General features: G+C 37.3%; 7 protein-coding genes and 1 long non-coding RNA gene across 18 annotated transcripts in view; 7 read left to right on the plus strand and 1 right to left on the minus strand.

The window, feature by feature from the left end:
* Positions 1–4,008, minus strand: part of LOC137026538 (zinc-alpha-2-glycoprotein-like) — a 14,102-nt gene extending 10,094 nt beyond the window's left edge. Inside the window, exon 1 of the mRNA XM_067393921.1 lies at positions 3,615–4,008. Coding sequence (XP_067250022.1) covers positions 3,615–3,663 — 49 coding nt within the window. The 5' untranslated portion in view covers positions 3,664–4,008. The remainder of the gene's footprint in view (positions 1–3,614) is intronic.
* A 9,827-nt stretch (positions 4,009–13,835) lies between these two features.
* Positions 13,836–25,851, plus strand: LOC137027179 (major histocompatibility complex class I-related gene protein-like). Of its 2 annotated transcripts, XM_067395088.1 has the most exons (7): positions 13,836–14,078; positions 14,500–14,565; positions 16,018–16,278; positions 22,491–22,769; positions 22,960–23,250; positions 24,306–24,646; positions 24,752–25,851. In XM_067395088.1, the coding sequence occupies exons 3-6, from the start codon at positions 16,032–16,034 to the stop codon at positions 24,470–24,472; spliced, it is 984 nt and encodes a 327-aa protein (XP_067251189.1). In that variant the 5' UTR covers positions 13,836–14,078; positions 14,500–14,565; positions 16,018–16,031; the 3' UTR covers positions 24,473–24,646; positions 24,752–25,851. The 2 variants fall into 2 exon arrangements, with proteins under 2 accessions (XP_067251189.1, XP_067251188.1); XM_067395087.1 differs by lacking the exon at positions 14,500–14,565.
* Positions 25,847–36,300, plus strand: LOC137027178 (gastrula zinc finger protein XlCGF57.1-like). 3 transcript variants are annotated; one of them, XM_067395085.1, is made up of 5 exons: positions 25,847–29,770; positions 29,886–30,021; positions 30,151–30,241; positions 30,777–30,903; positions 34,159–36,300. In XM_067395085.1, the coding sequence occupies exons 2-5, from the start codon at positions 29,960–29,962 to the stop codon at positions 35,307–35,309; spliced, it is 1,431 nt and encodes a 476-aa protein (XP_067251186.1). In that variant the 5' UTR covers positions 25,847–29,770; positions 29,886–29,959; the 3' UTR covers positions 35,310–36,300. The 3 variants fall into 3 exon arrangements, with proteins under 3 accessions (XP_067251186.1, XP_067251185.1, XP_067251187.1); XM_067395084.1 differs by having other exon boundaries at positions 29,903–30,021; XM_067395086.1 differs by having other exon boundaries at positions 25,847–29,763; positions 29,903–30,021.
* A 1,834-nt stretch (positions 36,301–38,134) lies between these two features.
* LOC137026539 (oocyte zinc finger protein XlCOF6-like) lies at positions 38,135–41,988 on the plus strand. 3 transcript variants are annotated; one of them, XM_067393924.1, is made up of 4 exons: positions 38,135–38,207; positions 38,395–38,532; positions 39,828–39,887; positions 40,020–41,988. In XM_067393924.1, exons 2-4 carry the CDS (start codon positions 38,448–38,450, stop codon positions 41,306–41,308), a joined length of 1,434 nt encoding a protein of 477 aa, XP_067250025.1. In that variant the 5' UTR covers positions 38,135–38,207; positions 38,395–38,447; the 3' UTR covers positions 41,309–41,988. The 3 variants fall into 3 exon arrangements, with proteins under 3 accessions (XP_067250025.1, XP_067250023.1, XP_067250026.1); XM_067393922.1 differs by having other exon boundaries at positions 38,187–38,321; XM_067393925.1 differs by lacking the exon at positions 39,828–39,887 and having other exon boundaries at positions 38,187–38,321.
* Positions 41,989–45,790: 3,802 nt separating this feature from the next.
* LOC137027181 (oocyte zinc finger protein XlCOF6-like) lies at positions 45,791–50,046 on the plus strand. Of its 5 annotated transcripts, XM_067395092.1 has the most exons (4): positions 45,791–45,811; positions 46,233–46,293; positions 47,599–47,697; positions 47,815–50,046. In XM_067395092.1, the coding sequence occupies exon 4, from the start codon at positions 47,820–47,822 to the stop codon at positions 48,744–48,746; it is 927 nt and encodes a 308-aa protein (XP_067251193.1). In that variant the 5' UTR covers positions 45,791–45,811; positions 46,233–46,293; positions 47,599–47,697; positions 47,815–47,819; the 3' UTR covers positions 48,747–50,046. The 5 variants fall into 5 exon arrangements, with proteins under 5 accessions (XP_067251193.1, XP_067251191.1, XP_067251192.1 ...); XM_067395090.1 differs by lacking the exon at positions 47,599–47,697 and having other exon boundaries at positions 45,792–45,811; positions 46,189–46,293; XM_067395091.1 differs by lacking the exon at positions 45,791–45,811 and having other exon boundaries at positions 45,821–46,293; positions 47,499–47,697.
* Positions 50,047–54,406: 4,360 nt separating this feature from the next.
* Positions 54,407–57,202, plus strand: LOC137027182 (uncharacterized). 2 transcript variants are annotated; one of them, XR_010896005.1, is made up of 5 exons: positions 54,407–54,474; positions 54,879–54,982; positions 55,675–55,737; positions 55,828–55,902; positions 56,138–57,202. It is a non-coding gene; the product is annotated as an uncharacterized lncRNA (long non-coding RNA). The 2 variants fall into 2 exon arrangements; XR_010896006.1 differs by adding an exon at positions 55,127–55,185 and having other exon boundaries at positions 54,419–54,982.
* A 4,850-nt stretch (positions 57,203–62,052) lies between these two features.
* LOC137026453 (zinc finger protein 160-like) lies at positions 62,053–63,795 on the plus strand. Its single transcript, XM_067393808.1, has one exon. It carries the CDS (start codon positions 62,053–62,055, stop codon positions 63,793–63,795), a length of 1,743 nt encoding a protein of 580 aa, XP_067249909.1.
* A 4,210-nt stretch (positions 63,796–68,005) lies between these two features.
* The window catches only part of LOC137026540 (BOLA class I histocompatibility antigen, alpha chain BL3-7-like), a 4,606-nt gene continuing 1,983 nt past the window's right edge, over positions 68,006–70,628 (plus strand). The window contains exons 1-3 of the mRNA XM_067393926.1: positions 68,006–68,119; positions 68,666–68,929; positions 70,546–70,628. The exon at positions 70,546–70,628 is cut by the window's right edge and continues 193 nt beyond it. Of these exons, the coding sequence (XP_067250027.1) occupies positions 68,074–68,119; positions 68,666–68,929; positions 70,546–70,628 (393 nt within the window). The 5' untranslated portion in view covers positions 68,006–68,073. The remainder of the gene's footprint in view (positions 68,120–68,665; positions 68,930–70,545) is intronic.

Raw genomic sequence — 70,628 nt, forward strand, 5'->3', positions numbered from 1 at the left:
GCGTTCCTTCGAAGGAGGGGGGTTGTTCTTACGCATGCGCTCATTTCAGAAACTCAGTAACAGTCTTTGGTTTCTCAGTCGACGAAAAGATCCTCTTTAGCACCTTTAAGAGCGGGCGCGGCCGTTTGAATTTTTTTATTTTTAGCTGTAACGTTAACTGTAACAGTTTGTTTTGCTGCTTGAAATTGCAAAATGGTATCTCTTACCATATATGTATTGTTGTAATTAACACTTGAAGCACAAAATAATAGTTTTACGGTTTATGCAGTTCTTCTAGGGCTAGGCTAATGAATCAGAAGTATATGCAAGCCCGTTTCCGCCACAGTTGAGTAAAGAAATATAATTCTGTAAATCATAATAATGAAAAACTTTCTCATAATTATGACTTAGTATCTCATTATATTGAGAAGGTTTCTCATAATAATGACTTAGTATGTCAGAATAATGAGAAAATTTCTTGTAATTATGACTTATTTTCTCGTAATAATGAGAAACTTTCTCGTAATAATGACTTAGTTTCTCATAATAATGAGAAACTTTCTTGTAATTATGACTTAGTTTCTCATAATAACGAGAAACTTTCTCATAATAATGAGAAAATTCTACGCATGCGCAGAGCAGCGGAGCAGAAAGGCGTGGCACGCTATAGCGACATCCGCTGGTCAAAGTCTCGTAAATGCTAGAACAGCAAACATGGCACATTCTGCATTCGTGCCAGAGATGGGACCAAGTCACACATGTGCAAGTCTCAAGTAAGTCTCAAGTCTTAACCTTCAAGTCTCAAGTAAGTCCCAAGTATTTTTTTCTTGGGCAAGTCAAGTCAAGTCAAGTCACAAGCTATGTCAAGTCAAGTCCTGTAGTAGGTCAAGTCAAGTCACCTTATTATTGTAATTTTACCTGCAGAATCTGATCTTAATAAAGTGAAAAGACAAGATATAAGTAACTGTCAGTAAATTAAAATAATTTGGATTTGCATGGATTTGGATTTTTCACTTCTGCCAACAGTGTTTGAAATGCTTTAAATCCATAAAACAAATAACAGCTTAACATCCAACAGACTCCTCTCTGAACACCTCCCTCTCTCTCTCAAACACAGTTTACATACAACATTAAACTTTGTTACATTTCTCCTCTCTCTCACACACAACAGCTTTACTGACATGAAAGGAGCTTTTGTTGTAGTATTGTTGTTCAGAAAATGTACATTATTTGGCACTGTATTTGGCATATCACGGTTTCGATTTTAGTTCATTGTTAAAATACAACTTAGAGACCATTTAAGCTTTGTAGGCCTATGTTTTAAATTTTCGGTTTATGATGAAACGGTGGTGGCGGCACAGGGTCATTGGGAAACACTGAATGAATGTTTAGCTGACAAATGTGCTAAAGTTGTAATATCAGCTGCAGAGGCGCACCGACACTAAGTGGGGGCCCCAGGCAAAATTCATAAATGAGGCCCTTCTAAAAGATTTTATAGTTAAAATATCTTCGTTACCTAGTGACATATAACACAGTCAAAACACATAACAGAACAAATTGTTTTTAATTTACAAAATTCGTCAACAAAATAATCAAACTAAATAACAATAATAACAATAACAAATCAACTAAATAAATGTATTGATATTTATTTATATTAATGCGAGCTGGATAAACTAGGCAGGGCTCAATTTTTTACTGGCCCCACAACAAAAAAATTAATAAAAGTAAAAGACAAGAAAATGGGCCTATAAAATAAGCATATTTATTGTTTCCGTTGTCTTTGTTACATTTAACCTAAATAAATAGGGTTATGGCACCAAAAGCTACTAGATTAATTTATATTATATTGTTAGACAAATAAACAGTAAGTAATAAAAGAGTAACAAATAATCAAATTACGAGTAATAGCACAAATAAATACAACAGAACAAACATATAAATTAAATAAATGGTGCTTTTCAAGTTTTTCATGTAGGTTTAAACAGGAGATTTTCAGGTACAGAAATTGTAATCTAATGTATAACTATAGAATTATAGAATGAATTAATATTTATTAAAGTTAATTGGTCAAGAGCAGTTACAGATGCATAAAAATGTTTTAATATTGAAAATATAAAACGTTAAATAGCCTACTGTTATTTGAAATTATTTTTAAAAAAAATTAAGACACTTCAAATGTGAAATTAAACCCGCCAGTAGGTGGCAGCGAATCACTGTTAATGAGCGAATCATTGAGATTCAACCGATTCATTCAAACAGCTAATTCACTCAGGAAGTGTTGCTCAGAGACGCAAAACAATTCTGTGGACTTTGGAACTATTTTCGTTGGTGAAATACAGCGAAACAAGCGATTTGGTGTCTAAAATGTAAGTCACTTGATTAAGTTCATTAAACTGTACGCTGAATAAAATCAATATCACTTGTGTAATCATGATAATATTTGGTAATCATGATAAAAACGGCGCTCTCTGTTTAATCTTCATGCTTTCTTTTTCGCTTTTGCCTGCCAGACGCATAATGTCCTCTTCATGTTTAATAAATTGAATTAGGCATTTTAAGCGCTGCGCCAGTTTGAATGCGGCGGCAAAAGCATAAACATTTTTATACATTATTAACATTTAATATAATAACAAAAACCCTTCAACCGGACCGCTGCTCTGAGTGAGTGACAGGAGGCGTGTCTGTGTTCAACTGCGGTGTGCGTGAACCGCGTGTACTCGCTGTTGGAGAGAAGAGAAAGAAAGCGCTGCCGGTGTATGGATGCCTGTATGCAGTATATTTTTTTAAATAATTTATATATTTTACATTCAAACTGAAAACATGATGTGATTAACACTCAAGTCAAGTCCCGAGTCTTTAACTTCCAAGTCCGAGTCAAGTCGCAAGTATTTTATTTTTTGTCAAGTCACAAGTCATAAAAATAGCGACTCGAGTCCAAGTCACCAGTCCCCATGTCTGATTCGTGCACAACTGTTTTCGTTAAAGTCAGTGTAATATACAAAGTGCAGTCTATTGTCATTAAATAGCATCAGTTATAAATATCAGTATGTTCATACACAAACATACAAATGAATGTTACAAATGAATAAACGACTATATCCCGTCTCATATTAGCTACTTATAATTATTACTTATCAATAGATTACACTTTTGCAGAACGTGCCATGGTTCTCACATTTGACCAGCGGCTATCGCTAGCGTGTCACAGCTCCGCTGCTTTGCGCGTGCGTAGATGTTTCTCATTATTACGAGAAAATTTCTCATTATTATGAGATACTAAGTCATTATTACGAGAAACTTTCTCGTTATTATGAGATGTTAAGTCATTATTACGTGGAAGTTTCTCATTATTATGAGATGCTGTCATTATTACGAGAAAATAAGTCATAATTTCGAGAAATGTTCTCATTATTCTGACATACTAAGTCACTATTATGATAAACTTTCTCAATATAATGAGATACTAAGTCATAATTATGAGAAAGTTTCTCATAATTATGACTTACAGAATTATATTTTTTACTCAACTGTGGCGGAAATGGGCTTCCATGGAAATATCACACTTTCACAGAAAATATCTTACTTTTGCGTTGCAAAGGTAAATAGGAAAGCAAAGCATTAAATTAACTTACCTGCATTGACGACTGTCAAGCATGGCAACAGATATGCAAGCTTGAGCATTCTATAAAGTAATGAATCCAGGTGTTGTGGATAATCTCTGTAAAAAATTATGCGCGTGCAGGAGCGTGTCCCTACTTAACACGAGCACAAGTCGAAGCCTAGATCACAAGTGTAGCCTACTTAATGTTCTTTGATCGTTATCGTCTACTGTAACTGAGGGGCCGTTTTCACGACACCGTTTCACTTTTTAAAACGGTCTCCGTGTAAACAAAAAGGCGAATCTGTGAAAACGATGACGTCATGCACATGCGCATTACGTGTTCTGTCTAGCGTTTCATCGCCATCTAATGACCTGCCAGCAGAATACAGCGTTTTTAGTTATTTTCACGGATTCGCATGAATGGGGATCGTTTTGACAATGGTGACGTGTGTACGCGGAAAACAAAAAGGAAAAACTTCTCCGTTTTTAACCATGTCGTGAAAACGTAGCTGCCATTAAAAAATAAAAGAAAGACAGTGGCATTTTCTTCCTCCTGTGTTAGTCTACGATGTGTTGCCTGGTCTTCTTTCGTTTTCTCTTGTTCTTTTCTTACTTTCACTTGTGTGTGTATACCTGACGCGCATGCGTCTGCTGTAGCTAATGAAGTTGTGAATATGATTCATGAACCTTACACTCGCGTCGGTTTTGCGTTGGTGAAGCGCGATGCATTGCTATTGAAAAGCTCCTGGATATGGAATATACGGACAATGTACTGTAAGCCTATAAAAAATACTTAAAAAAAAAAAAAAAAAACCAAGATCGAGACAAACTTAACTGTTAATGATGAGAGGAGAATCCACAACAGATTTAAGTATGGGAACATTGTGTGGCAGAATACCTGCCATAAACATCTTTATGCATCAAAATGCAATGCCATTCTCTGAAGAAATATTAAAATTTCTAAAATGTAATTGTATGTATTGTACAGAATGGTAGAATAATAAAACACAGATCACCTTGGATCAACAAGAAAAAGCAGGAGATAATATTCTTAAAAATATTAAGATTTCAGTCCAAACTGGTTCATTTTTTATATTCCATACTGTACAGTATCTGCTATCATTGTGTACCTACCTAGATTACAAGTCAAGTCACCTTTATTTTAAACAGCACTTTACATAATTCAATACAGATTGTTTCAAAGAAGCTTTAAAGAGATAAACAGGAAAATAATGCTTCAATAATGCAAACAAAATTCAATTCTGCTGTTGTAAAGCAGCTGTAAAAAGACAATATTAAATTCAGTTTAGTGTTGATTCACTTTGGTTCAATAACTATGTAAAGTATATCAATTATGAAATGAGTTAAATTCAGCTATAAAGCAGCTCTGCAGAAAACAGTGATGTCATCTTAGCTAAGTTGAGTTCTCATCCCATAGTGTCAGTGCAATGAAATCAGTAATATTGCTGATAAATTTAGATTAGAACCCATAGTCCCATAAGCAAGCCAGAGGTGTCAAGGAACCCAAACTCCTTCAGGTGACAGAAATAGAGGGGGGAGAAGCCAGACCAGTTCCTTCTGCTTGAAGATCGATTCGTCATGCTGGTGTGGAGACCAAGCTTGTCAATAATCTTTTGGTTTCCTTTCTAAAAAGTTTTTTTTAAATGAATCTTAAAATGAACATGTTGCTTCATATTACTTCATAAAACAGTGTACTTACATGGAGTAGGGGAGTATTACACTGTGACAGGTCATTGTCCTGAATAAGTGAAACCAGAACAAACACAGTGGAACACTACAGAAACAGACTATCTCTAAAGAAACTGATGTTTGGTGTTTTGTTTTTTGTTTTGTTTTTTTCTAATTGAGCATTAGATATAATGAACTGGACTGTAGAACATTTACCTGCAGCAATTCTTCTTCCTCCATATGATTAGAGCAGTTATGATGAGAACAGAGATTGTGTCTTCCAAAATTGGATATTACCAAATTGTTTGTTTGTTGTTACAATGACAACGAAACAGTTTAAAAAAGTTACATTTTTAAGCTGGTCTGCCTCAGCAGGGCATTTTTGAGTGAATATTTTGGAAGTGAAGTCTGGAAGGCGATTGTGGATTATTTAATTTTTAATAATGAAAATGTGTGTTAAATATTTTAAATTGAAATATTTAATCTTAATTAGATTGAATTTCATGTTGAATTTCAGACCCTAAAAATTCAAGCCCTGAAAATACAATACATTAAAATCCAAGCACTGTTATGGGTTGTTTTTCAGTTAGTGATTCAACATGCTTTTTTCTTTAAATACATTTGTAATGGGGCCCATCAACTGTTTGGTTACCAACATTCTGCAAAATATATTCTTTTGTGTTCAGCAGAAGAAAGAAATTCATGGTTCAAATTCGGGTTTGGAACAACTTGAGATTGAGTAAATGACAAACTTTCATTTTTTGGTGAACTATCCCTTATACCTTTGGCGTATAAAGATGTGTCCAGGGGCCAGTTGCATAAACTGGCAATACTAGTCTTACAAGTTAGTCAGCCAATTTATTTCTTTAAGACTGTACATAACTTTTTTTTTTTTTTAAGTCAGTTACACAAAAAAAAAAAAATAGATTGGTCTAATTTAATACCAAAAAGTAATACTGACTTCTTGACAGATATGTCACCTCTGAAGCTCATTCCACTGAAAGGTTTACCTACAGCTCTAGAAACAGCAGAAACCCTTTTCCAACAACGTTGTTTTCCGTGTATTCCATGCTAAATGCATCAGCCTAACCTTTGACTTTTCAAAACTTTTTAGTAAAACCATTCAGATATAGCAAGCTGTAATTCAGGATAATGAAGAAAGAGAAATAAGCCTAGTAGGTTAAATGATGTCTAAGAGATGTCTTCAGGCCAGGACTCCAGGGCAGATCGGACACTGTATGCCTGAGTTACAACAGCTTCCTCTTTCATGGTGAAAAATCCGACTTTGTCAGGCCGCCACGGACACACCCTTCAGCGAAAACTCAAGATCTTTGCAATGTAACATTGCTGAGTCCTTAAGATTAGACTGACCAAATATTATGTTGATCTGATTAAATCTCTATGAAGAGTTAATCACAGTGTAAAACATGTAATTTCCTGTTGCCAGCAGGTGGCGATATGACAGTAACTGAATATTGCATTGTAGATGTCTTCAGGTCTGGACTCTAATGAATCATGATTTGGAGCAGATTGGACATTGTATGCCCAAGTTACAACAACTTCCTGTTTCATGGCGAAACATAAAACTTTGCCAGGCCGCCAAGGACACATCCTTCAGTGAAAACTCTAGATCTTCGCAATTTAATGTCATAAAGGCCTTTAGATTAGACTAACTAAATATTATGTTTTCTAATTAAAGCTCTAGGAGAAGTTATTTAAAGTACAACATCTGGAAATGGCAAAAACTGCAAAAATTTTGCAGAGAAAATTCAAAATATCTCTGTACTTTCTGTTGGGTTTTCAGATTTTGCACCCAGGGACATTTTTCATAGGTATTGGGCTGTTACATGTGTCTACCGAATTTCATATTTTATGTGAAACGTAGCGGGAAGGGCACTTGAAATTTTGTAGGTGGTGCTATCAAACCTTTTTGGAATGTTTAGGCCCTCAAAAATGTGATTCATTTCAGAAAAGAAGAATAATTGACTGAGCAATTCCAATAGGGTCCTCACACCATCGGTGCTTGGGCCCTAATTAATCGTGTCACTTTGTATGTAAATAGAGGATGGAACTTAAAAGATTAGGACCATAGACATTGACAATCCTCTAATTTTCCAACACTGACAATGAATTTACACCGCAATCCATGAATTTATAATGGATAAATTTGATTAATGCGGATCTCTGAGTGTTCAATTTCCAGATGACACCCGATGACTTCTGAGCCAGCTAACGTTACCTTGATATTCTGCCAAGTTAGGGGTATTTTCAGGACACCAGGTGGCTGTGAATGATGTCATGAGGCTTTCCTCCTCTAGGAAGGAGCAGGTTGTCCTTGGAAAATGCTACATCTTGCCTATCCTCCTGAGACCCCCAAATGTTGTTTTTTTTAATTTTAGTATTTTTTCACATCATTATATTGTTTAGAGCATAAGAAACAAATGAAAAAATAACATTTTTTAAAAATTATATTTTATTCATATGTTATGCTATGTCCTCTGTAGTGGACACTAGGACTAAGTTGTTTAAAAAATAAAATGACATAAAATGACATGTATAGGCAAAAACAATATGATTTTTTTTTTTAATCACCAATCAATTTTTAGGCTTCAGGATTGTTTTTAACCAAACTTTGTATAAAGATGATTCTCAATGTTATGAAACATACAATGGAATTAATTGATATACCATTTTACTTTATGCAGTATGAGGGTAAAATGGCCATACATGGGTTTTCCCATTCAATACAATGTATCTATACACTGTATCTAATTTGCATATTAATGTGTTCTTGGAGCAACATGCAATGAAAAAAAAAGTGTAATAATGGGAGCAATAATTGGCAACATTTTCATAATATCTAATAATTAATAGGAATATTGATGTATAATTTCTTTCCCTTGTGTCTCCTGAAATACCTGATAAACATGATTTAAGTCCCGGTGTCCTCTACAGTGGACATGTATGAAATCAATGTTCTGTTTCATAACAGAAAGTCATATTTTGATTTGAAACCCCATAACATTTTCCTGAGATGTTGATTTATAATAAAAGATTTGAAAATTAATCCGATTTAAATAATCACAAAATATTATCATATTTCCATAAGAGTGCTAATTTTCATTTTTTTAGTCATATTTAAAGACCAAGAAGTTGTTGTTGTAATGGGGAATCCTCTAAAAATCTGGTATCTCTGCAAAGCCCTGAATGTGCTCTTTACAGGACATCCAGACTTAAAACTGTGACATGTATGATGTCAGAGAAAACCACTAAAATATAATGTCCACTACAGAGGACAGAAGTCTATTGCTGGGTCCCAGGAGGCTATGATAAAGGGTTGAACATCATTTGGCAGGTTGCCACTATTAGAGAGATAGGTGAGAAAAGAAAGACCTAATTGTGTGAAACTGAGGGTGAATGTTACTAGAGAGTTAAGTCACATGGTTATTGCGAAATAACAGATAAGAAAACGGTATAAGAATTGAACCCTGGCCAGAGACTAACTCAGATGTCCTGCAGGCGTCTCGGCTTTGTTACTTTGTACAATAAAGTCTTATTTTGACTTCAAAACTCTGCCTTTTAAGATTCATTTGCAAGGAAGAGATGGTTTTTCTACACTACATATGTTGGGTCGATGTAACTCCATTTAAGGTGCCCTAGAACACTATTTCACAAGATGTAATATAAGTCTCTGGTGTTATTATCGATCCATCTGCCATTTTCACTATTGTCATTACTTGCATGCTTCACAATACCTGCAGAACTTCTGATGATTCGGCTGTGCTGCTCCAGACGTTAATACTGGCTTGTCTAATGCTTAGAACATGGGCTGGCATATGCAAAATTTGGGGGCGTAAATATTAATGATCCCAACTGTTGCGTCACAGTCAGTTTTTCTGTGATGTTTTTCACGCACAAGATTTACATATGAAGGAGGAAATGGTGTTTGAGACTCACTGTATGTGATTTCAATGTACAGAACTCTAATTATTCAGCTATGCCAACGTAAATTCAATTTTCAATTCTAGGGCACCTTTTAAACCCCTGCTTTCACAGACAAGGCTTAAGCTAGTCCTAGACTAAAATGCATGTTTGAGCTGTTTTAACTGAAAGCAACTTGCACTGACATATCTTAAAATATGTCAGTGTCATTGTTTTGTCTCAAGATGCACACCAGTAATGTTTTTTTCTAGTGAACATTTATAAAAGCTACTTAAATGCCTTACAGCTTTTTTTATTCGCTTTGGTACTATTTTCACAAGCAAGGTGTACATTTTCAAAACTCTTAGTACTAATATCACAAGAGATCAGCAAAAGTGCACTTTTTTCAAACATTTCAGCATATTTTCAGTTGTGTTAGTACAATACACAAAATCATTAAATATCCTTTTCACAACACAAAATAAATGTTTCATCTATATAAATGTTTCATACTAACTGCCTTTCATAATGCTATTACTATCAAACTTTTGATTTGCATCTCTTCTCATTCAGTTTAATACATTTGTCTATTATTTAATCCAACTGGACTTAATGAATAATCAATGGATCATTTGGTACACCGATAGATTTCTAGAGATTTGGTTTCTTTAGGCATAGTTTCTATAGAAATTATTAGCAATTTCCGATATGGATAATCAAATGTAATGAATTATAAGCAATTTGTCTTAGATGATGAGTGTGTGTGTGTGTGTGTGTGGTGCTGGTAAACCCTGCATTGTGAACCAAATGTCCCCAAAAAGATGGTAATACCAGTAATTTTAGACCTTGTTTGGACATTTTTTTTTTTTTTTTGTCCCCATGAGGAAAATGGCTTATAAATCATATTAAATAATATTTTTATAAAATGTAAAATGCAGAAAGTTTTCTGTGATGGGTAGGTTTAGAGGTAGGGTTAGTGTATGGGGATAGAGTTTGTACAGTATAAAAATAATTACGCCCCTTGAGAGACCCTGTAAACCATATGTACCAACATACGTGTGTGTGTGTCTGTGTATGAGTGAGTGAGTGAGTGAGAGAGAGAGAGAGAGAGAGAGAGAGATACAGATACAGATAAATTTGAAATGTGTGAACACAGAGCAGGACAGAGTACAAAGAAAAAGAAACAGTCAATGATTGTATAACATCAGATTGATCAGAGATGCATCAGAAGAAGGGAGACAGATGGCATTGTTTTACATTATAGTATGCCATGTGATAGTGTAAACTGTAAAAGGTAAATTACCATGTTAGAGACTGCCACATTATTGTAACATCCTTCATCTGTAAAGATCAGTTATAGATTCAGTCATATGGTACAGTGAGAACACTTACTGTATTGGCAGCAAACTACACAAAAACCTCATGACTGTGTCATACTTTACACCTTTTGATAACACATAGATACTATTAAAAACAATATGGAATTTATGTCAATTATGTAATTTAGGTAATGTAAGTATTTTCTGAGGTGGCATCTGTAACCTGTGTAAATATTTCAGCATCAAGGATGATTTGAAACATGTATCTTGCATTGTTTGCTATTGAATTAACTAAATGTTAAAAGTACTAAACTGAAAGAAGATCATACTGTTGTGATTGATTAAACAAAATGTTCTCTTTACATATCACAATGATCTTGTGTTTAAAACAGTGATTATGTAGAATGAAAATATGTACAACTAGAATGAAAGCATGAAAGCATCAAGTTTTGAAAGAATGACTAGCTGTGTTACAAGTGTGATCAGTTTGGAGTTTTGTACTAAGAGTTTTGAAAATGTACACCTTACTTGTGGAAATTACCAAAGTGAATAAAAAAAAAAAAAAACTGTCATTAAGAAAAAATCATTAAGTCCAGTTGGATCAAATAATAGACAAAACTGAACGAAAAGAGATTCAAATCAAAAGTTTGATAGTAATAGCATGATGAAAGGCAGTTACTGTGAATGAAACATTTATATAGATGAAATACTTATTTTGTGTATACTGAAAAAGATACTTTGTGCTTTTGTGTATTGTACTAAGACAATTGCTGAAAAATGAAAATGAAAAATATGCTGAAATGTTTGAAAAAAGTGCATTTTTGATGATCTGTTGTGAGATTAGTACTAAGAGTTTTGAAAATGTACACCTTACTTGTGAAAATAGTACCAAAGCGAATAAAAAAAAAACTGTAATAATAAGTGTGACGAGCAGGGCGGGCGAGAGCCGTGAGGGAACGGCGCGAGGCCGGTGACGCGAGTGATAATGAGCATCACCTGCGAGGTGTGCCGGTGTTACAATATATTCGGTTCCTGAAATATTCTGTTACAATTGGTGGCGCTTACGCAAATATTCATGATATCCTCATATTGTGGGCTTGTCCTTGAGACAACGCGCAAGCGAATGGAACTGAAAATATTACACGCTCCTCAAATTGCAACTGTTTAATTGATTATTTCGAAAAGGTAATTAATATTCCTTTGGAATATACCTTTGGAGCTTTGTTTTGATGACAGTCTTCATGATATGATAGGAAATTATAATTAAGTTTTGTTAAAGTTTGACAAGGCAGGATATTACAGCACAAAACCCTGAAATGTGTCAAACATAACACATACTCAAAGAACCTTATGTAGGCTACCTGATTTAAAACAATTTCAAAAGCAGTCAAATAAAATAATTCTGATAATAATAATACAATTGATTTCTGTGAGGTAATACAGCACAAATGCACAGAAAAAATAGACAGCTACTTTACAAGATGATGTTGTTTGTTATTATCATCACCGATGTCATAATATGGTTTTGTTTTGTGATGTCACATTATGCTCATCATCTTGTAAAGTCACTGTCTGTTTCAGATTGGATGTGAGAGCTGAAGTCTTGGATAGCTCTGGCAGTGTGTGATCCGGACATGCATGAAGGCTGTTCCTGAGTGCCAAGGCCCTGTTTTAATATTTACCTCAGAAGCTCACATTTAGCATTGCTTCTTTTCACACATTGTTTTAACTTTTTAAATGTCTTTTCAATTTGACTTACATTCATAGAGTAATTACTTCTGTAATTGTTATAACATTTAATGTAATTAATATTTATATAGGCTACAACTGGATTTGTTGTTAAAAAAAAAAAAAAAAAATTAAAAAAAGTCAATTTTCAGGATAATATTTTAAAGATAATTTTGTGCATTCCAAATAAGATTTACGGATCTTTAGAAAGGGTTTTTAACAACGTTTGTTATGTTATTCAATTATTGCACACTATAGGTCAATCAAGGTCAGTTACAATAACTCAGGACACTAAAGAGACCTTTCTACTGACTCTGAAAAACAGCGGAATAAAGATGCCCAGGGTCTCTGATCACCTGTGTGGACGTGATTAGTCCTGCTGCAGGAGACAAGAGGACTGCAGATGTGAACACAGCAATAAAGTGCAATGTCTGTAATGTAAGATGCCTGAGACAGTGCTACAGGGAGACAGAAAGACAGCTGATTGTCCTTCCAGTGCCAAACCACACGTGAATTGCCTTGATGGAAGATTGGAGTAACATCTCACAGCAAGAGCTGCAAATCTGGTGCTGAGGATGAGATGCTCTGTAAAGCAGCTGGCGCCACATCAGACTTTAAGATACTCTGTTGATCAAACGCCTGTGAAATTTGTTCAGTTTATGTCTCAGTTGTTGAATCTTTTTGTTTGTTCAAATATTTACACGTTAAGAAATTTGCTGGAAAAACAGTTCTGTGAAAAACAAAACAAAAAAAAATTGATGTTGCTTTGCAACAAAAATATGTGACAAATAACATCAAGTGTGCATTTACTCGTTGGACTATAATTATAATTTGTCATGATATCCAGTAAAATATGAGAAAACAGGAAATATTTGTAGTTTAGTGTTGATAAGGGTAGCTACTACTTAAGTCTTAGGCCTACTGTGGTGATAAACACTGAAAATATCAAAATAATTAATAAATTAAGGATGACACAGAATATTCACAACAGGCTATAGCTTATATACTTTTTATTAGGACATTTGTAGAGGTTTTTTTCAAGTTGTCAACACTATGCAGTCTAGTCACAATGACAACGAAGGAAGCAAATTAATCAAACTATTCAAAAACTTTTTAAAGCCTCACAAATGAAAACGCTAAACAGAAAACACATCAGTGTAAAACAAGGTTATTGGCTCATGTTTGCTCTGCTGTATCCTTCTGTTTATCTGAATGCCTGTCCTGTACTCAATCAGGCAAAATAGCTCAGACGATTTATCATATTACACAAACTATGCATTGTTTTGAACATGTGAACTGTTGACTAACATTGAACATTTTATTACCTTTTCGAAATAATCCATTAAACCGATGCGATTTGAGGAGCGTGTACTAATATTTTCAGTTCCATTCGCTTGCGCATTGTCTCAAGGACACGCCCACAAGATGAGGATGTCATGAATATTCATGGAGGCGCCACCCAGTGGAACAGAATATTTCAGGAACCGAATATATTGTAACACCGGCCTCGCGCCGTTCCCTCACGGCTCTCGCCCGCCCTGCTCGTCACAATAAGAAAAGAAAGTGAAAGTAAAAAAAGAGAGAGAAAACGAAAGAGTCACATGAGGAAGAAAACCTCACCTTAAATGGCAGCTAAGTTACAATAGACAATAACGCTCAAAAACATTGTAGAAGTAGGCTACACAACACCTATTAGTTGGAAGACAGATTTTGCATCGTGTTAAGAAGTGACACACAAATTTTTTTTTTCAGAGATTATCCATAACACCTGGATTCATTAATTCAGAGAATGCTCAAGCTTGCATATCTGCTGTCATGCTTGACGGTCGTCAATGCAGGTAAGTTAAACTGATGCTTTCCTATCTACCTTATTTGGTTATCTGTGATTGTGTGAGACTTCTGATTCATTAGCCTATAAGAAGAAAAACTGTGCATTAAATGGTAAAACTATTTGTGCTGCAAACAAACTAGTGTGTTTATAATTACGGCAATACATAACACCAGATACATTAGTCTAATTTTCAAATGGCCGCGCCCGATCCTAAAAATAAGGTGGATACTTTTTATTTCATTAAAAAAAACCTACTTGTCAATGGTAACAAATGGTTTTGAGTGTTTGTGCCTATAACAGATTATGTCAGCATTAATGTCCATGCACAGGCAGGAAGGTGTGGTTAAGTGTATTACCTTATTGTGAGGTTTACCTAGTGGTTTATAGGATGGAAATGTATGTATTTCATTGTATTTTATTATTTATAGTTTAAAAAACAGCAACAAAGATCAGATGTTTTCAACATGTCTTCTTTCGAAAGTCAAGTTTGGAGGGTGAGTAAATGTAAACAGAGTTTATGTTTGGTGACCTATACCTTTAACGTTGCAATTTGATATTTTGCCTGTGAATGTTGGACAGTATTTAAAGGTGATAGAGAGGATTTTTTCATCGACTGAGAATCCAAAGACTGTTACTGAGTTTTTGAAATGAGCGCATGCGTAAGAACAACCCCCCTCCTTCGAAGGAACGCCTCCCAAAACTCGTAAACACTCGTATTGGAACACGAGTGTTTACCACCGGCATTCGCTGTGTCGTGTTAGTGGATTCATTATGTCGGACTCACCGCAGGTAACTCATAATCTGCAGTTGTTACTCCTGTCTCCGGACAAAAACATTGCATGCGGCGCCTGTAGAGTGTGGAAAGTTACTGGAGCGCAGCCGCGCACATCTCTCACAAGGAACGTCATGGCAGTGATTGACAAGCCAGAGGGCCAATCGTTTATGCGATGATCGTGTAAACGATTGGCTGATGTTTTTAAGGCCCTACCTCGTGCACAGATGATGTATATTAATATTATTCCTTTCAGTGCACCTAATAAATAGTCTTTTATCAGTTAGTAAAGACAGTTTCAAGTAATATTGCAAAAATGTATAAAACAAAACATCCTCTTTAGCACCTTTAAGATTTTGAATGGCTTTTCTGTGACTTATACAGAAAAGGAGAAATATTGAGTTGGGAAGTTAGGTGTGAGGAAGAGCAGCTCAGGCTTATAATAATGTGCCTGTTTGGTGAACAATTGTAAATACATGTGAAATATCTGTTCATGTTTTTTATGTTAACTGTAAAATTGCATAATGGCATATATATATACACTGCATGATTGCATATATATATATATGTGGCGACCAGGGCGGGCGAAAGCCGTGAGGGAACGGCGCGAGGCCGGTGACGCAAGTGATAACAAGCATCACCTGGGAGGCGCACCGGCCTTGAGTCTCTCACGGAGGAGCTCCGGGAGCATAAAAGGAGGAGCGACGACCGTGGAGGACGAGAGAGGACCAGGCCTGGACTTTATTTTATGTTTTATTATGTTTGTGTGGCCGGCAGACTTCCGCGAGGGTCTGCCGGCATTACTTTCGTTTTGTTTGTTTATTTTATATTAAAGTTTTGTTGAATGTTCGCCGGTTCCCGCCTCCTTCTTCCCACATCTACTAACCTCGTTACAATATATATATATATATATATTGTTAACAGTGTTGTAGTATCATGGTCTTCTCATAAACTCAACCTACTCCGGCCTGATCTCTGCTTCAACATTGCCTGTTAATACTGTTTATTATTCTTTCACCCTTTATCAGCATGGTTGAAAATGCTGCAACAAGCATCCAAATATTTTATGTGATGGAATATTTATCATATGTATATTTAGTTATAATGCCAGTGGAAGATACATATGTTATGGGTTAATTTGACACTGTATTTTCTCGTCCTTGTGTATCCACAGGTTCTCACTCACTGATGGCTTTGGCAACATATATAGTTGGACAGACACCATTTCCAGAGTTCAGTGTTGTGCTGATGTTGGATGATCTGCAAATACTGTATTATGACTCTGTCACATGGAAAGCTGTCTATCGCTCTCACAGTACTGATTCACAGTTCAATAATGAAGTGCAAAGTGATGCTGATGTTGTATTTAACGCCATGTATAATAGCATGAAAACTCGCGATTTTTATGTTAAAAAACACTTAAATCACACAGACGGTGAGAACTATAGCCTATAATATGAACCTTAACACATAAATAATTTAATAACAAATGTAGTGTCTTTTTATTATTTTTTAGCATTTACAGATTTTTACAGACGCTAGGACACATTTCTCAATACTTAGGTCACTTTTGCAAAACTTTTCACACAGTGAGCACAACAGAAGTCTATGTGGGCTAAACTGAGGATCAATTATCATTGCTTTGGCACAAAATGCACTACATCTCTGAAATTTCATGAATTCTTTTCTCAATCAGACACAACAATTGCCCAAAAAACTCTTTGTACGTACAGGCCAATTTGCACATGCTTACATACTGTTTTCAAAACTGTTAAACTTATGTAAACTTTGCTACATTTCTACAGTAATATTGTAATGAAATATATGCTGAATCTAAAAAATCAAATTGTCACGGAATGAAGGAAGGATGCAGATGCAAGTTAAATCTCTTTAATAGAGCTTCACACCGAAGGTAGTCAGATTCAACATACACAAAGAACATATAACAGTCAGCAGGAGAGTGGTAACACAGGGACGTCGATGGGCGGTGAAGATCCGTGAAGAGTGATGACCGAAGAGCAGTGTCCGTGAAGTAATCCGTGCGTGAAGTCCAGAGAGTAATCCAACGAGAACACGAAAACCAGGAAGCAATGAATCAAAGTCCAGTCCAGGGAAACACACAACAAGCAACACAGGAAACAACACGCGGACACCGTACAACGATCTGACAAACAAGAGATGAAAGACAAGGCGTTATATAGGCAGATAGTAATTGCTCACAGCTGCCGCTGATCAACAATCAGCGGCGACGCCCACACAAAACAATCAGGTGACACACCCACACCATCACACAGACACCAGAATGAGACAGCGGATTCATGAACCGTGACAGTACCCCCTCTCCTAGGAACGCCTCACGGCGTTCCCAGAACTCCTTACCTGCCGATTGTAATCATCGATAAGGGAGTGATCCAGAATGTCTCTAGCAGGAACCCAACTTCTCTCCTCCGGACCGTAACCTTCCCAGTCCACCAAGTACTGGAATCCGCGTCCCCTCCGCCTCGAGTCCAGAATGCGATTAACCGAATAGGTTGGTTCCCCGTCTACGAGCCGCGGTGGTGGGGGAACCGGAGTAGGCGGATTAAGATGCGAGTGAAAAACAGGCTTAATTTTGGAAACATGGAAGGCGGGATGAATCCTCCTGTACGCCGGAGGCAATTTGAGTCGGACTGCCACTGGGCTAATAATCTTAGTGACAGGAAACGGGCCAATGAATTTGGGAGCTAACTTATTGGCAACGGAACGGAGCGGAATGTTCTTGGTAGAAAGCCACACTTTTTGACCCACGACGTATACGGGAGGCTTTGACCGGTGGCGATCAGTCTTAGCCTTGGTGCGCGCCCTCACTTGCAACAGAGTCTCGCGGGCTCTGTTCCAAGTGCGGTGGCACCTCTGGACAAAGGCGTGAGCAGAGGGGACCGCGACTTCGGATTCCAGACGGGGAAACACAGGTGGCTGGTAACCTAAACTGCATTCGAACGGAGAGAGGCCCGTAGAAGACACTGGTAACGAATTGTGTGCGTACTCAATCATAGAGAGTTGTTGGCTCCAGGAGGAAGGATTCTTGGACGCCAAACATCGCAACATACGCTCTAAATCTTGGTTGGCTCTCTCGGTCTGTCCATTGGTCTGGGGGTGGAACCCAGAGGAAAGACTAGCCGTCGCGCCCAGCAGTCTACAAAACTCCTGCCAAAATTTGGACACAAACTGGGGACCCCTGTCGGACACCACATCTACCGGGAGGCCATGTAACCGAAAGATGTGGTCTACGACAGTAACCGCTGTCTCCTTGGCAGAGGGCAATTTGGTCAAGGGAATGAAATGAGTCGCCTTCGAGAACCGGTCCACTACGGTCAAAACGACCGTGTACCCCTGGGAGGGTGGGAGGGCGGTGACAAAATCTAGAGCGATGTGGGACCAGGGTCTCAAAGGGACAGACAGCGGTTGGAGTAACCCATCTGGAGGGCGGTTGGACGTCTTACCAGTGGCACAAACCGAGCAAGCCAAAACAAAACTGCGGATGTCCCGAGCCATAGCAGGCCACCAGAATCATTGCTTAACCAAAAATCTGGTTCGATTAACCCCTGGATGACAAGCCACGTTGGAACAATGCCCCCACTTGATGACGCAGGACCTTAACTCCTCCGGCACAAACAAACGGTTCGGTGGGCACCCGGGCGGAGGCATTACCCCTTCTAAGGCCGCCAGGACCTTCGATTCGACCTCCCATGTAAGAGTGGAGACTACTAATGTCTCAGGAAGAATACACTCGGGAGTGGACGGGCGCTCGGATGGATCAAAAATACGAGATAAAGAATCGGGCTTGATGTTTTTGGAGCCCGGGCGGTACGATAGAGCAAAGTCAAAACGTCCGAAAAAAAGTGCCCACCGAGCCTGCCTGGAGTTGAGTCTTTTGGCCGATCGAATATATTCTAGGTTCTTGTGATCAGTCCAAACGATGAAGGGCACCCCCGATCCCTCCAACCAATGACGCCACTCTTCCAACGCTAATTTGACTGCCAACAACTCTCTGTTACCAATGTCATAATTGCGTTCAGCGGGAGACAAACGATGAGAAAAATACGCGCAGGGATGCATCTTCTCGTCCGAGGGCGCCCGCTGGGAAAGAACTGCTCCTACCCCCACCTCTGACGCATCGACCTCCACCACGAACTGACGCGAAGGATCAGGGGCGATAAGAATGGGAGCCGAAACGAAGCGGCTCTTCAGTTTGGCAAATGCAACCTGAGCTGCATCTGACCACCTGAAGGTCGTTCGTGGTGAGGTCAAGGCGGTCAGAGGCGCGGCTAGCTGGCTGAAATTGCGAATAAAACGCCGGTAAAAATTGGCAAACCCCAGAAACCGCTGTAGGGCCTTACGGGAATCTGGACTTGGCCAATCCACCACAGCCTTAACCTTGTCAGGATCCATGCGAATTCCCTCGGACGAGACGATGTACCCTAGAAAGGAAACAGACTGTGCATGAAATTCGCATTTCTCCGCCTTGACAAAAAGCCCATTCTCTAGCAGACGCTGGAGCACTCGTCTGACGTGTTGAACATGTTCCTGGAGAGACGACGAAAATATCAATATGTCATCCAGGTAGACATAAATGAACTGATCAACCATGTCTCTCAACACGTCATTGACGAGTGCCTGGAAGACCGCGGGCGAGTTGGAAAGCCCGAAGGGCATAACCAAGTATTCAAAGTGCCCTCTAGGGGTGTTAAAAGCGGTCTTCCATTCATCCCCCTTCCTAATGCGGACCAAATGATAAGCGTTCCTCAAGTCCAATTTAGTGAAAACGGACGCTCCCTGCAACCTCTCAAAGCCTGAAGACATCAACGGCAAAGGGTAAGTATTCTTTACCGTGATGTTGTTCAACCCTCGGTAATCAATACAAGGTCGCAGAGATCCGTCCTTCTTCCCCACAAAAAAGAACCCCGCCCCCGCTGGAGAAGAGGAAGGGCGGATGAACTTAGCTGCCAGAGAATCAGAAATGTATTTCTCCATGGCCTCCCTCTCGGGAACAGACAGAGTATAATTTGCCCTTAGGCGGAGACTTACCCGGAACTAAGTCTATGGCACAGTCATAGGGACGATGCGGAGGGAGAGAAGCAGCACGGGACTTACTGAACACTTCCTTCAGGTCCAGATACTCCGCGGGCACGTTAGACAAATCCGCAGCCTTTTCCTGTAACACAGAGACAGACACAGTGGGACAAGCAGACTTAAGACAAGACCTGTGACACAAAGTGCTCCACTCGGTGATGGTGTTGAGTTGCCAGTCGATCCGAGGATTGTGCTTGGTGAGCCAGGGGTGTCCGAGAACTACGGGTGCTTGCGGTGAGTCCAAAAGCATGAACTGAATCCTCTCGTTGTGGTTACCGGAGGTGGTGAGGGTGACGTAATCCGTGATCTGAGAGATGTTAGGAAGACGTTGACCGTTGAGTGCGTTGACTGTAACCAGGTGAGTAAGTGAAGAGATGGGTAGTCCATGCTGTAGTGCGTAACTGGTGTCCATAAAGTTCCCCTCAGCCCCGGAGTCAATGAGTGCATTGCAGGTGATGTTGTGAGACGCCCATCTCAGTCTTACCGGGAGAAGAGGTGATGGTGAGGACTTCTCAGCGGAGATCCCGCCCGATAGTAGCCTCGAGTTTACTATCGGGCTTGGTCTTTTACTGGACAAGACCTGAGAAGATGTCCCGATGCTCCACAGTATAGGCATAAGCCCAGGGATCTCCGCCTTTCTCTCTCCTCCCGGGAAAGCCGAGCTCTCCCTACCTGCATGGGCTCAGGATCTGTGGCGGGACCGACCGTATTAGCAGCGCTGGCCGTCCGGCCCTCCGCTCCCTGTAGTCTGGTGCTGGGGACCTCCAAAAACTCCAGTTTCTGGAGGCGGGAATCCACCCGTAAAGCGAGATCAACCAGCCCGTTGAAAGTCTGAGGAAGGTCCAGGGTGTAAATCTCGCGGTGAATACGGCCGGCCAGCCCATGCAGGAACACATCCCACTGCGCCTCCTCGTTCCAACGGCACTCCGCCGCGAGGGTGCGGAACTGGATGGCATAATCCGCGACCGTGCGGCTGCCCTGCTTGAGTTCGGTAAGCTGTCGAGCGGCCTCCTTTCCTGCCACCGCACGGTCGAACACCCTCTTCATCTCGGCGGAGAGTGCCTGGAACGAGGAACAACATGGGTCTTTATTCTCCTACACCGCCGTTCCCCATAAAGCCGCCTTCCCAGTCAACAATGTAAGGACGAACGCCACCTTGGATTCCTCATGCTCGAATGTACGAGGCTGCAGAGAAAAATGCAGGGAACACTTATTCAGAAAAGCTCTGCAAAACTCTGGCTCACCGGCGTAACTCTGGGGCACAGGCAGGCGGGGCTCCGGTAGATCGCGTCGCTCCAGCGACGCGGGGGGAACAGGCGGTGTGGGTGGCACAGTGGGAGCGCGAAGTTGTTGAAGTTCCCGGGAGAGCTCGGACACCTGTGTTACCAGCGCTTGGACAGCGCGTCCGGTGGAAGTGATGCTCTCCTGCTGCTGGTCCATGCGGGAGATGCTGTGGTTGATGAACTCCGTTAAAGCTGCTGAACTCGCTGCATCCATATTGGTCAGATCGTTCTGTCACGGAATGAAGGAAGGATGCAGATGCAAGTTAAATCTCTTTAATAGAGCTTCACACCGAAGGTAGTCAGATTCAACATACACAAAGAACATATAACAGTCAGCAGGAGAGTGGTAACACAGGGACGTCGATGGGCGGTGAAGATCCGTGAAGAGTGATGACCGAAGAGCAGTGTCCGTGAAGTAATCCGTGCGTGAAGTCCAGAGAGTAATCCAACGAGAACACGAAAACCAGGAAGCAATGAATCAAAGTCCAGTCCAGGGAAACACACAACAAGCAACACAGGAAACAACACGCGGACACCGTACAACGATCTGACAAACAAGAGACGAAAGACAAGGCGTTATATAGGCAGATAGTAATTGCTCATAGCTGCCGCTGATCAACAATCAGCGGCGACGCCCACACAAAACAATCAGGTGACACACCCACACCATCACACAGACACCAGAATGAGACAGCGGATTCATGAACCGTGACACAAATACTATCAAAGCAATTAGATCATACTGAACACCTACACAAGCATTTGTTTTTCAATTTCATTATCATCCATTCAAAGAGGAAAACTTCAGAATAATTTTGTAAACAATTAAACAATTATAAACAATAGACCGTGATATTCTTGTTTTGTTAAGAAATTTTACAAAAGAAAACATTGTATAATGATACCTGATGTTAGTATTTTTAGGTCAGTATTTTATGACTGACAAAGCGTGTTTGCTGGGTGAAAACCTTTGCTAGTGTTCTGGAAGAATGAGTTGATTTGAGACGTGTTTTGGTAGATTTAGTGCATTTTGAATGTGAAATTAACTGCTGTGCCAAGATGAAAGTTGGTTAGGAGAGCTGTGTGAAGAGTTTTGAAAAAGTGGGCTGAGTATTGAGAAATGTGTCCTAACGATTGTAAAAAACTGTAATGTAAGATAATACATTACATAAAGTCCAGTTCAGTTCAATACATTTTATATTATGTCAGTGAAGACAATGTAATAAAACGTACATTTTTCCTTTATTTAAAGGTGTACATGTCCATCAGAGACTTGTTGGATGTGAACTGTTGAATGATGATAAACCAGGTCCACTTCATTTCTGGGATGCTTTTGATGAACAATGTATGGAGGAGTTCACATATGACCCGGAAATAAATGATATCCAGATGAAAAAACCATGGATGATACCAAGGGACCAAGTGAAACAGCTCCATATAAAGTTTCTATATGAAAAAGTTTATCATTTTATTTGCATTAAAGTTTTGCAAAGGTACCTGAATATGGAAAAGAACAATGTGATGAGAAAAGGTGAGAGAATCAACCTGATTAACTTCAGTATAAAGATAGAAAAAAAGCATAATCAACAAATATGACCCAAACAGCTGTGCTGACAGAAAATACATGCATGTGCTTCTGAATACTTTATGAAATGTGAACCATAAATAAATAACTGATGCAACAGTTTAACAACAGTAAGACTTCTCGTCCTTCTCTGTAGTGAAACCCAGAGTCAGACTCATGAAGAAGACACTCACAGACTCTCAAGGGCTTCAGATCAGCTGTCTGGCCACTGGTTTTTACCCCCGTCACATTAACCTGACTCTGTTCAGAGATGATCAGCCTGTGGATGATGATCAGATCACAGGAGGAGAGATTCTTCCCAACGGAGACAGAACTTACCAGATGAGGAAGAGTTTGGTGATCAGCGCAGAAGAACAACGTGAAAGACACAAATACAACTGTACAATGAAACGCCTCAATCTGGACAACAAACTGGACATTACATTTGGTAAAGAAAAACTGACAATCAAAAGAACAAACAAAACTACTGAATAACAAAGAAGACATTAGATAGAAGATACTTGATTGCCATTGTATAAAAGACAATGATATTTACAGTATTTTACATACACTAGGACACATTTCTCAATACTTAGGTCACTTTTGCAAAACTCTTTACACAGTGAGCACAATAGAAGTCTATGTGGTCTAAACTGAGGATCAATTATCATTGCTTTGTCACAAAATGCACTACATCTCTGAAATTTCATGAATTCTTTTCTCAATCAGACACAATAACTGCCAAAACTCTTTGTACGTACAGGCCAATTTGCACATGCTTACATACTGTTTTCAAAACTGTTAAACTTATGTACATTTTGCTACATTTCTACAGTAATATTGTAATGAAATATATGCTGAATCTAAAAAATCAAATACTATCAAAGCAATTAGATGAAACTGAACACCTACACAAGCATTTGTTTTTTCAATTTCATTATCATCCATTCAAAGAGGAAAACTTCGGAATAATTTTGTACTGTTATGTAAACAAGGTTCATGAAACAAACTGCAGTGAATTATAAACAATAGACAGTGTTATTCTTGTTTTGTTAAGAAATTTTACAAAAGAAAACATTGTATAATGATACCTGATGTTAGTATTTTTAGGTCAGTATTTTATGACTGACAAAGCGTGTTTGCTGGGTGAAAACCTTTGCTAGTGTTCTGGAAGAATGAGTTGATTTGAGACGTGTTTTGGTAGATTTAGTGCATTTTGAATGTGAAATTAACTGCTGTGCCAAGATGAAAGTTGGTTAGGAGAGCTGTGTGAAGAGTTTTGAAAAAGTGGCCTAAGTATTAAGAAATGTGTCCTAGCGATTGTAAAAAAAACCTGAAATGTATTAAAACTCTCAGTAGAAGCAACAATACTAGATTGCAATTTTATATTAAATAACATTTTTTTTTACTAAATTTAACCTCTGTAAATCATTTTAATATCTGTCTATAACTTACAAATTTATTTTCCTGTTGTTTATATCACTGTTATTTTTCCCACCCCAGTTTCAGATGTAGCTGAATCTGACCCAGGATCCTTCAGTCTGTCTGTAGTTATCAGTGTGCTGGTGTTAATGTGTGTGGCTGTTCTCTTCATAACTGCTCTCATCAAATGGAGGAAGAAGAGACGAACTGCTGGTAAATGTTCTGTACAGTCAGTTCATTATATCTAATGCTCATTTAGAAAAAAACACACCAAAGCATCAATTCCTTAGAGACTTAGAGTTCACAGTATGAAGCTTTATGTTTCTGTAGTGTTCCTCTGTGTTTATTCTCTGTTTAAATGTGTCACATTTTTTTAGGACGAGTCTCCGAGATGTCACAGTGTAAATACTCCCCTACTCCATGTAAGTACAGTATGAAGTAATATGAATTCAGCAACATGTTCATTTTAAGATTCATTTGAAAAACTTTCTAGAAAGGAAACCAAAAGGTTATTTTCTTTATTTCAGCTTCAAGATGAGGTCATGGCAATACATCATGTAAAACTTTGTAGAAGCTATTTGGGTTATGCTATGATAATAACTTCTACAATGCTGGGACAGAGATGGGTCTTGCGCATGTTGCCCACTTGAGACCCACCTAGTGTCAAGTGCAATCCTGTATGAAATCCATGCGATTATGGAACCCGCGGACTATGTAGGGCCAAGTTTTTCAGCCCATTACAGTTTTTTTCAGTTGCTAACAAGCATTGTTCAATACCGAAACCACATTTTCAAAACTCTTCACACAGTCAGCGAAACAGAAGTCAATGAAGACCAAACTGTGAACCATTTTTCATTGCTTTCAGACAAAATGCATTCAGTGACCACACTTTTCAAAATTCAGGAACTCTTTTCCCATTCGTACTCCACAACATGCAAAATACTATGTATTTTCAGCACATTTTTCTAATGCTAACACACTGCATTCAAAATGATTAAAAACACATTCAGAACAGAATGATGGCAAATTCCAAGCATTTATGCAGTAATTATTTTAAAATATTCTCAATTTTATAGCCAAAAATTAAAAAAATAATCATTACAAGCTAATTGCAATTTTAGCTGAAATTCCACCCACTCCAATGCAAGAGAGAGAGCAGACGAGAACCATCACTGTAATTTACTATAATGAACATGTTACAGTAATGTGTAGAATGTATTTTATTTATTCTTTTTTTATTATCATTGTAGCCCTGGAGTTTTTTTTCCCTCTTTTTTCACCTTTTGGTTATAATTTTCAAGTACTATATTCATAAAAAATGAAATTTTGATTAATTTCTGATTCATTCGTGTTACAAATGCTTTCAATAAAATTGTGTTACAGTGTTCTATATGAAGAACTGATTTATGTGGAAAATCATTGAAACTTTAAAAAAGAAAAGTTCATCAATTATGTAATGCTTCCTGTTGTTAGTGTTTTTTAGGTCAGTGTGTTGTGAATGAAATGTGTGTTTTCTGAATGAGAATTGTTGCCAGTGTTATGTTGGTCTGAGTGAGTTTTGTAGGTGAGATTAACTGTTTGGCCAACATTCATGCTGGTAATGCAGAGTGTGTGAAGAGTTTTGAAAATGTGGTTTCGGTATTGAACAATGCTTGTTAGCAACTGAAAAAAACTGTAATTTCATATTCATATGTGCCCCATGTACACATGTTGGCTGGGGAACTGGATTCAATATTTTGAATGCTTCGATCCACAATCTGACTTTTCACTTGTGATGCAGCCTGAATCATAATAACACCGTGTTCGTTCACTGGCCAGAGGAAGACTGGTCCCTCGGCTGAGCCTGGCTTCTCCCAATGTTTTTTCTCCATTCCTGTCACCTGAAAGAGTTTGTGTTCCTTTCCATTGTGACCAGGGGCGTAAATTTCATCGGACAGTAGGGGGGACAATAAACATAACATTTCTCAAGAGCAATTTTTGAAGGGGACACAAATAATACAGCCAAAATTTTACTTATAAAGGATATATGCAGGGGTTAAATTGGGCCGGGGCTGTCCGGGGCTCGACATTAACGCTTAATTTCTTGAAGGGCCAAGAGAAAGAGAGCTTTACTTGTCCTGATTAAAACAACAATAACAAAAATAGTTAGGGAATCACCAAAACGCAAGCATGATTCTATTACATTTAGTGTAAGTGGCGATTGATAATGGATAATATAAATATTTAATAATAAATATTTTATTAATGAACGATTCAGCGTTTTGAACGAATCGGTTGAGTCAAGAATCAGTAGCCTATTCCAAAACACCTGCCTCATTCTTGAATGAATCAGTCGTTTGAATGAATGACTAGGGCTGCGTTCCAGTTCGGTTTTTAAATGCCCTTCCCTCGCTAACTTCACTCGGTCTTGTTGACTCGGATGTACGTCATTGCTTACGTTGCACGAGTGCCCACTTCTGGCGGAACCTTTGTATGGGCTGAACTGGAACGTCCTAAGCCCTTGATCACTTGGAATCCGCAATGGAGCTGTTTTATTATTCATTTTTTTTCCCTTACAAAATTGTTTAATACAGCATTCTATATGTATATATGTGTGTTTTAAATGTTTAAAAAATAATTAATATATCATAGAGTTGTTTGTGGTGGGGTAAATTAAACGCGATATGCGGTGACGACACAATCGTGTTGCATTGTGGGTTATGGAGCTGCCTGAAGTGTACATATGAAGTAGACTCGCTCCCTCGTTCAAAATCGAGGGAGCGAGGGTCTGTCCATATAAACTTCCCTCGTCCACTTCACGAAGTGGAACGCACTTCAAAATGGCGGCAGGGATTCCCCCGAGGGGAAGTGTTTAGGGAAGTTCGCGAGTGCGTGTCTAAAACCGAACTGGAACGCAGCCTAGGACAGTCACTTGCCACGGCCTACTGCCAGTTCAGTTTCCAGTTTAAATTTTCCCAACATTTCTTATTTGTATATTCAAAAATATTTATAGAATATCATAACATTATTTAATGCAGTTGTAATTTTTCAGTGTAAATTATTTAATTTGATTCATAACAGTCCTGCTTTATTTTTCTTATTGAATTTATTGATCAAATGTAAAAAAAAAGAAAAAGAAAGAAATAAAAGATGAAGCATGTAATAAGATTAGGGGAAAAAATGCCCTTGGGGTAAATATCAATACCCTGTATTCTGTATTGATATGCTCTCCTTTAGGCCTACAGAAAGACTTTGTTATCAGATGTAGCTTTGCACACTGCCAACATCTAGAATGATTTTGATCTGCATTTTACTGTTCATAGCAGAGGGCTCTGTCGACTTATTTTTAGTTTGTCAGTTGATAAGATTTTGTAGGCTTTGCATACACATGTGCACTCCTCGAAAGCCTGAAACCTGATAATTGTTGTTGGTGTGGGTGACATAGTATCCAACAAGCAATTGTAAACAAGCTACAACACGCTAGGTAACATTATAATTGCTAAAATAGCGGACTCACGGGAAAAAAAATCATGTTATCATCTTGCTTTTTTTTTTGTTATGACTAATTACTCAGCGTCGGCAGTCTTAAAGCAAAAATAACCACTTCATCCGATGTTTTTTAATAAAATAGCCTAAACAGCCTTACTAGAGCTCCTCTCAACTACCGTCTGTCTTTTCTCCCGCCGGCGCCGCCGGATTTCTGATTTCTACACGCACGAGAGTGACGTGCGCGGTGGACCAAACCACTGTGAGGCAAGGGAGAGGTGACTCAAAATGTTTCTAAACTTAAAACGCCTGTTTGCGTTTGTATTGCTTTACTTCTTACACAATTATTTTAAGGATATATCATTTATTTACAATACTTAGAGTGGTTTTTAGTTATATTTTTTGGGGGGGACAGCACTCAGATAGGGGGGGTCATGTCCCCCCCCGTCCCCCTCGCGATTTACGCCCCTGATTGTGACCTCTGACTTGCTTAGTTGGGGACAATAAATATTCAGCAATATTACTGATTTGACTGCACTGACACTATTGGATGAGAACTTGAACCAAAGTGAATCGACAATGAACTGATTTCAACTGACTGTTTGTGACTGTTCAAATGACTGTTAACTATTGTCTTTTTAGAGCTACTTTACTGCAGAGTTGAATTCTGTTTTTGTTGTTGAATATTTTTTCAAACAGTTGGCCTAGGGTACTTTCTGTTCTTCTGCTCCTCTTTGTCATTTTTATCATTAAATGTGTCCAGAAACAGGCAGGAAGAACTCGGGAAGTAACACTGACCTGCATAGCTGATCGTACCTTTCCATTCTTTAGTTTGTGGAGGTAATGCATTTATTACATTGACAGACTTTACACATTATGAACAACAATTCAGTCAACAGAATGGAAAGGAGTAAGAAAAAAAAATCACAAAGAATAAGCAGCACACCAGAAATATGATAATATAGCGAGGATATGTCTGGGAGAATAAAGCTCAGGTTTATAATAATCTGTCTGGTAATCAAATATAAATGCTTGTGAAATATATGTCCATGTTCTTAATATTAATTCTAGAAATTGGACATTGAACGTTTGCTGACAATTAATATTAAACTTTATATATATATATATATATATCATAGTCAGTGGAAGAATGGAAGGATACGATCAGCTATGCCAGGTCAGTGTTTCTTTCCGAGTTCTTTCTGAAAAATGGTCAATATTCATATTCATGCATTTATTCATATATTATGTTAATCATTTATGGCTTATGATTTATCAATATTACTTTTGATTTCATATTCATGTACTCCTACTCTATATTAATTCTCATCATATTTTGAAGTATTTACTTTCTATTGTACTCTTATGGTTATTATTTTTTTTTATATATTTAAGAGTATGTATCCTTGCTATATTCAGTTGTTCTTCAAGTGTTCCAATGTGACAGGTCATGTTGACACATTTGTGGTTAGATATTGGACGTCTGCCAAGTACTGCAGAAGTGATGTTTTCGTATTATTTCTGCTGACATGTAATAATGTAAGATTTGCAAAATTCCCTTAAGGGGGTCAAAACAACCCCTATATCTATTTTTTGACATTTGACCAGTCTATGACATAATGGGTAAATCCATTTAATCTTTTCTCATTAGAACAAAACATAAGTTTGAGTGGGATGTAAATTTCCCTATGCTTATGGTATAAAATGGACTGAGTCGTTGATAGTTTAGCCTTTTCCTTTGCTTTGCTTCCCTTTGCCTTTCTGCTTCTCCTCTTCTATCTCTCATTTCATTCTGCGAATGTCTTAATTATTGTTATTTCTTTCTGTATATTCTGATCTTCATCTATTAGATACAATACTCTGGATCGTACAATACTCTAGATTTTATTATTAACTATTAATTACTTAATGAATTTGTTTGACTATAATTTTTAATTAATAAATTTGTTATTCCTTATTCAAATCGAATCTCTGACATAATCATTGCTGGACTGCCTGGAAGAGCAGAAGAACAGAAAAGGGACCACCCGTTTGAAGAAAACAAAGTGGAACCAGAATAACCAATATCATAAAGGTTTTGTGTATGTAAACACTGCACATTTTTCTCTGTGAATGGCTATTTAAATCATGTTTCATGTTTATATATATCGTCTTATAAGCATATCTTTTATACTTTATATTTTTTTTTGATTAAAGAATTTAATTCCCTGCAGAAAAATCCAGCATTGCTGGTCACCAGCATAAAGCATGTTTTGCATACTGGAACCAGCATGGGATGCTGTAGGTCCCTGTGGGAAGTAGGAGTGATGGTAGACCAGCAACACCAGCTCAGGTTTGATTGAGAGCAGCATGTCTTTACTGGTCCATCAGTACTTTACCAGCTTTAACCAGCATATAACAGCCTGTACCGACATGGAATTCATGCTTGATTTTTTTTAAATCATGGTTTATAAAATTGCAGCCTTCCGTTTAAGAAGCACCATGTGAACTTTTATTTTGGTTTGGTGTTGCGACGTCACAAGGCTGCGCCGCTCTCATCTGACTCGACAAAGGTTTGTGTTTCTGAACGATTATGTATTTAAGGTGTTTAAATCGATTAATATATAGGTAACATAAAATAAATCAATTGATTGTTATGTTTAATGACGGTCCGTGTGCGTAGTGAAATTATTATTTGAATAACCGTTGGTTTTACCATTAGCAGGAGGGTGTTTGTTGGGGGGGAAAATGGCCACGGGCTGCACTGACTTTGAGGAGTAGTCAAACACAGTGGATCTTTTTGACACGAAGTTCCATACTTTTTCTTGTTAATGATTGCATTTATTAAATGTAGATCCCAAAATGAAAATACTGTATTACTCACCCCCATGTCGCTCCAAATATGTATGGCTTTCTTTTTTCCGTGAAACACGGGCTATATTTTCCATTTGTATTGGCATGGTCTAAAAATTGTTACACTGATACTGTTAGTTTGTCCCGTAAAGGGCTCATAAATGATGAGTGTTATTTGTCTGTAAGTAAAGTGTATTCATACTTGAGTAACATTGGGTTTTTCATACTTAATATGACAAAATGTCTAAAATACAGGAAAAACTCCCGGTGAAACAACTAAGATCACGTGACATCAATATGGAGTATATTAAAGAGGAAACTGAAGACATGACAATCTCAGAACCATTCAGAGTGAAACATGAAGAAACTAAGGAACAAACAGGTTGGTTCTTAAATGTGAACTCTGTTATTTGTTGCTTATTAAATTGTTGACATCTAAACAAATGAATTATAATTTTGAAATACGTTAGTCCTGTAAATTGGTATGACATGTCATGATGAATCCAATCAAATGAATGGCACAATTAAAGCGGATTATCTAAAAAAATCCAGATGTATAAGAGCTATATGTCAATTTACAAGATGTTGTAAGTAGTCTGCATCAACATTAGTAAAATTTTACAGTTCTCAGTACCAGTTTGTGTATAGTATAAAGAGCTATTAGCCTAAAATGTTTAGTGATTCAACAATATTTTTTAATTTAAAAAACACTGAGACTATACTACAGCTTAGTGGTTTAGCATTTAAATAAGAATTAAATTATTTTAATATAGCAATGTTGATCATGCACAAAATCATTATGAATTTATTTTGAATAATTTTGTAACCCACTGGACTCCATGGATGTTCAGTGAACTTCAATGAGCCTTTGTGGGCTGTGGCTCCTCAGCTGAGAAGACAATCATGGAACACATTTTGGTTGTGTCCCTTATCTGACACATACATTTCTTGTTTTAAAATTTGTATTACCTAGCTGATAAGTTGAGTCAGGAGTGTTTGATAAGGGAATAAAGCAAAATGTGTGTTGTTGGATGAACTTGAGGGCCAGGGTTGGGAATTTCCTTTAATATGATAAGTACCGAATTAACCTTTATACAAATACAGTCATGAAAAAGAAAGTACATCCTTTAGAATTGTATGGTTTTATTCATCAGAACATTATAAAAATCTTCTGGTCTTTAGCAGATCTTAAAATTAGGTAAATACAACTTTAGATGAACAACAACAACACATGACATATTACACAGTGTTATTATTTATTTAACAAAAATAAAGCCAAGATGGAAAACCCATGGGTGAGAAGTACATCCCATGATTCAATTGCTTATAGATCCACTTTTAGCAGCAATAACTTGAAGTAGTTATAATTATTGAGGTTTGTGGGCATTTGACTATGCAAAGCTCTCGACATCTTTTCAGTCGGGATCTAGACTTGACTGGGCCATTGCAACACATTTATTCTTTTCTTTTTCAGCCATTCTGGTGTAGATTTACTGGTGATCTTCAGATAATTGTCCAGTTGCATTACCCAATTTTGGCCAAGCTTTAGCTGTCGGCTGGGTGACCTCACATTTGACTCTAGAATACTTTGGTATAAAGAGGAGTTCATGGTTGACTCACTGACTGCAAGCTGCCCATGGCCTGTGGATGCAAAACAAGGCCAAAATCATCACCCCTCCATCAGCGTGATGGACAGTTGAAAGGACTTGTTTGTGCTGATTTGCTGTTTAGTTTTTGCCTAACTTGGCGCTATGCATTATGGCCAGACATCTCCACTTTGGTCTTGCCTGTCCAAAGGAAGTCTGTGTGGTTTGTTCAGATGCAACTTTGCAAACCTAAGCTGTGCTTCTTCTCTCTTTTTAGAGAGAAGAAGCTTTCTCCTGGTAACCATTCCAAACATGCCATAGTTGTCCCATCTTTTTCTAATTGTACTGTCATAAACTTTAACATGTTAACTGAGGCCTGTAGAGTCTGTGTTGTAGCTCCTGTTTCTCTGAGCATTGCACGGTCTGATCTTGGGGTGAAATTGCTGGGACGTCCACTCCTGGGAAAATTGGCAACTGTCTTGAATGTTTCCACTAGTGAATAATCTTTCTCACTGTAGAATGATGGACTTCAAATTGTTTGGAAATGGCCGTATAACCCTCCCAGATTGATGGCAGCAACAATTGCTTCTCTAAGATCATTGCGGACGTCTTTCCACCATGGTATTGGTAACGCACACCTGAAGGCTCAAGACGAGCAAACTACCAAAACATCTGTTTTGTAGAGGGGATCACACTTGCTGATGATTAATTAATCAAAGACATCTGATTAGCAGCGCCTGACTGCTACTTACCCTCTTGATTCCAATGGAAGCAGTAATGGTGTACATAGTTTGTCACACATGGCTTTTAATTTCATTTAATTTTTGCCTAGTTTTTGTTAAATCAATAATGACACACTGTTGTTGTTCATCTGAGGTTGTATTTACCTAATTTTAAGACCTGCCAAGAACGAGATTAATTATTTAGATTTTAGATAAATAGATTTTAATTATTTCCTGATATATAGTGTTGGGGATAAACAGTTTAGGACCCTTGAAACCAGATATGTTGAATAAAGACCCGGAGTCAAAGCTTAAAAAAAAATTATAAATTGAAGAAAAATTTAATGAAGAATAGTTTGCAGTTTCATCAGCAGAAGCCAACTTCAAGTCTCACAAGGAGTTCCTAAGCCCACCCTGCATCCATACACATTTCCACACCAATTATACTCTAACAGAGTCTACTAACTATGCCATTACTAAGGTAAAAAGGATTCTGATTGGTTAAGAGAAGATAGACAAGATTAGAAGTTTTCCACACATGGTCAGATAGTAAGAAGCGTATCTCCAGGCATCAGGAATCTGACGAGGGACCCCCAGATTTAGGGACTGGATGTCCCTTTAGGGTCGTGAGGTGGCGTCTCTCTGTCTCCAGCTTGAATTGCCAATTGTCCGGACCTGCACAGATTATTAGCACACATACACAGATACACAGCTTCACAGCTTCTCCAATGCTGAAGTCAACCCAGGCTCCAACTGTAAATAGGAAAGTTTTCTTCAAAACATAAGATAACCTGTTCTAGTTCTGTAGAGAATTACGTCTAATATTCATCTTTATTCTTTAGAGAAGTACATAGAGATAGGATAACACTGTGAAATGAGAAAAAGTCACATAGTCCAGCTACTAGGGTGACCTTTGTGACCTAGCTGTCCAGGGTGTTAGAGAAACATGGATCTATGGCTGGACATATGGTGAGAGTGTCTCCAAATGGACAGACAAAGACACAGATATCAGCAGAACTTCTGAAAAGAACATTTCAACAGCCACATACTCATTCTATGGATGTATAAGAAACAAATCACTCAAATCAGTTAATAATAAAAGAGGTTACATATTGATTATTGATTATCACTCTTATTATAATCACTCACGTCAGTCATTCAAAAAAGGATATATGTATATATAGTGAAGAGGCAAGGGAATTTTGATTATCTCCCTTCAATAGGCAACAGAATTCAATAGGCTGTCCTTTCTTTCTCACATGACTGTGGCTGTTTGATGTCTTTTGCTCTTTATTAAATTGGTGTTAACTTTTTTTTTTCACCTTTCAGACCTGATGCTGCTTAAAGAGGAGAGTCCAGATCTGAATGAAATGGAGGAGGAAGAAGATCAGTATGAGAAACATGATTTCATAAATGAAGATAATCTTTGCTCACAGACTGAGAAGTCTTCCTCACAAAAAAGAGGCGAGGAGGCAGGATCTAAAAGATCTTTTACTTGCCATCAGTGTGGAAACTTTTTCACTACAGCAGGAAACCTTAAAATCCACATGAGAGTTCATACTGGAGAGAAGCCTTTCACATGTGATCAGTGTGGAAAGAGTTACACACGAAGCAATACCTTAAAGGATCACATGATGGTTCACACTGGAGAAAGACCTTTCGAATGTGATCGGTGTGGAAAAAGTTACACGCGAAGCAAGACCTTAATGATTCACATGAGGATTCACACTGGAGAAAGGCCTTACACATGCAATCAGTGTGGAAAGTGTTTCATACGTAAAGACAACCTTAAATTACACATGAAAATTCACACAAGAGAGAACCATTTTATATGCCATCAATGTGGAAAGAGTTTCAAAGACATAGAACACCTTAACAAGCATGTGATAATTCACACCGAAGAGAAGCCTTTCAAATGTCACCAATGTGGAAAGAGGTTCAAAATAAGTAAAAACATTAAGGCGCACATGAGAAGTCACAGTGAGGAGAAGCCTTTCAAGTGCCATCAGTGTGGAAAAGGATTTGTAATAAATAAGGACCTCATAAGACACATGAGAAGTCACACTGAGGAGAGACCTTTCAAGTGCCATCAATGTGGAAAGGGTTTAAAACATGAAGAATCGCTTGCTTACCACATGAAGATTCACACTGGAGAGAAGCCTTTCAGCTGCCCTCACTGTGAAAAGTGTTTCATACATAGAGGACAGCTTACTGTTCACATGAGAGTTCACTCAAGAGGGAACAATTGGAAATGTAAATTATGTGGAGAGTGTTTTACAGAAAAGAAACTCCTTCAGATACATAGAAGTACTCACAGCCACAAAGAGAAGCCTTTCCCCTGTCCTCAGTGTGGAAAGCGTTACACATTTAAAGGACGCCTTAAGAATCACATCAGATCTCACAAAAGGGAGCAGGCATTCACCTTATTTCACCATGTGGAAAGTGGTTCATACATAAAGGACACCTTAATTGTCACATGAGACTTTATAAAAGAGAATGATTTAAAAATGTCAACCATGCAAAGAGTTTTACAGACTAAAAAAAACAACAAAAAACACTTAAAAGGCATGTAAATATTAACAGAGGAAAGAAGCTTTTTTATTTTTCAGAATATCTTATTTTGTGTTCAATAGAAGAAAGAAACCCATACTGGTTTGGAACATCATGAGGGTGAGTAAATAATGACAGAATCTTTAAAGGGTTATTTCACCCAAAAATGAAAATTACTCACTCTTAAGTCATTCCAAAGCCAAACCCATAAGTCTTTAATTAATATTTGAAACACAAAGATATTTTGAATGAAATCTGGGAAATCTCGGATTTGGGTGAAATCTCTCAGATTTTATTAAAATATCTTAATTTCTTTAAGAAAAAACCTGTATGTATGCACTAATAATTTTCTTTGACATATCTATTTGTATTTTATTTGTATGCATTATTTATGCATGTACCAGGTTGATGTAAAACATCATAAAAATTATTTTTGACAAAATTAAACATTAAATGGAAGGGTCACCCTGTAAAGGGATAAATTAACTCCATTTTAAAATACTTATGATTCTAATTTATGGGCATTGTGTACATTATGTAGACAACTCATACCCCTTTGTCCCTTTCAAAGCATAATAGTTAATAGATTATCAGAATAATATATGTATATATATCCTGAAACACCTTCATCTGATGGATTTCTGAAGGCAGCATAGATGTATCCTTCGCTGCCTTTAATATCCCACAATCCTGCACATTCCATTCCCTGACTGTTAACTAAAAAAATAAAGATGGCATCTAAAATTTGAGGTTGGTGTGTCAGTTTGTGTGTAAAGTGTACATTTTGACCAACTTTCCCCACTTTTGATGACATTTCTAGTGAGAAGTTAGTATTGTAGTAATTAAACATTCAATTTGTTTTGTTATTGTTTCAAACTCTGTTTTGTTATCTGTCATTAAATTGTTACGCTGCCTCTGAAATCAGTTTCGCACTGCAAAAAATGCTGTTCTTACTTAGAATTTTTGTCTTGTTTCTAGTCAAGAAGCATTTTCTTGACAAGTACAAATAATTTTCTTGTTTTCAGGAAAAATAAATCAAAATTAAGTACTTTTTTCCTAAAAACAAGCAAAATAATCTGCCAATGGGGTAAGCAAAATAATCTTTTAAGAATTTTAAGAAAAAGATTATTTTGCTTACCCCATTGGCAGATTATTTTGCTTGTTTTAAGGAAAGACTTACTTAATTTTGACTTATTTTTCCTGAAAACAAGAAAATAATTTTTACTTGTCAAGAAAATGCTTCTTGATTTAAAAACATTAAGATATTTTGACTAGAAACAAGACAAAAACTCTAAGTAAGAACAGCATTTTTTGCAGTGCGTGAGGTACCTTCATGCACTGCCTGCCAAGTCATTGCCTGATGGGCAGTGAGGCAACAAGTCAGCTGGTTTTCGGATGCAGCAGTATTACATTAAAAGGTCATATATTTTATAAATGTGCTATATTGCAACTTAATCACAAATGTGTAATTACAAACATTTAAAAGCATACAAGTTTCAATAAAAATGAAATTAAAGTGTATTTTAGTTTACCATAAATTATTGTCTGAACATTTGAACTATATTTCAGTGATAGTAGAAATTATATTAAAGGTCTTCTTAAGTGGGTTGAAAAAAGTTAATTGCATTTAACATAAATGTAAGCCTATAATACATTTTCGTCTCATTGCAATGAGCATGCAGTGTCCAAAAACATTACATTCAGTTCACACGCAAGTATGTTCTTTAAATTATATTATTTTAAATAAGAATGACACTTTAAAAAATTTGTCACGCTATGAGCTTCTTAAGATATCAAGTAGCCTGGTTAAATAACTACAGTTTAATTCCTCTTATCAAAAGAAAAAAGAAAGAAATTCAGTCAGCTACATTACATGTTAGATAATACACTGAAAAAAACGTAAGGAGGCAATATATTTTAAAAATTGTATGTGCTCCCAAAGTCTTGATGTGGACCTGATGGGACTTCTGCGTGCTGGGAATCTTTAGGCTCCACAGTTCAGATTTAATTGTCTTCTTGTTGGCTCTCAGTTTGATTCTTATTCATCTTGTTATCACTGTGAGATTTCCAGCCTGACTCATCAGAGCTGCCCATTATAATCTGCCTGCAAAACCGGAAGCTGCACTTTTAGGACTGCATTTCTAGGACCCTAGTTTTTGTGGTAGCACCATCTAGTTTAAATATTTAAACAAGGTTAACAATCGATAGGTTTAGGGATAGGGGTTGGTTAGGACAATATATCAATTAAATTAATGTAAAAAAATTGTGTATGGATACTGAGCTTTCTTGTACAATTTTATAAAACGTGTCTAATAAAGCAAACAAACATCAGCTTTTGCTTATTTTATATAATTTTATACAAATTTGATATAAATATTACATCAAAATGGTCTTAAAATGTTGACTGGGTTAGATTTTGAAATTCTTAAAAATGCCATTAAAGAATAAAGAAAGAAATTTCTGTAAACAGAAGAATGTCCTTGGACTATTTTGTGTGTTTGAGGCTATTATTCATACATACATACATACATACATGCATATATAGGGTTTCTAAACCAGCTTACTCTTACAATAGTAGTTCTTATATTTTCAGCACATTGGTTGACAATTTAAAAAAAAAAAAAACATAATTACGTAATTAATTTTACATTTCCACTCTGAATTTATTTGACATTTTATTATGTGTATGCCGTCTTATTTATGTACATTTCAATGCGCTTTCTGTAATTTTAGACGGCTTGTGGACGGGACTTTTATTTTGGTCTGGCGTTATGACATCATAAGACTGCACTGCTCTCCTCTGGCTGAACAAAGGTTCGAGTTTTTGTGTGAGTATTTGAGGCGTTTACATTTATACAAGTCGTTCAATCAGTTAACATCTTAAATGTAATGTGAAACGAGTGGATTAGGTGCCATTTGACGCTTTACAGTTCAGTTTTAAGGTAATGGATATCTGCCGACTTATTTCTATCATGTTTTCCTGATATTAAACATGAATAATGTCCAAACACACAGGAACAAGAAACAATTGGTGAAACAACTGATATCTACGTGACACTGTTTTCAAGATGGCATTTATTAAAGAGGAGACCGAAGACATGAGAATTTCAGAACCATTCAGAGTGAAACATGAAGATACTGAGGAGCAAGAAGGTTGGTTTTCAAATGTGAACTAATTTTGTTCTCATGAAAATGTTGACATTTAAACAAATAAATGATCGTTTTGAAAAGTCATGACTTGAAATTGACATGAAAGAATCTGAACGTATGAAGAATATAGACATAAGAGTGCCACAACTAAAGCATTAGACATAATGCTGTTATGTCACTCCAGAATCCTGAGTTAAATCCATTCTTTTTAAGAGAAATGTCAATTTACAAGACCCAGAACTCTCAGTGTTGTCACAATACCAAAATTTAGGTAGTCTGTGTCAATTCCAGTTTCAACATATAGCAAAAACTATTAGAACTATTAAACAGTGTAATTATTTGATCTATTTTTTAAAAAACGGTTGGTCTTCAGGGCACAGCTATGCAACATGTACATTTATGTGACTCTAGCGCAGCAGTTGTCCACTCAGTTGACCAAACCTTCATGTCATGCCAGATGTTCATGTCTTTCTTTCTTCAGTCGAAAAGAAATTAAGGTTTTGATGAAAACATTTCAGGATTATTCTCCTTAGTGGACTTCAATGGCCTCCAAATGGTTGAAGGTCAAAATTACAGTTTCAGAACAGCTTCAAAGGGCTTTAAACGATACCAGACAAGGAATAAATTATCTAGCGAAACGATCAGTCATTTTCGAAAAAAATACAACTGTATATGCTTTATAAACACAAATGATCATCTTGCATGCGATTGTCTTGAACGCAGCGCCAGTTCCATTTTTTTCCATAAGTAGAATAGGGAAGGCGTAGGACATACAGCGTAAGCTTTTTGAAGAATACGGAAAGCGGAAGTTTAAAGCCCTTTGAAGCTGCACTGAAACTGTAATTTTGACCTTCAGCCATGTGGAGGCCATTGGAGTCCACTATAAGGAGAATAATCCTGGAATGTTTTCATCAAAAACCTTAATTTCTTTTCGACTCAAGAAAGAAAGACATGAACATCTTGGATGACATGGGGGTGATTAAATTCAGGAAAAGTTTATTTGAAAGTGGACTAACCCTTTAAAGTGTTAGTTCACCCAAAAATGAAATTTCTGTCATTAAATACTCGCCCTTTTGTCATTCCAAAACTGTAATTTTCGGAACACAATTTTAATATATTTTTGATGAAATCTGAGAGCTTTCTGAACGACCCATAAGCAGCAACATCATTGCAACATTCAGTGCCCAGAAAAGGTTGTAAAGACATCATTAAAATAGTTCAACCTTAATATTTTGAAGTGACGCAAATACTTTTTGTGCACAAATAAACAAAAATAACGACTTTATTCATTTTTGAAGGTACTCAAGGATCAGAGTTGGGAAGCCCTGATCTAAATGATCATAAAATAACTGTTACAGGTATCTAGACCTGCTAATTTTTCATTATGATAATGATAGAATATCCTTTAGCACATTGAATACAAGTAGTCATTTGATGTCTGTTGCTTTATGTTAAGAAATTGGGCTTAACTTGTATTTTTCTTTTTTCAGACTTGATGCCACTTAAAGAGGAGAGCCCTGAACTGAATGAAACGGAGGAGAAACAACAGTGTGAGAAACATGATTTCATAGCTGAAGAAAAACCGTGCTTGCAGAGTGAAAACTCTTCATCAGAAAAAAGTGGTGAGGAGGCAAGAAGATCTAAAAGATCTTTCACCTGTCAACAGTGTGGAAACTTGTTCACTACAGCAAGAAACCTTAAAATCCACATGGACGTTCATGCTGGAGAGAAGCCTTTCACATGTGATCAGTGTGGAAAGAGTTACACCAAAAAAAAGACATTAAATGATCACATGAGGATTCACACTGGAGAAAGACCTTTCAAATGTGATCAGTGTGGAAAGAGTTACACCAAAAAAAAGACATTAAATGATCACATGAGGATTCACACTGGAGAAAGACCTTTTGAATGCGATCAGTGTGGAAAGACTTACACACGTAAAGACTCCCTTAATTTCCACCTGAGGATTCACTCAGGAGAGAACAGTTTTATATGTCATCAGTGTGGAAAGCGTTTTACACGCAAAGACTCCCTTAAATTACACATGAGAATTCACACAGGAGAGAACTGTTTTATATGTCTTCAGTGTGGAAAACATTTCACACGTAAAGACACCCTCAATGTACACATGAGAATTCACACAGGAGAGAATTGTTTTATATGTCACCAGTGTGGACAGTGTTTCACGACTTTGAAACGCCTTAACAAGCACAGCATAATTCACTCCGAAGAGAAGCCCTTCAAATGTGACCAATGTGAAAAGGTGTTCAAAATGAAAAAGCACCTGAAGAGACACTTGACAAGTCACACTGTGGAGAAGCCTTTTAAGTGCCATCAGTGTGGAGTCTGTGAACAGGTGTTCAAAAGAAAGAACGACCTAAAGAGACACATTACAAGTCACACTGCGGAGAAGCTTTTTAAGTGCCATCAGTGTGGGAAGTGTTTAAAACATGAAGAATCCCTTACTTGTCACATGAAACTTCACACAGGAGAGAGGCCTTTCAGCTGCCCTCAGTGTGGAAAGAGTTTCATAAATAAATCATACCTTACTACTCACATGAGATTTCACTCAAGAGTGAATATTTTTAAATGTACTCAATGTGGAAAGAGTTTTACAAAGAAGAAACACCTTAGACTGCATGAAAGTGCTCACCCCAAAGCGCAGTATTTCCCCTGTCCTGAGTGTGGAAAGAGTTTCACACCTAAAGAAAACCTCAGAAAACATATGAGAATTCACACTGGAGAGAGACCTTACACCTGGGAAGATTTTCTTACATAAAGTTGTCAAATGAAAATCCACAAAAGAAGTAACAATTTAAAGCCCGGGACACATCAAGCTGACGGTCGGCCATCAGGACATGTCAGGCTGTTTTGGGAGTCGGTCGGCTTAGTTTTTTTCTGCACCGGTGGCTCTCATCGGATGCTCAAATCAAATCATGACAAGAAGTAAATGGAACTGACCATAGCAAACATCAAAGTAAAGAGGAAAACGCACTACAGACAGTTGTCATTATTGTCATTTCATCTCATTTGAACAGTGGATTATGTAAGGAATAATTGACAATGACCCATTGAATTATTAGAAAATAACGCACACCCAAGGTAATATTAAGGCTGTGATGTGAAGCATTATTATATTCTAATAATTCAACGGCCCAGAGTTAATTATTCTGCTTATGCTATGGTTACCACACCTCAAGACACTGTTTGGATGTTTGTCAGGTTTTTGTCCTTAAAACACTCTTGTGTGTGGGACTATTTTCTTGTTCATCTCATCCTAAGCCTCAGTTGCAAATTCCAAAATGTCATTTCAGAGCTAGTTACAGAGGTTTTTAGTAACACTTCGGCAGCAGCATCTCTACTAATAGCGAAACAGTAAGTTTATCTACTCTCAAGAACTGCACCATTATTACCTTGCTGGTGAGAAATGTCATGTATGCATATGCATAATAAAATGTATTTTGTGGCAAAAACCATGACAATACTTTGTTGTTTTTATCCTGTTGTTTACTATATTTGCTTGGTAGGTGTCGTTTTTTTTTTTTTTTTTTTTTTTTTTTTTTTTTTTTTTTGAAGTTGTAGGCTGTAAGGACCTTTTGAAATAATTGAAATCATTTGGCAAAGTGATATGGAACTGTAATGTGGTTAGGGTTGCAAAATTCCAGGAATTTTCAAGGCTGGAAACTTTCCATTGGAAATAACGGGAATTAATGGAAAAAACTTTAAAAAAATTTTAAGAAAATGCAGAGTTCCCTATAACAAGGAACTTAAATGTAGTTAAAAAAAATCTTGCAGCATAATTTTGTTCAAAACAACCAGATTTAATGCAATTTAAGTTGAATTTGTACCCTGCATTCCTCGGTCACACACACAGCACACTGCTTACTGGAGTGCCAATGAGGCCACACCCCCTGCATGTACTTGCATTCTTCCATAACATTCACAATAAGACTTTATTTTAGGGTCATTGAACTATTTGCTTATTAGCATGAGTATTAATAGAATATTGGCTATTTATTAGTACTTATTAAGCACATATTAATGCCTTATTCTGCATTCTTAATTGTACCCAATACCTAAACTTAATAACTACCTTACTAACTATTAATAAGCAGTAAATTAGGAGTGTTACCGCATGCACAGATAATTTGATGACCCTCCCCCACACACTCACTCCCCCCTGAAAAAAAAAAAAATCCTCCATATATCACTTAAGGGGGGGATTCCCCTCTATTTTCCAGGCCTTGACTACCACAGAAGCCATACTTGCTGCATTTGAGCCCAAGGACTACATCAAGTGAAGTAAGTTTTAATTATAAAACTTGGATAAATATATTTGATCTATGTTATTATAGTTTAACTAGCAAATACCAAAATGTGTTTATACAGTAGCTAGCTAGCTAGCCAGTAAATCAGATATCTAAATTTAAGCTAGCACTATTTCATTGAAAATTTATGAGGCTAGCTATCATGTAGTTAGCTCAAGCTGTGATGCTCTTTCTGTCAGTTTTCTGTTATCATACAGAATTACTGTACCACCCAAAAGTTTGGACACATTACTATTTTTAATGTTTTTGAAAGAAGTCGCTTATGCTCATCAAGCCTGCATTTATTTGATCAAAAATCCTTCAGAAATCATTCATATTAAGTTTTCTGAAGAATTCTTGATCAAATAAATCCAGGTTTGATGAGTGTAAGTATCAGGATTCTTCTGAGAATAGAAAACCATTATTTTGAATTGTAATAATATTTCACAATACTAATTTATTTATTTATTTCAAAAACATTAAAAATAGTAATGTGTCCAAACTTTTGGGTGGTACAGTGATTCTGTATGATAACAGAAAACTGCCTAGCAGAATGTAGAAGAACATTTACTGTATACAGTGTACTATGTTATAGTTTGTTTGAGCAAGCATGCTGATTAAGGAGTATTTATTCATCTAGCTTTTTTCTAATTCATTTGCATCAATTGTAAAACATTTTTACCATTCCAGAATATTGCAGTTGTTTATCTATTTATATACCTGTGCATTGCATTGCATAAGTGTTTTTACTAGCTTTCTTTCTAACCATCTACAGAACAATGTCACGCACACGATCTCATGTGTGGATACATTTCACCTCAGCCAACGTGGAAGGAAAGGCTGCGTACAGTTGCAAATACTGTGCAAACACCTATGTTAAGAATGACACAAAGATGCAGAATCATATAGCCAAGTGCCCAAAATTTCCCCAGGGCTCAAAACAAGCAGCCCCAGGCAAGAGTTCATCTGCTTCCATTCGGAGTGAAAATGATTAAGATTCAGACACCCTCTCGTCAGCTCCTAGTCACTCTGAAATCAGAGGATTTTTTTTACTCAATGGATGATTGTAGCCAGAGAAATGTTGATGAATGTTTTGCTCGAGCATCGTATGCTACTGGCTCACCTCTGATGCTCACAGCCAATGTCTACTGGAAGAGATTTCTGAATGCTCTTCGCCCCGCATACACACCTCCCACCAGACATGCTTTATCTACTCATTTGCTGGATACTGAGTTCAACAGAGTGCAAGCAAAAGTCAAGCAAACCAATGACAAAGCAGATTGCATTTCAGTGATCTCTGATGGGTGGTCGAATGTCTGGGATCAAGGAATTATCAGCTACATCGTCACCACCCCTCAACCAGTGTTCTATAAGAGCACAGACACAAAGGACAACAGACACACAGGACTCTACATTGCTGATGAGCTGAAAGCAGTCATCAGTGACCTTGGACCTAAGAAGGTTTTTGGACTAGTAACTGACAATGCTGCGAACTTGAAGGTTGCTTGGGCACACGTGGAGGAGACATACCCTCACATAACAATTGGCTGTGCCGCCCATACTCTTAATCTTCTCCTTAAGGACATCATGGCGCTGAAGACAATGGACGCGCTGTATAAGACAGCAAAACAAGTAGTGAAATATGTGAAAGGCAAACAGGTAGCTTCAGAAATCTACTTCTCTAAGCAAAAAGAAAAAAACAAGAACACCACACTGAAGCTCCCTAGCATCACTCGATGGGGTGGGGTTGTCATCATGTATGATAGGGGAAGGGGTCTTTGCAAGAGATGGCCATATCCCAGACTGCAGCCATTGAAAGTCTCATGAAAAGTGTTCTGGGAAAGGGTGACCAGCAGCCTGAGAATCCTCAAACCCATAGCAGCAGCTATTGCCAGGATTGAAGGTGATAATGCCATCTTGTCAGATGTTAAATGTCTGTTTGCTGAGCTCAAACAAGAAATTCAAACTGTCCTACCTGCTTCCCTGCTCCTCCAAGCAGAGGAAACTGCAGTGGTCAAATCAATGGAGAAGTGCCAAGAGTTCTGCATAAAGCCAATACACACAGCAGCATACATGCTGGACCCAAAATATGAGAAAATCATACTCTCGGCTGAAGAGATCAGAAGTGCTTACACTGTCATAGCTGCCATGTCTCACCATCTGGGTCTTGATAAAGGCAAAGTTCTTGGCAGTCTGGCAAAGTACCGTACCAAACAAGGCCTTTGGGAAGGGGATGGGATATGGTAGTCTTGCCAGCATATACCTGCATCTACCTGGTGGAAGGGACTTTGTGGATCTGAGACCCTTGCACCGGTAGCCTCTATCATCCTTCAAATCCCACCAACATCTGCCGCCTCTGAGCGTAACTGGTCTCTGTTTGGGAACACGCACACAAAGGTTCGCAAACAGGCTTACAAATGCAAGGGTTGAAAAAATGGAGGCCATCCGGGCAAACCTACGGCTCCGTAACTTAGTAACTTTTCAGATTTTGATTAAAGATAGACAAACAATTTTTTTCTGTGTTTTAACTGGCACGGATTAATTGTTTACCACAAGACTAGTAATATGCACTAACAAAGTAAATAAGGTCAATTTTGATTTCATGTGTACTTTAAAGTAAACAAAAATGCCCTATTTTTTGTGTGTGTATGTGAAGCAACTATTCATTATGTACTTTCTTCCAGTGTGCGGACTTTTCTTTGCTAATTTTCTTTGAATTAAGACTCTTAAGGGAAAATGCATGAGTTAGTGACTTTTCAAAAGTTGCTAAAAGTTGCCAAATAAAATTTAAAAGTAGCTAAATTTATTGCTCTGTGCTTTTTGGAAGAAAAAAAAATGGCTAAGTTGGCACCACTGCTTTTTTGTATGATTTTATTTTCTATGCACTTTCTGTTTAGACAGGATGTGGACGAGACTTTTATTTTGGTCTAGTGTTATGACATCATAAGGCTGCACCGCTCTCTAGCTAAACAGAGGTTTGAGTTTTTGAACGCTTAATTATTTGGCGTGTTTAAATTGATACAAATCGTTCAATCTACTCGTAGTTTTTACAAGTAATGTGAAATGAATGCATTTTGTGTGAGGTGCTGTGTGACGCTTTAAAGTTCATTTTTCAGTTGATAGTTGCCGTTTTCTCATTCAGTTTCTAAATCGTGACTTCAGGAATGATTATTTAATCATATTAAACCCATTTTATTATATTTTTGTGTCTTGGTCCTAAAACGCTATTTTATTATGGTATCTGTTTGTGATTAAAGTACGTTTATACGCGAGTAACAAATGAGGGTTAAATTTATATTTCTTTCTATTAGTTGTTTTCTTCATTTTAAACCTGGAAAATGTCCAAACATAGGTACAAGAAACTCTGAAACAACTGAGATCAACACTGTTTTCAAGATGGCGTTTATTAAAGAAGAGACTGGAGACATTGCAGAACCATTCAGAGTGAAACAAACAGGTTGGTTTTCAAATGTTAACAAAGAACTTATTTGTTTTCCTCATTAAAATGTTGACATTTAAGTAAATAAATTATAATTTTGAAAAGCCATGAAGGAGTCTGAACATATGAAGAATTAATGAAGAATCCAGTCTCATATGAGTGCCACAATTAAAGCTGATTTGTTAAAAATATTTATAATTGTCTTAATGTCATTATCACCAAATCATTCACCATAATAGGCACTGTGGAATATGGGGTTAAATCCATGCTTTCTAAGAGATAAAAGTACAAGATGTAGAGCACTTAGTGTTGTTATGATACCAAAGTTTAGTGTCAATACCATGTTTCAGTATATAGCAAAAACTATTAGAACTATTAGATTAAAATATGCACTTATTTTTATTTATTTATTTTAAATTGAAATACATAAGTTATCAGTAAATAATACAGGGATAATTCACCCTCAAATGAAAATTAATTACATAAATTACTCACCCTGGTGTTGTTCTAATGCCATATTCCACTCTTTCTTTTATAAACCACAAAAGGAGAATAAAAAAAGTCCTGCTCCTGCTCGTCCATATAATGGCAGTGAATAGCGACCAGCATCAAGCTTTTAAAAAAAAGACGTATCACAGGATGATCCCATGCGACACATGTTGTATATTCTGGGGGTATATTATATTAAATTTAAAGTATTAGTTAACGAAAATCCTGACTTTGGCCGTTGGTCTTCAGTGCATGGCTATGCAACATGCACGTTCATGTGTCTCTATTAGCGCCGCAGTTCACTCCATCAAAAAAAGCACACAAGTTGTAAAATCTTCTAAAGTCTTAATTTCTCACAACTTGTGTGCCTTTTCTGGGCAAGACGAAGTAAACTGTGGTGCTAATAGAGTCTCAAGAATGCACACGTTACATATTCGTGCACAGAACACAGATGCAACTTTTTTAATTTAATAAAACATTGATTTTCTAATTCATGTACAAAGCCAAACACTGGAATTGGAATGATAGTGGTATCACAATTGTTGCCTTAAAAGACTGAAAAAAATTATCTCTGATTACAAACTGATTGAATTTATTTTTTTGTAATTTTTATATTCCAAAGTCTGATGTAAAATCCTTGATATATAATTATTATGATTGGAATTTGGTTGATCCTCTGTCATTCTCTACTGCAATCAGTGACTCCCCCTTTCTGCCTCTTTCCGTCTTTGCAGTGCAGAAGTCCCTCTTAATGTCGATGATGAAATTACTTCTACTTTTTTGAATGAATATTCTCCTTAAAATCTATTATTCCTTGTTCAACACTGAGCTTAGGACAGTGAAAACCAAGGGCTGCCATCTAGAAAGGCTTTATAAGAAAACTCACCTTTCTGTTCACTCCTTGGTATATACTGACACATTCAGCAGTATAGGGTAACTATATAAATAACAATTATTATTATTATTAACCTTTGGCATGTTGAATACAAATATTTGTTTGAAAAATTGAAAATTGGGGTTAACTTGTATTTTTCTTTTTTTACCATTCAGACCTGATGCCGCTTAAAGAAGAGAGTCAAGAACTGAATGAAATGAAGGATAAACAACATTATGAAAAACCTGATTGCTCAAATGAAAAAAAACTTTGTTCAGAGCCTGAAAAGTCTTTCTCACAAAAAAGAGGTGAGGAGGCGGGAAGATCTAAAAGATCTTTGACCTGTCAACAGTGTGGAAAATCGTTTGTTACAGCACAAAACCTTAGAATTCACTTGAGAGTTCATACTGGAGAGAAGCCTTTCACATGTGATCAGTGTGGAAAAGGTTTCACACAAAACAATACCTTAAAGGAGCACATGAGGATTCACACTGGAGAAAGACCTTTCTTGTGTGGTGAATGCGGAAAGGATTTTGCGCGTAAAATCTGCCTTGATGTCCACATGAGGATTCACCCAAGAGCAAAACGTTTTATATGTCATCAGTGTGGACAGAGTTTCACGGCCTTAAAACGCCTTAACAATCACATGATAATTCACTCCAGAAGGAAGCCCTTTAAATGTTACCAATGTGAAAAGGTGTTCAGTTTTAAAAAAGAGCTGAAGAGACACTTGGAACAGTGTTTTATGTGCCATCAGTGTGGAAAGTGTTTAGAACATGAAGAATACCTTAATAACCACATGGAACTTCACAATGCTGGAGAAAAGCCTTTCACTTGTCCTCAGTGTGGAAAGGGTTTCATAGATAAAGGATACTTCAATGCTCACATGAGAGTTCACAAAAGAGAGAACGATTTGAAATGTGATCAATGTGGAGAGATTTTTACAGCAAATAAACTTCTTAAATTTCATAAAAATACTCACCCCGAAGAGCAGCAGTTCCCTTGTCCTGAGTGTGAAATGAGTTTCACATCTAAAGAAAACCTTAAGACTCACAGGAGGATTCACACTGGACAGAGAGCTTACTCCTCGGAAGATTTTCTTACATAAAGGACACCTACATGAAAATTCAGAAAAGAGGAAACGATTTAAAGCTCTGGACACTTGCGGGTTGGTTGCGGTGGATGAGAGATAAATCGATGTGTTGATTTTAACCCTTTCGCACGTAAGTTTTAAATATTCTGTCTGACCCCCCAGCGTGAGTTTTTTGAAGCGACCGTTATTTAGAACGTATCACTTTATGGTTTCCATGGTGACGCGTCATTGCTTGTTATGTGACACACCGCAGCACTGTATGAAAGATGGTCTGCTTTCATTTAATTTTTCCTTTGTTATTCAAAATATTCACAAATTTGTTGACTATAGCATGAAATATCTAATATTCCGATTGACAAATATGTGCAAGTGGATGTGTTTTGCAGTTTAAACACCTTTATAACGATCATGTTAGTTGAGCCATATGCTCGATGGACGCCACCATGTTAGTTTGCGCCGCACAGAGAATCGGATCTGTTGGATTTACAACCCGTGAATTTATCCACTTCTCCCGAAATACATGAAAGTAAGTGAGTCGGTGAACTGAGGAAGAATAGAGTAAGCTTTAAAGTTACTTTCACAATGTGTCTGATATGAATAAAACGTGTCGTCTAATTATAATGGAAAGGGTTGTTATTTCCGCTTCTATAGACATTATTGTGTATTTTACAAACTCTAAATATATTGTTTTGTTAGTACTTATGTGTATTTAAATGTCTGAAACCTAAAATAAACATTATTTGGTTGAAAACACTGCATATATGTGATATATGAAAAGCGCTGCGCGCATCCGTCTCTGGTTTTAGCGCCAGCCAAAGCGCGCACGCACATTTGAATTTGGCAGTTGATCACGCGATGCACTGAACGTTCTAATCACACCGGTGTGATCGTACGCTCCTGGGACCAGCCAAGATTGATCACACCGGTGTGATCGTACGTGTTAAAGGGTTAATAAAGACACTGAACTTGGTAAAACACAAAGAACGTGTGTTACTCTTTTACTTTTTTTGTTTTACAACAATGTAAATCTCTGTAAAACATGCCTAGAGCAATTCATAGTGGTCATTATACATTATTAACAGAAATTATGTTGATGTTCTCCAACATGATGGAAATGTCAGGCACTAATCTGCAGATTCAAGCAGCAATGGAGCCAAAACAGATCAGAGAGAAAGTTCAAAAAGGAAAATTTAAGAACTAAAGGAAAGAAAAGTACAGTGTTGGAGTGTTTTACTGAAATAGTTAACCAGGGCGGATTAAGTGCTGGTATGTGATATGTAACACTGTGAAGTGCTGTACAGTGGGTACGAAAAGTATTCAGACCCCCTTAAATTTTTCACTCTTTGTTATATTGCAGCCATTTTCTAAAATCATTTAAGTTCATTTTTTTCCTCATTAATATACATACAGCACACCCCATATTGACAGAAAAACACAGAATTGTTTTTTAAGAGATGTCAATTTACAAGACCCAGAACTCTTAGTGTTGTCACAATACCAAAATGTAGGTAATCTGCACCCTTTTGATCTAATTACAGCCATGAGTCTTTTTGGGAAAGATGCAACAAGTTTTTCACACCTGGATTTGGGGATCCTCTGCCATTCCTCCTTGCAGATCCTCTCCAGTTCTGTCAGGTTGGATGGTAAACGTTGGTGGACAGCCATTTTTAGGTCTCTCCAGAGATGCTCAATTGGGTTTAAGTCAGGGCTCTGGCTGGGCCATTCAAGAACAGTCACGGAGTTGTTGTGAAGCCACTCCTTCCGTTATTTTAGCTGTGTGCTTAGGGTCATTGTCTTGTTGGAAGGTAAACCTTCGGCCCAGTCTGAGGTCTGAGGTTTTCGTCCAGGATATCCCTGTACTTGGCCGCATTCATCTTTCCCTCGATTGCAACCAGTCGTCCTGTCCCTGCAGCTGAAAAACACCCCCACAGCATGATGCTGCCACCACCATGCTTCACTGTTGGGACTGTATTGGACAGGTGATGAGCAGTGCCTGGTTTTCTCCACACATACCACTTAGAATCAAGGCCAAAAAATTATATCTTGGTCTCATCAGACCAGAGAATCTTATTTCTCACCATCTTGGAGTCCTTCAGGTGTTTTTTCATGTGTCTTGCACTGAGGAGAGGCTTCCGTTGGGCCACTCTGCCATAAAGCCCCGACTGGTGGAGGGCTGCAGTGATGGTTGACTTTCTGCAACTTTCTCCCATCTCCCGACTGCATCTCTGGAGCTCAGCCACCTCTCTCACCAAGGCTCTTCTCCCCCTCAGTTTGGCTGGACGGCCAGCTCTAGGAAGGGTTCTGGTCGTCCCAAACGTCTTCCATTTAAGGATTATGGTCACTGTGCTCTTAGGAACCTTAAGTGTAGCAGAATTTTTTTTGTAACCTTGGCCAGATCTGTGCCTTGCCACAATTCTGTCTCTGAACTCTTCAGGCAGTTCCTTTGACCTAGTGTTAATTTCGTCACCTATTTTTAATTTAGTCTTAGTCTTAGTCTTGTGCCAAATGTCCTTGTTAGTTTTAGTCATATTTAGTCATTCACATATCTTTTTTTGTTAGTCAAGTTTTAGTCGACTAAACGTCTCGTCATTTTAGTCTAGTTTTAGTCAAAAAATTTTAGTCTTTTTTTTAAAATAACACAATATTACTGAGATTATTAAACATTTCAGTAAAAAAGTGTTTCACATATCTCAAACATTGGTTAAATTTCATAATTACCTGACGAAATACATTTGTTGAAAGATTTTTGTTGAATGCAAATGTTAAACGTGTCTGGTTTTCAATTTCTGATTTAGGAGACACATTCACAAATGATTAACCTCTTCTGAAGAGTATTTTATTTTAACCAACACAATTCAAAAGCTAGTATGTCGTCGTCGTTCGTCACTCGTCACTCGTGTTCGCTTTGGGTGTTGTGTGTTCAGCAGTTTCGTGTTGCAGCCACAGGCGTATAAAACCTGTAAAGCCTCGTTTACACTGCACGCGTGTGCGGCTCGTTATGGCTGCGATGCGGCTACCAGAGCTGATACACGGCCACTCTAGTCAATGCTTGTGTTTACACCAGCCGCGCCGCGGTGCATTTGAGAAGCGGCTCGACGCGCCGCTTTGATAAAGATAGGCGCCTCACCTCCAAGACGCGCAGCTCAAATACAAAACAAAGTCAAAATAATCACCCTGTGTAAACTCCCGCTCATATTTTACATCACTAGAAACTGACGAAAAGAGATTCGAAGTTGAAAAACTTGAAATTTCTTTGAGTTGACATCGCGCAGAGGACGGAAAAACACCTTGCTGGAGCCGTAACGAGCCGCACACGCATGCAGTGTAAACAAGGCTTCAACGAGGCTCAACTTGAGCAACAGGGCGACGCCGCAAACTCGTTCTGATTATTTTAAAGGCGTAACAGCTGATGAAAAAGCAGAGACGATTGTAGACGAAAATGAAGAGAGATTTTATCTTAGTTTTTATTTTATACAAAACATTTTCGTCTCGTCTTTTTTCGTCAATAATAATGCATGTTAATTTAGTCTTAGTCAGCGTTTTTGGACAGTGGTGCAGTCTTGTCATCGTCTCGTCTTAGGCATGAAAAAAAAGGTCGTTGACGAACATATTTCGTCTTGTCTCGTCTGACGAAATTAACATTACTTTGACCTCATGATTCTCATTTGCTCTGACATGCACTGTGAGCTGTAAGGTCTTATATAGACAGGTGTGTGGCTTTCCTAATCAAGTCCAATCAGTATAATCAAACACAGCTGGACTCAAATGAAGGTGTAGAACCATCTCAAGAATGATCAGAAGAAATGGACAGCACCTGAGTTAAAGGATCATGTGATATTTCAGTTTTTCTTTTTTAATAAATCTGCAAAAATGTCAACAGTTCTCTGTTTTTCTGTCAATATCGGGTGCTGTGTGTACATTAATGAGGAAAAAAATGAACTTAAATGATTTTAGCAAATGGCTGCAATATAACAAAGAGTGAAAAATTTAAGGGGGTCTGAATACTTTCCGTATCCATTGTATATGACAATAAACTAATGATATCCAGCCTTTGCCTGTGCTGAACATATTTAATTTCTCGTTTGTGTTCGTGAAGTTGCAATTATGTTTTTTTAGTGTGTTTTATAATATATATATTTGCTTTTAGAAGATATATGCATTCAAATGTTACAATCCCTCACTTCCACCAATATGGATCAATGACATCACCCCGCACTTCAGCTTCTCATCAGATTTTCTGTCCAATCAAATGCACTCTAGAATCTAAAGCTTCCCACTCCTTATAATGAGCCTACGGGCTCCGAAATTTAATAGGCAAGAGTGCCTAATAAGTATCTAATGACTAAGTACTAATATCATATGTACTAGTATCTAATGAATAAGTACTAGCGTCTATTTAATAGGTACTAGTATCTAATGAATGAGTTCCAGTTAGTGATGGGAATACGAGGCTTTTTGAAGCATTTGAGGCTTTCATCAAATTGGGCCGAAAAACGGTTTATTACTCGAAGCTTTTAACACAGTGCGCATTAGCGACATCTGGTGGTCAGACTTGTTTTCTCCACCATATCTAAATCATTGCGGAGCAGATCTGGTTTGAAAAAGCATGTGACCAAAGCTTCGGAAGTGAAATACGGAATCTCTTGTCTTGATTTAGTTCTATCTAATCTGATCTAATGTCATCTAAATTAATTTGTGACAATGAGACCACCACTTGTGTCATGTGTAGCCTGCAACGGATTCACATACTGATCAATAATATAAAATATACAATGATATGATCATAACTGACATGAGTAGGCTAGTTGAAATATTGTGGATTAACCCTTATATTCTGTTCAGGGTCTCTTAGACCTACCATAAAACCGAAATCATAAAACATGATTAAATGCATTTTCCTTTGATGCATCAGGTTAAGAACCAATTTTTTCAAACCAGCTGTCTCGACTTTCCAATACTGCATGACGTTCGAAGCTTCAAACGTCATCAATCATGTGGTATTGTCAATTTGATACAAGCATCGGTACAGTGTGTGATACAATAGTGCTTTGAAAACTGCGTCGGAGCCTCTGAGCCCCGGTATCAACCGTCCCATCACTAGTTCCAGTATCTAATGAATAAACTATCTTTTTAAAAAGTACACCTACCTAAAGAATAATCACTAGTAACTAAAGAATAAGCACTAGCCAATAAATAAGTACTAGTACTGAATGGGATAGATACTATTATCTGAAAATAATTGTTAAGGATTAAATGTTAAAACGGCTTGCCATAGCTTTTTTTTATATTATTTTTTTTGTTATGCTTTTTCACTTGGCATTCAATGTTGTAATAAAAAAAGCATGTTCTATCGCTTAAAGTTCAGATCACTCCTGTATAACTGCATGAAAATAATTGTTGACTTTTATTCAGTGTCCTCAGTTGTCATCGGGGTATAAAGGGTTTCTGCACTAAAAGGTCAAAATTTTGCCTTTAGACAGAATCTAGCATTTCAGATATGGTGCTCACTCTATCATTGGTAGTTTTTTTTTTAGCTGACAACTATTTGTTTTTAAATACGTATTTCAACAATTCACCTTACATTTCCGCTACGAATGTCTTTGACATATTTTTTGTATGTAGTCTTTATCTAAATTCCTATACGCTTGCTTCGATTTTAGGCAGTATTTGTGGACGGGACTTTTATTTTGGTCGCGTGTTCTGACATCACAAGTCTGGACCGTTCTTCTCTGGCTCAACAAAGGTTCGAGTTTTTAAACGCTTATTTATTTGGTGCGTTTAAATTGATACAAACCGTTAAATGCATTAATATTTTGTAAATGTGATATGCAACGCTTTGCAGTTAAGTTTTCAGTAACTGCCGTTTTCTCTCTTGCCATTCAATTCTTCTTTTTCTAAATCGTGTCTTCAGTAATAATTATTTCATTAATCCCATTTTATTGTTTCACTTTTGTGCTTGAAAACCGAACTATAAGACGTTGCATGCAACATGATAGTTTCTCTAGTAAATTGCTCGTTCATTTGTTATTTGTTTGAGTAAAGCACATTCACACATGAGTAACAGATTCATTTTGTGTTTATATTTTATATTTCTTTCCGTTGATTGTTTTCCTCATATTAAACATGACAAAATGTCCAAACATGCAGGAACAAGAAAGTTTTCAAGATGGCATTTATAAAAGAGGAGACTGAAGACATAAGTATTTCAGAACAATTCAGTCTGAAAAATGAAGATGCTGAAGATCATACAGGTTGGTTCATAAGCAATCTATTATTATTATTAATAAAATGTTGACCTCTAAAGTGATAAAAATTCATATAAGACACCTAATTGTCTCAAATTAATCTGTCAATATGTTCATATTTTCACCTAAATTCATATGAGACACCTAAAGCTGATGTATGGTACGCAGAGTGGGTCACCTCATGATTGAATGATGTGAAGTCCTCAGAGGTGTGTGTTTACATTGTGTTTAGATATTAAAAGCTGTTGTTGTTGACCTCTGGTCCTGAGTTGTAGATCTTATATGCTACTAATGTCCACTACAGTTTGATCTCAAATTTAAGATGCAACACAAAACCACACTCTATAAATGAATGTTCTTTAATTGTTCTTTACACATAGTTCTGTTTAAAACCATATCATCCTGCACTCTCAGAAAAAAAGGATACAAAGGCTGTCAAAGGGCTACACTTTTTAAAAAAGTTACACTTTTGTACCTTTTAGGTTCTAACATGTACACTACTAATATGTACCTTTAAAATAGCAATATGCACCGTGTAGGTACAAAGGTGTACCCTATGAATAGGTACCACAGTGACAGCTTTTCTTTTTTTCTGAGAGCGTGAGGAACCCTTTTAAGATGAAATGGAGATTTTGGGGTTCTTCATACTCACCTTTTTGTTTTTTTAAATCTGCAACTTTCAAAAACTTACTTCAAAGCAATCACATTGATTTTCTGGAACTCAACCATCTAACTACACTGATGGTCAACACTCTCAACAGGTACTTGATAACTTTCTTAAAATGTCTATACATTTTAAATTTCAGATTGTAACTGGTTTCCTAGAAAACATACTGTCATTTTTTTCTTAGTTTTTAAACGGTACACGTAAGTGTGACAAGCTTGGTTCAGTTGATGATTCTTCTCTCCTCTTCTCCACTAAGCAAGTAAGTGACAGTGATACTGGATTTATGATTTTTCAGTTATTACTTGGGTTTATGCTAACAAATGCGCAGTCTACAAAAACATGAAATCTAATTCCTTGATATTTTATAATTTATTTTTCCTTTTTTTACATTACTAACTGTAATAACATTCACAACAGCTACTTTTGGCCTAATTGCTTTTACTTAAACAAAGGGCAGAGTGTGACTCTAAACTCAGTTGTGTTTTTCTACCCAGACAGATCATGTCACACCCCACAACCTCATCATCTGCAGAGAGAAGCTGCCACTCACTCAGTTACACCAAAATGCACATAATGATGGACATAGAGACATCACAGAGGACTGTAAAGATATATCACTGGAACTACTTTACTTTGTGTTTCTATTTTTATTTATTTTTTCTCGGTTTGAAGTAATCTACTTGAATTTGACTTTTTTTGAAAACAGCAATATTTGTGAAGAGGTACTTGAAAAGTGCTTGAATTATTGAAAAACTTTGTATATATGAATGAAATTAGTGTTTAATTTTAAAATAAAAAGCACAAATACAATCTTTTCACGTAAAATTAATGCTGCAGCCCATCTGATATAGTGACAGCCATTTCGCATGGCTATGAGCATGATATTACTCATGTATTTTCAAGTATTATATTCTTCATGTCAATCTTATATTCATTCATTGAGGAATGAGGAAAGCAATATCTTTGTCATAGAATTCTTTCAATTCAAGGGGATTTTCCTTGACTGGGACAGCGCTGGTCAATGGATTGATCTCTTTGAAGTGAAGCATCAGATTCAACTTTACCCCGTAGCCGCATTGCTCATCAGTTGTGGCTTATAAGGTGTTGTTCAAAGTTAAAATAATTTCCTTACAACCTTGCTTTGTTCCAAAATTAATCTAACTCGCTCTTAAAGTGAGTCCCTTGTCACCACCTATAGGCATAACTATGTAACCTCTACTGAAGTTATAAACCCCCATCAGACCGTTTCTCAATACCAAGTACGCCAACATTATAATTTAAAATATTGTTTATTGAACAATAATAGCCATTATAAACTTTGTGTGTAATACATATTATTCAATAAGTTGTAATTTTGGTTGTGACGTTGTATTTTGGATACCTTATATCTGTAATTTGTGAAAAAAATCTCTGATTGTAGTCCTTCAAAACCCCCCCAAAAATCCTTAAAATTCTTGGAAGTTCATTGTACAGCACCTGTACAACACTGTAATCACTGTTGAAGGGGGAAAATGACAATGCTCTAACAATTTGTCAATAAAATTGGTGTCAAAAAAAAATAAAAGTACCTAATTCAAACAACTTGTCAGTTTTTATAAATCCCCAAATAAAGTATTATAAGATCAGGCAGACTTTTATTATAATAAATAATAATAATAAAATATTATTTAAAAGGTTCCTTAGAACATTAAGGATTTATGTAGCACTTTCAAAACATTTCCATTCTTTATGGAAATTTGTAAAATGGTTCTGGTATATAATACAAAAATCTGGTATATAATCCAAAAATTTAACTGTTGCAGGTATCTAGACTTGCATATTTGCATATTAATATAATATGACTGCTAATTAACCCAAAAAGAAATATGAAAAATTACTTAACTAGTTATATTCTACATCCCTTAAAGGTGCTAAAGAGGATGTTTTGTTTTATATATTTTTGCAATATTACTTGAAACGGTCTTTACTAACTGATAAAAGACTATTTATTAGGTGCACTGAAAGGAATAATATTAATATACATCATCTGTGCACGAGGTAGGGCCTTAAAAACATCAGCCAATCGTTTACGCAATCATTGCGTAAACGATTGGCCCTCTGGCTTGTCAATCACTGCCATGACGTTCCTTGTGAGAGACGAGCGCGGCTGCGCTCCAGTAACTTTCCACACTCCACAGGCGCCGCATGCAATGTTTTTGTCAGGAGACAGGAGTAACAACTGCAGATTATGAGTTACCTGCGGTAAGTCCGACATAATGAATCCAAAAAACACGACACAGCGAATGCCGGTAGTAAACAATCGTGTTCCAATACTCGTGCGCGAGTTTTGGGAGGCGTTCCCTCGAAAGGAGGGGGGGTTGTTCTTAAGTATGCGCTCATTTCAGAAACTCAGTAACAGTCTTTGGTTTCTCAGTCGACGAAAAGATCCTCTTTATCACCTTTAATTATTACCCCCCAATTCCTACCCAATACCTAAACTTAACAACTACCTTACTAACTATTAATAAGCAGTAATTAGGAGTTTATTGAGGCAAACGTTGTAGATAAAAGTTAATAGTGAGAATTGGACCCTAATCTAAGTGTGGACCCTAATTTATTCACCGCCATGTCATCCCAGATGTTTATGTCGTTTTTTTTTAAGGAAAACATTCCAGAATTTTTCTCCATAAACATTCCAGAATTCTTCTCCAATTTTTCCTTTTTTTAAGGAAAACATTCAAGAATTTTTCTCCATTCCAGAATTTTTCTCTACATGATCCAGAGGAATAAGGGTCTTATCTAGCGAAACAATGTCATTTAAAAAAAAAAAAAATATATATATATATATATATATATATATATATATATATATATATATATATATATACACTTTTTAAACCACAAATGCTTGTCTTGCCCTAGTTCTGCGATATGCTGCACATTATGTAATCATGTTGGAAAGGTCACACGTGACATAGGCGCAAGTACCACAGTAAGGCAAAAAACTCCATCTCATTTTCTCCTCCAACTTTAAAATCATAAAACATCGTTGTTTTACCTTTTTTTTGTAAAGGCCAGACTTCGCTTTGTAAACACTTGCTCGGTACTTCCGTCTACGCCACGTGTGACCTTTCCAACGTGATTACGTAATGTGTGGTGCATCGCAGAGCTTGTTCAAGATGAGAATTTTTGGTTAAAAAGTACATAATTTCATTTATTTATTTTTTTAGAAAATGGCTTTCGCTAGATATGTCTCTTCCTCAGTTGAGATTGTGTAGAGTCCTTTGAAGCTGCATTGAAACTGTAATTTGGATCTTTAACCTGTTGGTAGCTGTTGAAGTCTACTATATGGATAAAAATTCTGAAACGTTTTCCTCAAAAACCTTAATTTCTTTTCAACTGAAGAAAGAAAGACACAAACATATTGGATGACAAGGGGTGAGTAAATTGTAAATTTGAATTCTGAAGTGAACTAATCCTTTAAAAATCAGAACCGGAGACTGCAACAACAGACACCTGCATTAACAAACGCTTGTGTGAGGGGGTTATGAGGCCACAACTTTAGTTTAAAACAATACAAAAACATTTTTATTAGTCATAACTAATGGAGAAAAATAGTGCAGGCACTGGACAAAGATGAGACATTCTAGAGTGTGTGTTCGTGCACACTATCAAATGGAATAAACACAGCAGCAGAATATGGTCGTCAGTCCTATATTTGAGTCATTAATATGGTTACGTTCACACAAAGTTCAGTTATTTATGGCAGTAACAACCACATCCTATAACCGAACTCACACCTGTAAATTTTCAGGACAGCCACATTTTTGGAAAACGGAACAGGACTGGACAGCTAGATGTATGTCACATCATACAGTGCAAGAGAGCTGCTGTATGCTGCACGAACACGTGTCTACCGTGTGTTGATGGTTTTCATGTGTGGTTTTGGTAACTTACAGCAACAGAGATATGAGCTGCTCGATTGGACTCTTTTTGTGTCAAAAGTGATAAGACTTTTCAATTTTATGGAGTTTTATGGATGTCATCATCTTTGATATTAAGTCATTGTCACTATGGTTACTGGTAAGAGAATATGGGCTTGACTCCTGTAGCACTTTCATACAAACTTCATACATTCGAAAGTGCATGATATTGGAAAAATCTGACATTGTGATAATGTTTTTCTCTGATATATATTTTGATATGAAACAAAAATGACTTAAATAGCTCTTTTTGTAAAGAATTAATCATTCTTTTGATTTGATTAATTCACAAATCATTTAAGTGATCTTGTAGGGAATCTGCATAGAAAATAATAAGCAAATTACAAGCACAGATAAATACAACCTGAAATGTTGGGACATTTTTAAAATTTTAATAAAATGATAACTAAAAGACTTTCAAATCACATGAGCCAATATTTTATTCACAATAGAACATAGATAACATTACAAATGTTTAAACTGAGAAATTTTAAACTTTTATCCACTAAATGAGCTCATTTCAAATTTGATGCCTGCTACAGGTCTCAAAAAAGTTGGCACGGGGGCAACAAATGGCTGAAAAAGAAATTGTGAAAAAATGCAGCTGGGAAAACATATTGCAACTAATTAAGTTAATTGATATCAGGTCTGTAATATGATTAGCTATAAAAGGGATGTCTTAGAGAGGCAGAGTCTCTCAGAAGTAAAGATGGGCAGAGGCTCTCCAATCTGTGAAAGAGTGTGTAAAAAGATTGTAGAAAACTTTAAAAACAATGTTCTTTAACGTCAAATCATCTACATTGCATAATATCAAAAAGATTCAGAGAAAACAGCGAAATCTATGTGCGTAAGGGCCCTCAGACGACACTGCATCATTCATCGGCATGATTGTGTCAATGACATTACTAAATGGGCCCAGGAATACTTACAGAAACCACTGTCAGTAAACAAAATCCGCCGTGCCATCTGCAGATGCCAACTAAAGCTCTATCATGCAAAAAGGAAGCCAAATATGAACATGGTCCAGAAGCACCGTCATGTCCTGTGAGCCAAGGCTCATTTAAAATGGACTGTTTCAAAGTGGAAAGTATTCTATGGTCAGACGAGTCAAAATTTGATATTTTTGTTGGAAATCATGGACGCCGTGTCCTCCGGGCTGTGTTCGCCTATGTCTGTGCAGATATGTGTGCGCGCAGAGAACGAGGTGTAAGGTCCAAATTGAATTCTCTTTCATGTCTTATTGTGCTTGAATGGTTTGAAATTACTTGAATGTTGAAACCATCAGGACTGACACTACAGGTCAAAAGTTTTTGAACAGTAATTTTTTATTTTTTTTTGTCTGAAATAGAAAGTCTAGAATAGTACGATAATTGTGTCTTGAGCAGCAAATCGGCACATTAGAATGATTTCTGAAGGATCATGTGACACTAGAAATCTAGAAAGACTAGAAAATTCAGCTTTGCCAACACAGAAATAAAATGCGTTCTAAAATATATTCAAATAGAAAACAGTTATTTTAAATTGTAAAAATATTTCACAAAAATAGTACTGTTTTTTTTGCTGTATTTTGAAACATGAAATGAAGCCTTGGTGAGCAGAAGAGACTTAAAAACATTTCATGAGTTCGTTTCCTCATAAAATCTTTAAGCTAATAAGGTTAAGCGTATTTGGCTTGCTGTCCGCTGTGGAGGGGCTCGAGGAAGCAGCTTCAACTCGAGCTTGGATATACTCCCCAGGGACTACTAGTGCATGGAAGAGGAGTACGATAGATGAGATGCTTAATTTATGTGGTGGAGTTGGGGAGGTGGAGGGATATCGAAACAACTGCTTATATGCTCTGGATGTAATTGAAAGATTAGGGTTCCCTCCTCTTGAGATTATGTTTGAGTTTCACTAATTGAAAGATTAGATGGGTTCACTCCTCCCGAAATTACGTTGTGAACTTCACTAAAAAATCTAACCGTTCAAAAACTTTTGACCGTTAGTGTAAAACAAATTCAAATGATTAACTTTCACTTCTTGATTTTAACTATGCGCACATCGCAATATTAATACTAATACAATATATTATGCAGCCCTATTTAAGACGCTACTGTAAGTTGCTTGTTTGGTCAGGACATTTCAAGACTCACACCTGTAAGTAAATGTAGTTGTCAATCCCAAAAACTGGTCATGTGAATGTATCCTTTGAAATGAATTACACTTTGGGCTTTAGTTGCTCTTCAGGGGCAGTGCCTTAGAACTCTACCTCATGGTTTACTTCTTGGGTGAGAGGTATTGTTGAATATTAGTTAAATATAACAAATATTTGTGTGTGTGATCTGTCTTGTCACTACATGACAGAATTAACCTTTTGCAAGGGTAAAAATAACAGTTTGATGTTACTTTGTGCCATTAAACTGGGTTAACTTGTATTATTCTTTTATTTCACCATAGACCTGGTGGTAATGAAAGTGGAGAGTCAAGAACTGAATGAAATGGAGGAGGAAGATCATCATGGAGAAACACTTTGCTCACAGACTGAACAGGCGCCCTCACAAAAAAGAGCTCGGAAGAAAGGTTCTAAAAAGTGTTACATCTGCCCTCAGTGTGGCAGGAATTTCACTTATGAAAAAAGCCTTAAAAAACATGAGGCAAATCACACTGGACAGTGCCCTTTCACCTGCCAACAGTGTGGGAACATTTTCACTACAAAAGGAAGCCTTAAAAACCACATGAGAGTTCACACTGGAGAGAAGCCTTACACATGTGATCAATGTGGAAAGAGTTACACACGAAGCAAGACCTTGAGGGATCACATGAGGATTCACACAGGAGAAAGGCCTTTCACATGTAATCAGTGTGGAAAAAGTTACATACGAAGCAAGACCTTAAGGGATCACATGAGGATTCACACTGGAGAAAGGCCTTACACATGCAATCAATGTGGAAAGAGTTTCATACATAAAGTAACCCTTAATTTACACATGAGAATTCACTCAAGAGAGAACCATTTCATATGCCATCAATGTGGAAAGAGTTTCAAAGACATAACACGCCTTAACAGGCATGTAATAATTCACTCTGGAGAGAAGCCCTTCAAATGCCACCAATGTGGAAAGGGGTTTCAAATAAGTAACAACCTTAAGGCACACATGAGATGTCATACTGAGGAGAAGCCTTTCAAGTGCCATCAATGTGGAAAGTGTTTAAAACATGAAACATCCCTTAACTATCACATGAGACTTCACACTGGAGAGAGGCCTTTCACCTGCCCTCAGTGTGGAAAGAGTTTCATTCTTGAAGGACAACTTAGTCGTCATATGAGATATATTCATACCGATGAGAAGCCTTTCGTGTGCCATTACTGTGGAAGGATTTGTGAAAGCAAATCAAACCTGAAGATTCACATACAAATTCACACTGGAGAAAAGCCTTTCTCCTGCCCTCAGTGTGGAAAGAGTTTCATACATAAAGGACTCCTTAATTATCACATGAAACTTCATACTGGAGAAAAGCCTTTCAGTTGCCATCTGTGTGGTATGGGTTTCAGATATAAGGGACTTCTTAATGGTCACATGAGAAGTGTGCACACCAATGAGAAGCCTTTTACCTGCCATCACTGTGGAAGGATTTGCGAAAGCAAATCAAAACTTCAGATTCACATGCGTATTCACACCGGAGAAAGGCCTTTCTCCTGCCCTTGTGGAAAAAGTTTCGCACTTAAAGGAAACCTTACGGCTCACATGAGACTTCACACTGGAGACAGGCCTTACATGTGTGTTCAGTGTGAGAAGAGTTTTGCTTATCTAAGACAGCTTAAAAGTCATTTGCAAACTCATTTTGGAGAGAAATCGCAGTGTTCAGAATGTGGCAAGAGATTTGCAAAGATGAGCAATTTCAAAAATCATCTGCGCATTCACTCTGGACTAAGGCCATTCAATTGTAATCAGTGTAATAAAACATTTATTTTGCCTTCACACTTAGAGATACACCTGAAAATTCATGCAGACAAAAGACCCTATGTGTGCTGTCTGTGTAGAAAGAGTTTTAAATGGCTCTGTAATTTTAGATCGCATCGGAGATTTCATGTCCGTGGGAAACCTAATTCCAGAGCAAGCTACTTGAAACGAAAGAAACAAATCCATACTGGAGAAAAACCTGACATCGTAACAAGTGACTTTCATGGGGGTCATGTGATGGCGCCTTAATTGTGTTAAACAAAGTTACTGCTTTTTGTCAGTGTTGTTGTGCTACAAAGTGTCATGTGGTGGAGGAGGTACTGTATCACTGTTTTTCATTTTGTATCACAGAGTAAATAGTTTTACTTAGTCATGGCTCATCTGTTGGGGCAGGTGTGGCAGGGTCACCGTGATTTTGCCAAGTAAGACATGTTCCAGGATCAACATATTTTGTTGATCCTGGAACAACATTCCAGTCAGAAAATTTAGTCTTAACCCTATTCCTACCCCTAAACCTAATCCTACCCATAACTTATCCCTAAAATCAGAGGGGAAAAATAGGTGAAAAACATTGATGTAGAAGCACCTAACCCTGGTTGCAAGCCTAAACTTGACATAAATGGTAAACTTGTCCCTCAAATCTGATTGGTTGATTGGAATGTTGTTCCAGGATCAACAAAGATGTTGATCCAGGAACATGTCTTACTTGGCAAAATCACGGTGACCGGTGTGGCAGTGCCCCATTAAAACATTCATCCACTTGAAGACAGACGTTAGCTTAATCAATCCTAAATAACTCGTAAATGTGTTCAGCATTCTGCAACAAATATTTTTCAGAGTTTCTAGACTATTTTAAGTCATAAAGTGAAATGGATGTATTAAAATTTCATGTATGGCTTTAGTCTGCATCAGTTCAGCAACCAGTAAGTCTGATTATGAACTTGTTCGTTGATCTTTAACATGAGGCAGGAGGATGTGTGAAGTAGTGTACTAAATTAGTGAATGTGTAAATCCTTTTTGCTCATGTTAAAAGAGGCTGATCACTGTAGAACCAATGGGTGGAGCTTGACATTCCAACTACACCTTAACCCTACTCATAACCCTATCCCTAGTCTCAACCTCAGACGTCATGCCCACGGACTGTTGGCTGAATGTTTGATGCATATGGCACACAAAATGGGAAATGCTTCTGGAGTTTAGAAGTTGTCATCTGAGGGTTTCCTGGAGATGTGTCATGGTCTTTAATGGCCCACCTGGGAACAAAGCCATCATGACACCAACCCCCCTTATGGAAGAGGAAAGCTGTTGTGATTATATCTGTGACAAGGAACACTTACCAGGATCAACCAGCTGGATTTTCAAAAGTATGTGAAGTTTGCAGTGCCACTGTTGCAGTAAACTTGCACAACGTTCTTGAATGAACAATTTATTAAATGCACGGCAATCTGTTATTGTAGGGACATTGACTTTATATTTTCAAGCCCCTAAACATGACGCAGAAACAAAATTAACTGTGATTGGTTGCTTTACGTCGGGTAGATGTCCTCTTGAGTGGTCCTTGGCAATTGAAAGCTGCGATGGAGTCCTATGCGAGTCTACCCTATCCATCAATATAAATAGGTCAAGCTCCACCCATTGCATCCAGAGAGGGGGAGCTGGACGTCATTTGGCTCTGTGAGCATTACTTGCATGTGAACAGCTTGTAAACTGTTTGGTTGTGTTTGTTTTATATTTGTTATGTCTATATGGCTTTATTTTTCTCTCTTCTGAATTCCTAACATTCTATATCAACATTTGAACACAATAAATACTAGGCTACATTAAGGAAAATAATTTATGTGTGTGTAGGCTATTTATAGCCTGTCAATCAACTTTAGAGTGCTAATATTATCTATTCCTATTAGTTGCTTTTGCGTGTTTACATCATCTTCTTAAACACTGACAAATGTCCAGCTACTATGAAGTGTGTGTGTTTTAATTGACAAAACCACTAAACATTTGATTTGGATATGCTCTTCAGTCTTTCTAAGCAAGGCTTGAAAATTGCTTTCTACCACAAATATCTTTCATGTCACTTTTGTAAATTTTACTCTTTTTGCATGCTGTATTGTAGCCTACTTTTTTTTCAATGTGTTGCCTTTTCTACTTTTATAGCTTATCGATATAACAAAAACTGTATATGAACTCATCTGGCAAATCAGAAAAAGATGAAAGGTTTGACATAAACAAGGCCAAAACATTTTTTGTCACATACAGCAAACATCTCCTCACTATCCACTAGCTGCCTGTCCCCTGAACACACTGTAAAAAAAACGCGGTCTCTGTAGTCGCCACAAGCTCCGAAAACGGCAACAAAAACAAACTGATGCAGCATTTAACTGGCAAGACTTTGGAACATTAGTTAAAAAATTAATAGCTTATAGTTTATATTAGGGGGAACTGTAAACAGCACACAGGTGAGAACAATGAAATCTGCAGTAAAAGTAAGAGTTGTGGCAATTGCTATTTGCACTGAGCATTAAATATTGTGACAAAAATATCCTCAAGATCAGACCAATCCTGAATCACTGCCCTGCAGAGAGCTGTAGCCTACTTAGAAGATTCTGTAAAACTAGATGCCCCCAGCAGTGGTCGACAGGGGAAGTCCAGACAGCCATTATTAAAGACTTCTCAGAAACTGGGTAAAAACGGTTAGAAGAGTTTTGATAAAATACACACTACTGTGTACTGCAATATCTGGTACAGTACTGTTAATAGCCTACAATTAACATCATAAAAGTTAAAAATACATCTTTGTTTTAATTTCTCCCCACAATTTTAGATGTGGCTGAATGTGACCCAGGATCCTTCAGTCTGTCTGTAGATATCAGTGTGCTGGTGTTGATGTGTGTGGCTGTTCTCATCAGACCTGCACTCATCATCTGGAGGAACACATGCTGCTGGTAAATGTTAAGTATTAAGGAAATGAATGTGTCATCTTGAGAAAAGCAACCTGGTCCATGATATTAAATCTGATATCCAAGTTGATTTGTTAAGAAACAACAAAATATTCCAACAAAATTTTCACTTTAGTGAAAACTTAAGAAAACTAATCATCCTGTTTTAGAGATGCTCTATATTTCATGCTAACTTTGTGTAACTGCATCATTCTCATTTAGGTTCATATACCACAACATCATTCAGTACATCTCCAAATGAGTATTTTCTTTTGTTATTTTTTATTGAGAAATCTTTATGTTTACAAACAATTGTACACATTTAACATCATAAAATTGAACAAATTACTAAAAATGACAAATAAACTATTTATCTTTTTTTCAGCTTCAGTGAAAGATGCAACATGATAAATGAGCCTGAATGGTAGTGTGCAGTATTCAAAAGTATTATACAGTATGTCTCCCAAAATGTCTCATCGGGTTTACAGGCTTTCTTATTGGAGTCTCTGTAGATAATTTTAGAAAGGAGAACATTCATCTGACTGTATTATATAATAGCGAATAAAACCTCTAAATGGCACGCACAACCTGATTTCACCAAGTGCAACATGGTCAAGGATCAAGATCTTTGTTCTGAAAATTCTAAATATTACAGCACAATCCAGTATGTTATTGTAAGAGCTTTGGATGAAGTGTATAGTTACAATCCATTGTTATCAAACAAAACAGTACAAGAAAGTGCCATGACAATACCATGGCTAGTACCATGGTGAGCCTATTCACAGGTAAACACAATATGAATATATTATTATTATAAGTAATAATAAACTATTTAATAATCAAGGTACTACTATCATCACTGTACCACACTTTGTTATTTTGAGATTTTAGGGGAGGGAAATACTTGGTGTATTTGTGACTTAAGGTTGATGCTAATTATTATCATAAGAGTATATACTTTAATTTAAATATTTCAGTAGTTTTATTTTGGTGCCCGAAACCCTGAACTGGTATGAAGTTTATGTTTGGCACAGATATTTTACTGTAGATGAAGTTGACTGGAAAGTAAGCAGAAACAAGATTGTAAAATCATACTTGGTCAAGGGTTATCCAGGGTACTCGTGGTATTCTTGAATTGGGCACTCTTAGGAGTCACACTTAATTGTGTCTTGACTTTGCCAGAAAGTTATTTAGCCACCTAATGTGAGTTTGTGGCGGTGGAAACCTTTAAGACATAGCCATGCTTACCACCGTCTCATTGAAGCATTTAATGCTGAGGAGCCTACAAGCTTGAAAAGGATGCAGCTATTTAAGGAGCACAGAATAAATCATCTCTAATCCTGAAAAAAAAGTAATCTGTATAATTTATTGTTAGAAATGAAAGACATTCTTTTAGGCTATGATCAACTCCACTCCTGTCCCACACACCTTGTTTCTATCTCACTCAGAGTGTAAGTAAATAAAAGGTTTTACATTCTCTTCCGTGTTGAGAAAGTGACAGATACACTTTGAAAGGCTTCCAATGAAGATCAGATAAGAAACACAACTCGTGTACCATTTTCTGAATCACAGGGATTTATTATTTGAGAGAATGCTCATTGTGTGTATGTTGTCATTTTTGGCAGTCGTTAACGCAGGTAAGTTACTGCCATGATTTTTCTTTCAACATATTGTATGCACGGTCACAAATCTGTGATTTTTAATGCCTTTATAGCCTACTAAATCCAGCTGCAAAAGACCAGCTTAGCTTTTGCTTGTGGTTAGCATTTTTAGTGAATAGTGTTAGTGTATAGTTTTAAGAATCAAGTCTTTCTTTTAGAACATATTGGGATATTTTGCTAACAGTATGGTTCAGTTGTGTAAGCAAATGAGAGGGAAAAAAACTTCCAACTAAAAGATGTTACTAATACTATAACGTGATTTTTGTTAGGATATAGGGGTTGTTTTAGCATTGTGTATATAAATGCCTCATTCATTCATTCAACTTTAGAATCGGCTGAGGGGCGGGACTTAACTAACATAACTAGTTTGGGTGGAAAAATCACTTCCATTAACAAATAAAAACTATTTATGGTGTTTCGTTTTTAACATTTCTGTAGATGTTTGCAGGAATAATACAGTATATGTAAAATAATAGTATTGAGTGACACTAATATTGCATGCTTGTCCAGGTGTATCCACAGGTTCTCACTCACTGATGGCTTTGGCAACATATATAGTTGGACAGACACCATTTCCTGAGTTTACTGTTGTGCTGATGTTAGATGATCTGCAAATAGCATATTATGACTCAACCACATGGAAAGTTGTCTATCGCTCTCACAGCGATTCACAGTACTATGATGAAGAGCAAAGTGATGGTGGTGTTATATTTCAATATATATATAACAACCTGAAACGTCAAGCAGTTTATCTTAAGGATCAATTAAATGACACAGATCACTCAGGTTGGTTCATGCAACAGACTGATAATTCCACACAATACGTTATTAACAAATTACAGCATTTTTTTTTTTTTTTTTTTATGCATGTATGTACACTGATCAGGCATAACATTATGACCACCTTCCTAATATTGTGTCGGTCCCCCTTTTGCCGCCAAAACAGCCCTGATCCATTGAGGCATGGACTCCTCTAGACCCCTGAAGGTGTGCTGTGGTATCTGACATCAAGATGTTAGCCGCAGATCCTTAAAAGTCCTGTAAGTTGTGAGGTGGGGCCTCCATGGATCGGACTTTGTTCAGCACATCCCACAGATGCTCAATTGGATTGAGATCTGGGGAATTTGGAGGCCAAGTCAACAGCTCAAACTCGTTGTTGTGCTCCTCAAACCATTCCTGAACCATTTTTGCTTTTTAGCAGGTTGAATTATCCTGCTGAAAGAGACCACAGCCACCAGAGAATACTGTTTCCATGAAAGGGTGTACATGGTTTGCAACAATAGGTAGGTGGTACGTGTCAAAGTAACATCCACATGGATGGCAGGACCCAGGTTTCCCAGCAGAACATTGCCCAAAGCATCACACTGCCTCCGCCGGCTTGCCTTCTTCCCATAGTGCATCCTGGCGCCATGTGTTCCCCAGGTAAGCAACGCACACGTACCCGGCCATCCACGTGATGTAAAAGAAAACTTGATTCATCAGACCAGGCCACCTTCTTCCATTGATCCATGGTCCAGTTCTGATGCTCACATGTCCACTGTTGGTGCTTTCGGCGGTGGACAGGGGTCAGCATGGGCACCCTGACTGGTCTGCGGCTATGCAGCCCCATATGCAACAAACTGTGATGCACTGTGTATTCTGATACCTTTCTATCAGAACCAGCATTAACTTCTTGAGCAATTTGAGCTACAGTAGCTTGTCTTTTGGATTGGACCACAAGGGCCAGCCTTCGCTCTCCATGTGCATATATGAGCCTTGGCCGCCCATGACCCTGTCACTGGTTCACCACTGTTCCTTCCTTGGACCACTTTTGATAGATACTGACCACTGCAGACTGGGAACACTCCACGAGAGCTGCAGTTTTGGAGATGTTCTGACTCATTCGTCTAGCCATCACAATTTGTCCCTTTTCAAAATCGCTCAAATCCTTACGCTTGCCCATTTTCCTGCTTCTAACACATCAGCTTTGAGGACAAAATGTTCACTTGCTGCCTAATATGAGATGAAGAGATAATCAGTGTTATTCACTTCACCTGTCAGTGGTCATAAGCTCGGTCGAAATGCATCGGTGCTGCGCAAATCGATCAGTGTATGACATCAAAGTACCACGAGAGCGATTCAAAAGCATAAGGAGTCGTATGCTCTTAAAAACGTTCTTGGCGTATACGACTCCTTATGCTTTTGAATCGCTCTCGTGGCACTTTGATGTCATACACTGATCGGTCAGCACTGATGAATCTCAAACAAGCCTAAAGTTATGCCTGATTGTTGTAAAGCTTTAATGTTGAAGTGAGAAAGCTACATGTACAAGAGATAGAAAGAATGCTTAATTCTCCACATCTTATATGTAAGTCAGTGTATACCAGTTAGTCTTAATTCAGTTTCTTTCCATTTATCTACAGGTGTACATGTTCATCAGAGACTTGTTGGGTGTGAATTACTGAACAATGATAAACCAGGTCTACTGAAGTCATGGGATGCTTTT

This window comes from Chanodichthys erythropterus, chromosome 9 (genome assembly GCF_024489055.1).
Source record: "Chanodichthys erythropterus isolate Z2021 chromosome 9, ASM2448905v1, whole genome shotgun sequence".
Classification (NCBI taxonomy): Eukaryota; Metazoa; Chordata; class Actinopteri; order Cypriniformes; family Xenocyprididae; genus Chanodichthys; species Chanodichthys erythropterus.

Coding starts and splice junctions, on each gene's coding strand:
- LOC137027179 (XM_067395087.1), top strand. CDS start 14,030: ATGCTCAAGCTTGCATATCTGCTGTCATGCTTGACGGTCGTCAATGCA. Junction 14,079..16,017: donor CTTGACGGTCGTCAATGCAG/GTAAGTTAAACT, acceptor GTGTATCCACAG/GTTCTCACTCACTGATGGCT. Junction 16,279..22,490: donor ACACTTAAATCACACAGACG/GTGAGAACTATA, acceptor CTTTATTTAAAG/GTGTACATGTCCATCAGAGA.
- LOC137027178 (XM_067395085.1), top strand. CDS start 29,960: ATGGGATGCTGTAGGTCCCTGTGGGAAGTAGGAGTGATGGTAGACCAG. Junction 30,022..30,150: donor GACCAGCAACACCAGCTCAG/GTTTGATTGAGA, acceptor ATAAAATTGCAG/CCTTCCGTTTAAGAAGCACC. Junction 30,242..30,776: donor TCTCATCTGACTCGACAAAG/GTTTGTGTTTCT, acceptor TCTAAAATACAG/GAAAAACTCCCGGTGAAACA.
- LOC137026453 (XM_067393808.1), top strand. CDS start 62,053: ATGAAAGTGGAGAGTCAAGAACTGAATGAAATGGAGGAGGAAGATCAT.
- LOC137027181 (XM_067395089.1), top strand. CDS start 46,116: ATGAGGGTTAAATTTATATTTCTTTCTATTAGTTGTTTTCTTCATTTT. Junction 46,294..47,814: donor ATTCAGAGTGAAACAAACAG/GTTGGTTTTCAA, acceptor TTTACCATTCAG/ACCTGATGCCGCTTAAAGAA.
- LOC137026539 (XM_067393924.1), top strand. CDS start 38,448: ATGGCATTTATTAAAGAGGAGACCGAAGACATGAGAATTTCAGAACCA. Junction 38,533..39,827: donor AGATACTGAGGAGCAAGAAG/GTTGGTTTTCAA, acceptor TCATTTTTGAAG/GTACTCAAGGATCAGAGTTG. Junction 39,888..40,019: donor TCATAAAATAACTGTTACAG/GTATCTAGACCT, acceptor TTCTTTTTTCAG/ACTTGATGCCACTTAAAGAG.